This window comes from Eucyclogobius newberryi, unplaced genomic scaffold (genome assembly GCF_026437365.1).
Source record: "Eucyclogobius newberryi isolate DKJ021-1_F unplaced genomic scaffold, fEucNew1.0.hap1 SCAF_3, whole genome shotgun sequence".
Taxonomy (NCBI): Eukaryota; Metazoa; Chordata; class Actinopteri; order Gobiiformes; family Gobiidae; genus Eucyclogobius; species Eucyclogobius newberryi.
Window position 1 is genome coordinate 8,581,607 of NW_027315945.1, and position 64,346 is coordinate 8,645,952.

General features: G+C 40.3%; 1 protein-coding gene across 1 annotated transcript; it reads right to left on the minus strand.

Annotated features, from left to right (window-relative positions):
- Nucleotides 1-8,742: 8,742 nt before the first annotated feature.
- On the minus strand, nt 8,743-29,613 carry dpy19l1l (dpy-19-like 1, like (H. sapiens)). Its single transcript, XM_072460905.1, has 22 exons — nt 29,243-29,613; nt 28,349-28,373; nt 27,656-27,743; nt 26,950-27,087; nt 26,199-26,319; nt 24,902-24,995; nt 24,527-24,584; nt 23,699-23,790; nt 23,499-23,598; nt 23,355-23,432; nt 21,584-21,670; nt 21,453-21,512; nt 21,290-21,370; nt 20,382-20,483; nt 20,222-20,293; nt 17,577-17,641; nt 17,463-17,487; nt 16,310-16,429; nt 11,712-11,886; nt 10,568-10,667; nt 10,093-10,218; nt 8,743-9,120 (listed from the first exon to the last, which is right to left on the minus strand). The coding sequence occupies exons 1-22, from the start codon at nt 29,562-29,564 to the stop codon at nt 8,949-8,951; spliced, it is 2,301 nt and encodes a 766-aa protein (XP_072317006.1). The 5' UTR covers nt 29,565-29,613; the 3' UTR covers nt 8,743-8,948.
- Between the last annotated feature and the right edge of the window lie 34,733 nt (nt 29,614-64,346).

Below are 64,346 nucleotides of genomic sequence, written 5' to 3' on the forward strand. Positions count from 1 at the left end.
CACGGACGCGCTTTCACTTTTCCTTTGTCTCAACAAAATCCGTCCGTCACGTGGTCGACAAGGCCATGCCAGTCTAGGACTCTGAAACCACCTGAAACCACCTGGAACTACCTGAAACCACCTGGAACTACGCTTAAGCGCTAAACCGGACAGAGACTTTCTTTGCTACTTTGTTTCTTTTCTTTTTGAAGTAATCTACGCCGTTTACGTAGATCAGCACTACGTCATCATCTGAGTAAAGGCCGCGTGAGGAGCTAACACACCGCTAAAGCGTTCTACCGCCAAGGAACTCCCCGACATCGCCTCCGCTGCCGCCGCCGCTTCAAGGAAGTCGCAGCACACCGCTCCACGCGACCCCTCGCTCCCCGGCGCAGCACACCGCTCCCCGGCGCCAAGGACCCTACAGCACGTCGCAGCACACCACTCCCCGGCGCCAAGGACCCTACAGCACGTCGCAGCCTCGCGACGCATCGCTCCCCGGCCGCCGCCCGCTTCACGAACCTTCGCCGCCACACCGCTCCACGCGACGCCTCGCTCCGGACCTCGTCCGCGGACCAGGACCAGTCGGACCGAGTCTCTACAGAACCGTAAGCCGAGTCAATTGCGTGCGGTCCGTTTTTGTGGCGTGATTTGGGTAGAGCTCAGCTGTTCCTCCTCCCTTTAGCTTCTCACTTTCCCTCTTTTTGATATAGATTAGCATAGACACGTTTGGTTATCAAAGGCAAAACCCTGGTTTAACATCATCTGCATGAAATCTGCTGTTAAATCTGATATAACATCACCTGTGATTTACCTGTGCGCATTCCTGCTCCGGTGTTTTGATTACCCTTTTGATAATTAAACTACACGAAAGAGTTATTGACTATTGTTTGTTTGATTAGACTATGTGTAAGTCCCTGAATCGTGAAACACCCTTCAGACCTTTTTAACGAGCGCGATTAAGGACCGTATCTTAGCTCTTTGGGTTTAACCCTGGTGCCCCGTCTTGTCTCGTTTCTGCTAAGAAATCTTCCTTAATCATAAACTGAATACATGTAGTTTTGAGACCCTACAACAGTTTTTCCTTTCACTGTCCAAATCTGATGTGTTTTGTAATGCAGGACCTTAGATTGATGATATTCATTAATACAATTCCATACTGCTTCATCACCGTGATTAATCAATCTTTTCTCTGCATATTTCTGGAAGAGGTTCTTGATTTGTGTTGTTTGCTTGTTTGCTTCCTTTGGGTTTTGTTCATTTGCACGGATTGTGTTTGAGATCCTTCAAAAATGTATTCATTTTGAATGGAATAAGGTTAATTTTATTTAATTTATCTATGTCTTAATTTTTGATAATTATTATTATTTGATAATAAAAAAGTGTGGCAGTCAGTAACTATAACTATTATTATTATAATTCGAACAATAATTATAACAAATATAGCCGCAAGCGGCAATGATCGGCCCTCGCCACGCCGCCGCCACGCCGCAAGAGGAGGGGGCGCAAACGCGCCCCAATTGTCCTTTTATTGCGCCTACTGCTGAATCTGTGACGCTGTCACATCTTCTCCCCTTTGTTTTACCATCAAAAAGCAATTTTATTTTGAATTCTTGGCACAATGTGCGGCTTTGCCGCACAGACACCGTGACTCTTTGAATAAAAATGTGGATCACTTTTGATGGTCCACCCCTGAAGATGAGTCTCACCAAATTTCAGGTTAATAGGGCTAACGCCCTAAGAGGAGTTTGTGAAAGTATAAAGTGTAAACATGTTCTGGCGATTTCCCCATTGGAATAACATGGAAGGTTTCGGTCATCGTTACGGCAACGCCATAACAATTATGACATGGCTCTCATTGACTTTTTTGATGGGGATGCTAAAATTGAGTTGTGTGTCAAATTTCATATAATTTCGCAAAACTAAACATTTAACCTCCATATAAAATCTGTAGGGGGCGCTGTGGCGCCAAATGAATTTATTTCACTTCAAGTGGGTTTAGGGCAAAGAGTTTAACAACTGATTCTAATTTGACGCAATTCGGACTTTATCTGCGCAAACGGCAGAAATTTTAAATATGGGAGATTTCTGAAATTCTAGCTACAGTTTGCGGCTTCGCCGCACAGAGACCGTGAGAGGTATCAATGTAATTTGGATAACTTTTGATGTCCCACTCCTCAGTAGCATTTTCACCAAATTTCAGCTTTTTAGGGCCAACGCCCTGGGAGGAGTTCGTAAAAGTACGACGTTTGGAAAAACTCCAAAATCATGTTTAGCCATTTTTGAAGCAATATGGCCGACATTTGGTTGGGCGGACGGCGTTGCCGTAATAATATTTTTTACTTCTCTTGTCACCATCTACCTCTGTGCCAAATTTCATGATTCTACGATCAGATTTTTTTTGGGTCATTTCCCATCTCTCAATGCATTTTTGGTACATTTGGGGGCGCTGACGCGCCAATTTTTTTTATTTTAGAAAAGGGAAATAGCCAGAATGTAGAGAGGCACGATTTTTAGAGGTGTGCAAATTTTTGTGACTTTTCGTCAATGTTCACTGGGTGAAAAATAGGGGGGTTGGTCCCGAGGAGGAGGAGGAGGAGGAGGAGGAGGAGGAGAAGAAGGAGAGGAAGGAGAGGAAGAAGGAGAGGAAGAAGGAGGAAGAAGGAGAAGAAGAAGGAGAAGAAGGAGAAGGAGGAAGGAGAAGGAGAAGGAGAAGAAGGAGAAGAAGGAGAAGAAGGAGAAGAAGAAGAAGAAGAAGAAGAAGAAGAAGAAGAAGAAGAAGAAGAAGAAGAATATTCCGATGCGAAAACAATGTTTCCCATTTTTCAAATATCATAAACTATACATTTTCGGAAAGCGCTCGCGCTTTCCTACCTCATGGTGTGGGTCCCTGGTCACTGACGGGTACTTTCGTTAATTTTGAGTGGGCTCCGCCCACTTTGTGTTTTTGGCCCTCTATACAGTAATAATGTTCAATTTTTGCATTACATGCTTATATGCACGGAACATGCAAGAGATAGGGAACGTATTTGTGAGCTACTTAGGGCAAATGAGTGCTTTACATTGGGATGACGACCGCGAAGCGGTCGTCATCCCAATGTAAAGTGCTCGTTTAGTGCGCACTTTTGCACGGGCTTTGCCCGTTTACAACGGTAATGTTCCATTTTCCTACTATTAATTAGTATGCACGGGGCGTGCGTGAGTGAAGGAGTGCGTTAGTGAGTGTTTGGAAGTGGGCGAGCGCTTTGCGCTCGATTTCGTGCGCACTACGTGCGCACTTTCGCAGCCGTGCTTCGCACGGCCTTACGAGATTAATAGGCCTCTCGCCAGCTTGTGGCGCTCGGGCCTAATAATAATTAAATGAAATACGTTTAGGGAAAAAATTATATCACATTTTTTATTTAAATTAAAGATTCAAAATAAAATTAAAAATGTAAATAGAATACAAACTTGAACTAATTAAATTAACTAAATAAATAAAAATTCCACCTAGCCACAGAGGGTAGTTAATCTTGTCAGTAGAATGCTTTAAGCCAAGTAATAGCTTTCTTATTCCCTTTAGTTACCTACACATCCCACGTTTTATTTTTAATTTTTTTTTCCCGGAGTCCAACTTCCTTTTAAATCAGTCCAACTGATTGTACGTACTTTTATACATGTTCAACATGTTTTGGAGTCCAACTCCTCTTTAAAATCAGTCCAACTGATTGTCTAAACTATCACTAAAAACATCCTTGTATGCAATGTGGAAAATTTAGGTCAAGTTTTGGCAAACAGATTTTCGTAATAAATACAAGAAGTTTCTGCCTTACTTTTGTTGAATGTTCCCAGTCACAATGGTAGGTCAAAAATAAACTGGCAATTGACTCCTCTTGTCTCTCTCTCGGCTCGGTGTCCTTGTTCTCCCATCATTCCCAGCTGAACCGTTACTGGACGCTATGCGTCGTCAGCCGACATCGCCCGGCGCACATTTTCCAAATTACAAAAGTTCTCTTACATCACTTTTATTTCCGTGGTCAAAACCAGCAAGTTATACATCATTTTAAAGATTATTTTCTCAACAAAACAAATATCTCATTGATTTACATTGAATAATATAACCCAATAAGCAATTGCCTATAGTTTGAGAAAGTCTCAACTTTTACAAAAGCATGTCCTACCTGTTTGCTGTTTATGACGGACGAAACGGCTTTCAATCTGTAAATTCTTGTACTCATTCTGTCCGTAAGGAACCATTGAAAAACAATATCCACTTGTATTTTTCCTGAAGTTATCCGATTTCGAGATATTGTCAAGTAAACAAAGTTTTCTTCTTTGTTGATATTCAGGATGAAGGCTCGTCCGGCACATTTCTCCGTCCATAACAAATGACCTGTTTGACGTATACGATGGTGTTTGGCATTGATCTTTTCTTCAGACTGTTAGCTACAGAATGAGACAATCCACGATTTTTTCTGTCCACGGGTTTGTTTTTTACAGTCGTCGCAAAAAATAAAATGCTGCTTCCGACGCGCGCATCAATCTTGTTTTTAGCCACATAGCTCACGTTAGCGGTGACGTAGCAGACTTTGATTGACATATTATTCTAGCCAATAAGAATAGCTTTAGAATGCGGAGTCCCACACTTAGGAGTCCCACACACAGAATCCTCTGTATTCACGTGCGTAAAGGCTGTAAAGAGTCAGATTTTTCGGCAGGAGGCGACTAGATTTTACGCATAACGTTTTCTGATTTTATTAGCCTTTTGGACGCGCATTTTATTAGCTATATGTATTATTATACCAATACAAAAATAAAATAAAAATAACCTCTATATGGGAAATTCATGGGTAAACCCATATTTACACATTTTCACATACATTGTTTTTAGCAGTTATAATAGGTATTAGTGGCCTACAAAACATCACATGTATGTTTTATGATCATAGAGGAGCTAAAATCGTAATAAAACAGTTTGGCACAGTTGGCACATATTTGGATCACTTGTTCCGAATATACTTTTTGATACAAAAAGGTCAACAGCACCAAAATGCCTGTTCCTAGAGATCTGAAACTTTACACAGTTGTTGTCAACAAGATAAACATCATGTACAGTGAACAGCATAAGCACACAATGAAGTATGTCTTGCTTAGGACCATTACAACTTGACAATATTCAGTGAGACTAAAAAAAGGATGTTTTGTTTATGTTTGGGCTTCTGTAGTATATATTCTGAAGCCCAGACAGTGTTCATATGCACATCTGCAGAAACTAGAAGGCCTAAGCTTTCTAATGATGCATCACACTTGCATGTGGGCTGTAAGATCCTCTTTTAATAAGCAATGCCATTTGGGTATGTCCAACCATTGTGCACAGGGCGAAATAAGTGGATGGTAACAGGTTAATAAGTGGAGTAGAGGTGGACTTTTTAAAGGCAGACTAACAGGTCTTTGAGAGCCAGAATTCTTTCTTATTTGGCAGGTGTTCAAATACTTATTTGCAGCAAAAATATACAAATAAATTATTTAAAAAGCATATGTGATTTTTGTTTTTACATTCTCTCTCTCACAGTAGAAATGCACCTACGATAATCACAGGGTGTTCAAATACTTATATTCCTCACTGTATAAGAGGGTACAGAATAAACATTTAAATCTTTCAGTGTCATAGTCATACTTCCATGTTATGAAAAGGCCTATTTGTAAATAATCAGACCTGAATTTCATGGTGATGCACGGCCTTTACCCATGTACATGCCATGTGACGTAACATACTAAACAAATATGTTTTTAACAAACATTAATTTAATGTTCATTGAAATAATCATTTGATTTCATCCAAAATTCTGGTTTGGTGGCGTACAATGTCAGCAGAATGTGACAGGCAAAACACAACTAACTTTGGGCTAAATGTGCTAAAATTTCATGTAATGCAGGCCAGCTCATAGAAGCAAGTGCAGACAAAACCGCTAATAAAATAAAACAAAAAGCCTCTAAAAAGCAACGTGTGCAGCGAAAGTAACTGTCCGTGGTGCTGAACACCAAAATACGCACTGTGTCAAAACAACAGCGAGCAGACTAGAGTACAACAGAACAGCAATTTCCCACTAGTTTAGAGAAATGTCATGCACTCAAGTTATCCACATCAACAGTTTATTGATATTTGAGCCTCACTGCACAAGTACAGCTGTCAGGAGGATGAAACTACGCACTTTGTTGTTGGCAGTTCCAGTTCTCTGCTGCATGTCCAGCCACGGGCAGAGCGCTGCATCACGGCACTGGTTTAAGCAACTGTGAAGCACACTTCAGCACAATCAGCGCTGATGAACAGTCATCCTGACCATTTAAGTCCAGTTTTACTTAGTAAAACCTGAGAAGGCGTGCCGAGTGAACCTATATGCTCTGAATAAAGTTAAATTCCTGAAGTTTGTGTTTCAACGCCATTTACATCACTGCCTCTTTGTCCCATCCCCAGTTCACTTAGGCCACAGCATGTGATCCGTGTCTTCCGTGGCGGGGGGGTGATGTGTCACAGCAGAGACCACTGGTCCACCTCACTCAACAGCCCGGTCTGTTTGCATGGACGTAGGAAAAGTGGTGAAATGCATCCATTTGTCTGCTGTGGTTGTATTTGTGCTTTCACTCATATAGCTCACTCCATAGTTGAAGGTGTGTGCCTCTGTCACACATTGGATTAAATTCATTTGATCTTCACATAGTTTTTATTTCTGTAAAAGTCAGATATAAAAGACACATTAACAGTTAGGGTATGACAGGTATGAGTCCAAAATGGGCACTTGACTAGAAATCGCACATTTCACATGATTTGTCCAGCCGCCTGCTCTCACACAATCACAATAGCATGATTTAAAATTTAAATGACCAATTACAACAATAGCTCCAAAATATGGAAAACGTTTCAGTCCATGTATTTGTACAACAGTTCAGTAATGACACATGCCTCAGCATCGCTTACAGTTTCATTATTATTAATCCAATTCCGAGCTATCTTTTAAACAAAAACATGCAACTAAGAATTAGCATCTTAAAACTAAAAAGGCTCAAAATGGCAGGAAAATCCATGGAGGTTTAGAACTAAATCTTTTGTAAAAAAAACAGAGGTCCCTTTTGAAATCTAGATCTAAAATAAAGTGCAGTAATGATATCCGTACTACTGATAAAACTACTGTAATGTAACAGGTATGAAACCAAGAACAAAACTCACAGAAGGAAAACAAAGCCACAGAATGTGGAACGGTAAACCTACTCCGTCCTGTGTAAAGATGTAACAACACTGACATTACAAAATATGTGCTAGTAGTACCACAAAATAGGCAGCTTCCAACAACATCCTTTGGCAAAGACAATGAAATAGTATCACTTATATAATCTAAAAAAGTAGGTATTTACACATAAGTTTTAAATACATCCATTTGGCAATTTAAAAATGGTTTAAACACTCTTGTGGTTTCCAAAAGCACAATATTTGACAGGGTCCAGGATAAAAAATACTGAAATAAATTATAAAAATAGTAAACTAGTGACAATCTCGTCGGAGATGCACAATGTGCATTAAAACACATGTAGGTATCGTACACAAGTATTGCTTCACAGTAAGTGGACATCACTGTTTGGTCCTAAACGTCTAACATTAAGCATGTCACAGTGGGACTTTGTGTAATGTAGAAAATATACTATGTATGTATATGTTAAGCATGGAAGTATACACGATGTTGAGATATTTCACTATGCCAATATTCAAAGGAAACAAAAAAACCAAATGGACAGAATTTTAGAGTGAACTCTTCAATTTACAAGTAATCCTCATCATGTTTTATGTACACTTACATAAAGGTCTGTCTATCCAATACAACATTTGTCTTTTGGTTCTGAAGCAGACAATCTAATCAGAAAGCAGAATGGGCCCCTTGCTTTGGGCTTCAGTATTCAATTAAGTCATTATTATTCTATTCTTGTCAAAATCCTCATTTGTGTTCAAAGTTACAATGATTTTTGTGGTCGACACAAACAACACACATCCTGTAGAGCAGGGGTGCCCACACATTTCAGCTCACAAGCTACTTGTATATTCAACAAAGCCCAAAGATCTACCTATAGATCTAAATGATTGTATAATTCAGTATTATTTTATTGTCAGTATTAAACATGTTTAAATTTTTTTTAACCATAATTAGGCTATAGGAACACAATGTAGGTTTTCATTAATAGCCTAATATTGTTTATCATATACAAATGTGCAATATAAAAAGGGGAGAGAAAATCTGCTATTTAACTATTTTGAAAATAAAATATACTGGCCACAACTACCCCTGATAAAAGGTTAGGCTTAACCAGAGCTTCCTCTCTCCTCCTCCTGCTTCTTGCCTTGAGTCTCTCTCTCCGCCTTCCTTTGCGTTACACAGCACGCGCTTTTCTGCGCTTTTCGGAACTTTGGTGGGATCGACCCTCCCTGCCTCTGAGATCAACCGGTTGGTCGCGATCGACGTATTAGGCACCCCTGCTGTAGAGGATAATTATTACTATGGTACTACATAATGTGTTGGGAAGTAACTACCCGTAAACACCGAAAACAGAATACTAATTCTGAACCAATGTACAGAATACAGTTATGTTACTAGCTGAAAAAGTTTGTTATTTATAATTTTTTTTGTTTTCTGATAGTAACTCTTTTGTAATTATGAAATTCCAATGCACTTTTTTTTTTACAATAAATAAAAGCTTACTAAAACTATGTCTTTATAAAGACACAACTCGTGGAGCCTGTATTGTATCGTGAGAAGCAATTACTGTGTATTCTAAATATACCTAAATATATTTTCAAAGTATTCTTTCCAACAATGAATACAAATGTGAACATTAATGTTTTATCAATTATGAAAAGAGCAAGTCTGGATGTGTGCAGAGGTGAGGGCTGAAGCCGCGGGTTACAGGGTGGTGCTGGTGCAGAGTTCATATGGGGCGGGCGGCTGTTATCTGTCCTGTCTGCTGGCTCTGCGGACTTTGAGCACTTTGTAAACCTCGTTAGCAAAGACAGTGGTGAAGTGTGGCTGAGAGTTCTTGGACATGTGAGTGCACAGAGGGACTTTGCCCACGTTCTCTGGATCCTCGATGTCCCAGATTTCAGGCATGCTGCAGCCAGGCCTGAGGAGAAGGAGATGCACAGGAAAAATGTCAACACTTCTACAGGTGCAAATCACAGTTTGTGAGTCAACGCTGCAACGCGGGATCAAAAATGTAATTTGAGAATTTAATTTAAGAGCCGCAGATTCAGGCGAGTGTGCTCTGGATCCAAAAAAGACAGGGGAGAAAAAAAAGAAGAAAAAAAAGGATTTAAACAAAAGTAACGAGCATGTTTTGATAATGTAAGAAGTGGAAAGTACAGATTCTTGGGTAAGGCGAAGAAGTAAAGAGCAAAAATCTGAAAGATTTACTAAAGTAAAGTACAACACTGTACAAACCACTAGAAATTGTTTATAAAGTCTTTCGACTGACTGCAGTGACTCATTGCACTAAAGTATGTTTTAGCAGCTTCTACGGTGGCCAAGTTAAATGTTATTTTTCTTACTATTCCTACATGGGATTTGAATGTAATTTTAGACTTGATAATTCCCCTCTTGGACCATTTTTGATCAGTGTCCTACAACCACAACTGGTGGATCTGATTCTTTGCAGTGTGACTTGATGAAGTCCATACAGACAGTTTGATCCAGATTCAGAAACAGATGTGCTTGGTGGACCCCATTTTGTACAGACACATTGTAACCGATTGTTTGTTTGCGGCTTGGCTTTTCGTATTGGCATGTAGATAAATACCGTGTCATCTGCATACTTTTGACATTTGGTAGAATTGACAGGCATCTGGCAGATCGTTAATGTATCAAGGTAAATAAGAGGGGGCCCGAGTTTGATCCTTGTGGTTCACTCATACAGTACATTCACGCTGCAAGACGTTGAGATACTGACCCGTACACATTGTGTCCGGTTTTCGAGATATGATTTCATCCACATTTTGCAAATTTTTTTTGTTATTAAAAGGTCATGTGTAAGATGTGACACTCAATCAGCCGTGACTATAGTTGAGGTGAGTGAATTCAAACACTGGATTGCTCAGACCTTGTCCGCCGGGTGCACCACGAGTCCTCTAGGACAAAGTAGTCCACTTTGAGCGTCATCAGATTCCCCTTCACCTTCTCTCCAGACATTCGGCTGTACATGGAGTACACCAGCTTGGTTCTCTCTCTGGAACATTTAAAAAATAATTCTAGATCAACTTAGGGGTGTGCAATATTGAATGAATTTCTCAATATAATTTGGTGATAACAATAGTCAGATGATATTATGTCCAACAGAAAGGTATTCAAATATGTCTTTAAACATGTTAGTTGAGGTCTAATTATCCGACAAATATGAAACATCTGTAAATCACAAAAGTGAAGAAATGTCATCTTAATCCTTTTTTAATTTTTCTTTTAATCAGCTCTTTTTGTGTCTTTACAATAAACAATATACCCAATATTCAAATGTTGCACATCTCCAAAAAAAGCAAACAATACTATCAAAATGTAGATGTCTGTCTTTGTTGACTTACCTGAGTCCAGCGTCTTCATAGTGCGGGTGGTTGACAATGGGCCGGCCTGTGGACAGCTTCACACTGGCCATAGTGGGCATAGCTCCAGCAAACACAGCATCTGCACAAACACATGGGAAAAGGACATCTCTGTAGAAAATGGAGGTTATTATGAGGATTGGGATAAGGTGCTCTGTGGAGGGACATATAAAGGAACTTTAGGAACAGGGGGTTACTGCCATTTTCCACTGGTTCAGTTTGGAGCAGATTGGTACTTTTTGTCACCATACCGGATTGTTTAAGTGATCTATACAGCTCACGCGCAAGGTACAGCCTCTAAGCCCCTTGAACACTTTAGCGCAAGATGATTGGGTAAGAAAGAACACAGACCACAGTTGAAAACAAGACAGAAAAAGCAGATAGAAACAGAAAATAATATTTTTTTCTCAAATGTTGACTTGATCTTGTGAGATCTGCTTTTTTGGGACTTCGGATGGAAATTAAGCCTTGACCTAAATCCGGTGTATTTACAGCATTAGCTGTTCATTAATACATGTTGTCCCTTACCTGTAAATAAACAAACTAAACTTGTGCGCTGTATGTAACTTTATGTGGCGGTGAGCCGAAGATGAATTCCTGCCCTGGTAGACAATAAAGCTATATTTTCATATTCTTAAACCAAGCTTTAGCCACGTCTCACTGCGCTACAACCTTGGAATTACTAAAACATATCTTAGTGAAATGCTGGGATCTGTTGAGCAATTAAAAAGTATAATTCAATCATGATTTTACTTATTAAGAAAACATCCGGGAAAACATGAGGTGTGTTGGAAACGCGCATGGAAACGTAGGCCACCAAGATAAAACTAAGGGGACCTGAGCCAGTCAAAACGTGCCCATTGATCCTGTATAGCAGTGGTACTCAACCTGGGGGTTTTAGAAAACGACTCAACATGCAATGGTAACTGCAGATTTCAATTTGTTGGCCTATACCAAATAAATGTCTCTAGGTTTATGTACTGAAAATAAAAATCAAACATTACAAATAAGGCAACAATCCCATTTTGTGAGTAGCCTACTTTTTCTTGTCATTTTGGGGTCGCAACCTCAACAAGTTGAGAACCACTGCTCTGTAGACCCCTGAGGAGTCTTTAAGGACTCTCACTCTGTTGCGTGTTGTCCTGGATCCACTCCAGAAGCTCCTCCTGGGGCATGTTACTGAACTCCCCGATGATGCCCCACTGAGCCTGCAGGTTGGATATTCCCTGTACAGCCATGAGAGCCAGCACACAGAACACTGCCATCTGCTGCTTGGAGCGCTCTCCAAACCAGCCAAACAACTGCAGACACAGAGGAAGTACAGGAAGTATAGGAGACCGTCTAACAGAAGGACCACTATCGTCTGTTTGAGAAAGTGATTATTATGGTTAATACCTGTTGTAAATATAAATTATAGTATTACTCAAAGCAGAGTTCTAAAACATATGGATGACATCCCACTAGTAAGACTCAGAACTACGTCCAAACGTTTGGCACAAGAAACACATTTTTCTGATTAATTCCAATATATCTAATATCAGAATCAGAGTCAGAATAGGGTTTATTGCCATTTGTTGATAAACAAAATTCACAGACATAGGAACTGATCCTGGTGATTCGGTGCAACACAAACAACAAAACATTGAACACTGAATACAAAACAACACAAACAACAAAACATTGAACACTGAATACAAAACAACACAACAACAAAACATTGAACACTGAATACAAAACAACACAACAACAAAACATTGAACACTGAATACTAAACGGCATGATATGTACATAATAAAATATAAAGTATAAAGTTATGTAGTGCAATAGGAAGTGGTGATATGTACATAATAAAATCTAAAGTTATGTAGTGCAATAGGAAGTGACAGTGCAGTGAGTGCAAGGTGCTTAGGTAGTGTTCATGAGTCCAACAGCAGAGGGAAAGAAACTGTTCTTGTGACGGGAGGTTCAAGTAGCCTCCTGCCTGAGGGGAGTGGCTCAAATAGTCTGTGCACAGGGTGATCCGACCTGCACGTCCCAGAGCCCTGGAAACGTACAGGTCCTGCAGAGATGGAAGTTTGCGGCCGATCACCTTCTCAGCAGAGCGCACAATGCGCTGTAGTCTCTGTTTGTCCCTGGCTGTAGCTTCAGCGTACCACACGGTGATGGAGGAGGTGAGGATGGACTCAATGATGGCCGTGTAGAACTGCACCATCATCTCCGCTGTCAGATTGGCTTTCCTCAGCTGCCGCAGGAAGTACATCCTCTGCTGGGCCTTACCGGTGAGGGAGCTGATGGTGAGCCCCCATTTGAGGTCCCGGGTGATGGTGGTGCCAAGAAAGCGGAGGGAGTCCACAGTGGAGATGGGGGCCCATATATTTCATTTTTCATTTCATATTTGTCAAATTCTGTGCACTTTAGAGTTCTGGCCCAGAGTATAGCATGGTTGCTCCGTAAAAGTTGTGGAATTTCCTAGTGTGTGAATTTACAGTCAGAAACTAAGATAAACCTAAAAAATTGCTAAACTGAGATTTAAAAAAAAAACATTTCAGCAAAATCTTAATTGTTTTAACTACGGCTTAGTAAAATTAGTAATTGAACTTGTTATAGGCACTTAAGGATTATCAATAATATTAATAAAAAAAAATTCACATAATTTGAACACATGCTTGCTTTTTAAACTTTTTGCATACATTTAAATTAATAAAGAAAACATGTTCTGATCTGGTAACAATATACTCTTTCCCAGCAGGTGGCAGTGCAGTCACAGAAAAATAACTATTAAAAAAAAGTAGCATAATGATACAACCTGAAAATGTTACAAAGGCTGCAATGAGTGATTGTACTTCACTGTCTGTAAAATAGCTTTTGGATATATCCAGAGAACTTTTTTTTTTAAAGTGTGTGAACTGCCTTTGAGTCGAATGTGATTATTTTTTTTATTCACATAAACAGATGACAACATTTGTCATCTTTGTTTTCAATAGTTTTATCAGAAATAGTGTAAGAACAAATTGTAATATTGATGAAAGTATGTCGGTGTAATCCCTCATTCGTCCAGGCGTGTTCCATTGCAGAAAACGGAGTCCAGATGACTACAACTGAAGCTTTTTCTGCAATATTGATGAAAGTACTATTATGTGTGTTGAAATGTATATTCTAGATGATAAAAAAAAGGATAAATGAATGAATGATAAAAAAAGGAGTGTTTTTTTGTCAGTTATATTAAAATCCACATTAAAATCAATCAAGCCTTTTTCTTAGTAGGGATGTGAGTATGGTTGTCAAAAGTATCCAAAATCAGCTACTAATTGATTAAAAAAATTAAAAAGAAGACAAATGTGAGCTTTGCTGAGCAGTTTTAGACTGAGCTTGAGCTTTATCAGAACTAGTATAAGACCACAATGTTTAATAAAGACAGAACTACTGTGTAAAAAAAAAAAATATGAAAAAAAAAACCATGTTGTGTACATTCCTTAGTATCTAAATCAAGTTTGCAATTATAATACCGGGACAACACAAGGAGCTGTATTTTGTCCCCGGACTTGGCGTTAACGGGAGCCTTTTCCAGGGGGCAGTACCAGGTCACTCTTTTGCTACATTCGAAAACTCAATGCTGGCGAAACCTCAAAGAGGCTGAACTTGGAGTGGGATGGTGCCTGTCCATATTGGACAGGCACCTTTCCACTCCAGCCTCCAGTATCACGATCACCATATATTATATAGCGATAGCGTTTGAGCCAATGACTGATAACTGTGGCATTCAAAAGCATCACCTGTGTGGGAGATGTTTGCAGTCATGCCTCATATACAGACAATGAAAGAAGTGAGCAACAACATTGTTTGATTTTTCAATTTGTTCCCGAAAATAGAATCAAATAAATCAATAAAATAATCAAAAAATAAAATAAAATCAATATAAAAATATATAAAAGAAAGAATTATTGAAATACAGTGTTGTTACAGCGCCTCGGAGCGTTGTTTCTTATTTGATTCACCTTTATTTGTTTTTATGTGACGTGGAAAGCGCCTTCTTAACTAATCCTAGACTATGCCAAGACTAGGTCCAGAACTTGGAGGTGCTGAGCACAGAATACGGAGCAGTCCGCACACACATCTCTGCTTATGAACTCGACTTCCGAGCCATAAAAGAAGGCAGGCAGCAGCAGACCCACAGGAGTGGATGATCCCAAAGCGCACACCCCTATGACCCAAATTAAGGCCAATTCATACTTCATAAGAAGCATAAGAAGTTTGTTCCCGCAGGCTGTGAGAACAAAATTATATAATTTTGTTCAGCAGTTCTCATAGCTGGTTCTTGACATATCAGCTGAGCAGAACGTTGTTCGGCAGGGCTGTCCGTCAACTAGGCTTTGATTGGCTAAACCATTTGTTGTTAAACTTACACATAAAAAAAACTCATTTTTCTCAAAGCGCTGAAACAAGCCACAGCTCCATACGCGTGCTCTTTTCCCCCCTCTTCGGCTCTCTAGTATGACGGCGCTCCACCAATGTATCATTGCATCTGGCACATAATTCAGCTCCTCGTTTCTTTGTGAATATGTGACTGATTGTAAATTAAGCTACACAAATGCTTTGTGTTTTATTACAGAGAACACGTCCCCACTTCACCCCTCTTCACAATCTGTGTGAGCTGGTTTATCTGTGTCTGCCTCCTGTATCTGACCAATTAGAAAAAAGTTTGAGAAACACAGGGCTAAACGATATCATCTGAGTTGTCTGTGATAATAATCTCCATAGCAAAAGCGTGGAAACAGTTGTTGAGGATCACGGGGGGCGGGGTCTAGAGGAGTTCGGCTGTAGTGCTTCTGTTGAAGTATGAACGTTAGAGCCGAAACTAACTATGAACTGGCCTTTAGTCCCCAGTGCAGGCCTCTGAGGCCTCTGAGCCCCCGGTGATGGTCCACCCAGCGTGGAGAGTTTGCAGGCAGGGATGTGTGCGCAGACTTGCCCTGCCGAGAGCTCAGCCTCAGTTTCCCTGGTGAAAATCCTTGAGATGCTTGGTGGGATGCGTGGTCCGGAGGGCGTGAGGACCGAGCCACGCACTGTGGTCAGGTCTGGAGCTGAGTGCCGGCGCCGAAAGTCTGATCCTATGTGTGGATCTTTTGTGTTGTGCTGTCTATGCCAGTTTTACGCGGACTGAGACAAGGATTTTGGGTGAATGCGATGCGACAGTGGGGATTTATCTGGTTTCCCAAATAGAGGGGCCTCTCTAAGCTGAGCACATGAGTCTGTACGGTTGAGTCTGGCCCAGACCGTGCAGTACCAGGGGTCCAACACCGGAGGTGGATGTGTCCACCAAAGAGCTTCAAGAGTTGAGTGCGTAACAGCGCATTCAAATCTAGATGTAACAATATACAAATGTGTATTTATTGCACTATCTTGAGGACACCAAGATAGTGCACCACATTGTTTTCCCTTTGTAAATACCTTGACAAGCCTTTGGTCATTTTTCAAATAATTTAAAGATAAAAGTGCTAAATAACAGTCATGTCTTCATGTTGTCTGCACTGAAATGGAGCAAAGGATCATGTTCTATGTTGTTCCCAGAGTTTTTTTTTAAGCTGCTTCTGAAAAAACCCCAAAGCATTTAAGCAAATGAACTTGTAAACTGATATATTGCTATCATTGTGGGGCTTTTGGCGATATGATGTCACAATATTTGGGTCCTTGTTACATCCATATTCATGTGGTGTGGTAACAAACCTGTTTGGAGCAGAGGAGGGAGGCCATTATGCACATGTGAGGAGTGAGGAAGAGCTTGAGCCTCATGATGAGCAGAGCCAGAACAGAGAAGGCCAGCAGCTGCAGACTGTGGAACATCAGCTAATACAAAGGAACAGGAGGTTAGACAAGAGGTTACATTGGAGGTTACACACAAAGCCACACAGGAGGTTAGACAGGAGGTTAGACAGGAGGTTAGATGGTTGCACAGGAGGTAACACTGGAGGTTAGATAGGAGATTAGACACGAAGTTAGACAGGAGGTTACACAATCTGGTCTTTAAACACAAGTATTTAGTACCATATTTTCCGGACTATAAGTCGCACCAGAGTATAAGTCGCACCAGCCAAAAAATGCATAATAGAGAAGATTTTTTTTTTTATAAGTTGCACTGGAGTATGAAATAAGATTGCAAGTGTGAAAATAACAAATAATATCACATATAAGTCGCTCGGGAGTATAAATATATAAGTATAAATAGAATAGATAATAAGTATAAATATACGTATAAGTCGCACCCCGGCCAAAACTATGAAAAAAGGTGCGACTTACAGTCCGGAAAATACGGTATTAATCAATTGACCTTATTCCACTCCACCCACTTTTCCCTCTTTTTCCCCAGACTTTCCAGCGGGAACTCCATTGATTTACATCAGGTGTCCAAACTTTTTACACAGAGGGCCGCATTTTGAAACTCGTACAGAGCAGAGGGCCACAGACAACCTGACACTTAAGTGAATGAATCAACATTTTGCATTTGACATAGTTTCAATGATCTTTTACAGTTTTAATAAGACTTGGAACGTTAATATTAGGTTGGTAAAACATCAAAATATTTGAATCTTTCCAATTTTACAGTAAAATTGTAAAAATGGTCTGAGGGCCACATTTGGCGAGGGAAAGGTCTTGCCGCTAAAATATGCTGTAAAGTAGATTGCTTTGTGTAAAATATCCAATGTTCATGTGACCAACAAGTCAACAATGCACCGATTCCCTGGGCGGCCCGAAAATGGCTTTTTAGTCTTAGATTACTTTCTCTCTAGGTCAGCAGCTTATCATTAAAACGCTAAAAAGCCTGCAGAGGGCCCAGTGAGAATGAGTTGGAAAATAAATAAATATATGGTCAATGTCTCACCTCTGCTTTTGCTGCTTTGTCAGACCTGTAGGTAAAATGTGTAAAATAAAGCATTAGGAAAAACACAATAAAAAAGAGTATATAGACTACGTAGACGTCGTAGAGCTCTTGTACCCAGTTTCTTCACTGTCATCCGTCTTGGCTCCATCCCTGAAGACTCTGACTATATCCTGGATTGTCTGGACACAGCAGTGATGATGATGATATTAAAAGACATTTGTCATGTTAAGCTACTGTTAACAAACAGCTCAGTGTGAGGTTGTGCTTCTGCAGTCTTCTTGACAGCCTGACACGCTGAGTCTGATCAGCTCATGTATTCAGAGGGCATGGAGTCATCACAACACTCAACACACATTTTAAGAATAGTGATAGAAGTCGGATGAATCGAATCGTAGGTCCTGAATTCTGAATCAAATGACCCTATTATTTGATATAAAATATGCAGATCATACAACAAAAGTAGTTTAAAAGGCAGAATGATGCATCAAATTAAGCAGAAGTGTCTTTTTTCCCATTGAGGTTATTGAAATGTGTACAAAGTAAAAGGGCCATAGAGTGCAGATCTGTGAACCATTCAAATGGGTTTATGTTCAGGCCGGAAATTTTAACTTTTAACTTATAAAATTGTATGTATAATCGTAATCAGAATACCAAAATGTACATCCAATTGTAACATCCAATTTTAATCTTTTTTTTTTTTTACTGTAAAAAATCTTTACTGTAAATAATTTTCTGTCCATCAATGGGATTTCCATCTGTCAACCATCTGACCAGAAGTGAAACTTTCCTCTCCATTTTCTGTCTAGGAGTCTCCAATTATATTTTCCAGGGGGCCAGATTTTTCAGAGGGTTAAGGTCCAGGGTCCGGACTACAAAATCACACCACAATTTTATCTCTATAAGATCAACAAAGTACTCAGAGTGGCACAATTCAACAACAGAAATCAACATAGGTCTTTACTTTCAGAGAACTAAAAACATAACACTATATATTACAAAAAACAGGACAAAAGCGCTAAAACCCAGGCAATGCAAACCCAGTGTTTACCAGAAACCTGACTTGACTAGTGCAAAGCAGACCTAAGACAAGACAAGGTTCAAACCAAGACTAAACAAACCATATCTACCAGAAAAACATGGATAAACTATAAAGCAGGAACTAAAGCAGGACTAAAGCAAGACTAAAGCGAGACTAAAGCAAGACTAAAGCAAGACTAAAGCAAGACTAAAGCAAGTCTAAAGCAGGACTAAAGCAAGTCGAAAGCAAGTCGAAAGCAAGACTAATGCAGGACTAATGCAGGACTAAAGCAAGACTAAAGCAAGACTAAAGCAAGACTAAAGCAAGTCTAAAGCAAGACTAAAGCAGGACTAAAGCAAGTCGAAAGCAAGTTGAAAGCAAGACTAATGCAGGACTAAAGCAAGACTAAAGCAAGACTAAAGCAGGTCTAAAGCAGGACTTAAACAGGACTAAAGCAGTATAAAAGTGGTGACAACCAGATGGATCTGCACCTGAGAAATAATGTAACCAGAGTCATGTTCTCTACATGTTAAGCTGTAAACTGATGTGTGTTTTATTACAATCTGACACATATTCACTGAGAAATGATTTAATGAATTTATACACGCCTAAAGCAAAAGCGCAGATGTCCCAGAACGAGATGGCGGTCCACCTTTCATTACTGGACATGTAGGACAATCCGCACATCACGCACAACGGTCTGACGTACTGTGCACTCACGCAGGCCTTTCAAGGACGAAGCCCGGAAAACACGGTCTTTACGCATGTTACATTTACACCAAATCATCAATGAAGCTATTATTTACTGTTATCACACATTGTGCTTTGACAGAGCAGTATGTCAGATGAACCGTGGCTCTCTGGCCCGCCGTGACCAGTAGCGGAGCTGCTGCAAAGCAGCGCAGAGTGCCGCGGTGCGTTGCTTCCAAATTAAATATATATTTAATCATGGGAATCTGGGCCGAGTTCGGACCCCGAAGCAATTTGGTCTTGCCTGCAGGCCACCTATTGGAGACCCCTGGTCTAAATAATACTTGACGTTAGGGGTGTGGCTTTAAGGATAAGTACTTTTGTGTTTCTGTCACACTATATCCCTGATTCCATTGCATTTCATTTCATTTGATATAAACAAAATGCAAAAACAAAGCATTACTTCAGTTTCTATGCATCATGCAGCTGCATTGGCCTCAGTTGGCCCCTGGGCCCTCGTTTGGACACCCCTGCCTTAAATAATTGTTTTTGAACATAAGGCTTCTGTATTTGAACACAAAATAAAGATACGAATTCTAAGAAATGGCCAGTATTGTGGTACATGTGCACTGAAGAGGACCTCTGCATATGTCTTGACTAGTACGAGAGGGAAAGAGAAGTTTTATTTTGTGAAAGAAATGTTCTCCAGCACAGTTCCAACTGCTTAAATGAAGATAAGAGTTAAAGGCTAATGCGGATGCTTACAAGTGTGGTAAACTATTGTGTCAGCCCATGAATGACATTAAATGATTATATTTCAGGGGATTTTACTTCCAAACAGCGCTGAAAAACAGAAAAGAACGGTGAAATCCTCTGATAAGGTTGAACCAAGGGAGGCCAGAGGGCTGGGATTAGTCAATGTTGGTTATTGAAGAATCTACATTACCTCACGTTTGCGGCTTATTTTACCAGACAAAAGAAATTGGACGGACCACAGTAAATTTCAAGCAATTCCTGAGTTTTGCAATTTGATATTAACAGTAAAAAATACCTTCCAAGCAATGACAGTTACCACCAGCACATTGATGGGCAGCAGCAGCGTTTTGAGATAACGAATAGGAGTCTAAGGAAATGGAAAATAAATGAAAATGTTAATTCAACAATAATTACAAAACGACTGAGTGAAAATATGATGTTTTCGGATGTTTCACCTCAACTTCTATGAAGTCGAACTCAGCGGCGCACGTGTACATCATTGTGTGGAAGTCTTTGTAGCTGGTGAACTTGGACTTGATCAGAGCGCTGATGTGAGCCTTGAAAAAGAGACAAAGTGTGAGATAATGAATACAGGTACTGTATATAAAAGGATACTGAGGTTAAAGCTTGTCCTTTAGACTAAATAGGCAACGTAAAAGGCTGCCTGAATACGGCCTGATCAGTTCGAATGCAATTGAACTTAAATCAACTGTTTATGTATGGTCAAAATGTATTTTGTATGTAATGTTTTAAGCTTTAAAAGCCAGTTAAGATGGGAAATAAGGTAATTCCCACAGAACAGATTTTTTGAAAGAAATGTCCAAAATATGTGGCCACTGGACAAGTTTTAAGAGTAAAGACATTTCACCACTCATTCAAGTAGCTTCTTCAATTCACCTGACGAACTCTTAAAAGTTCTGTCCACTTGACTTGCTGTGGAACCTCCCTGGATAACTGAGGGATTACAACTTTGCACTCTGATATTAACACAGTTCCAAAGGGTGTGTGAGACCATTAGATTTAGATAGATATTAGATAGTTTGCAGATAGCGCGCTGATATCTAAATCTAAAAGTGATGTGTCCATCCCGGAGACACCTGTCATGCAGGCAATGTCAAATAAATGTGGGAAAGTGTGTCTGGAATGCTATGTGTGTGGTCTGTAATTTCAATGCATTTTTTCCTGTTGTGTGAAGCACTTTGAATTGCCTTCTGTATGAAATGTGCTCTACAAATAAACTTGCCTTGCCTGTATTTAAATATCTTCTGAAAAGTGGGTACTACAACTTTATAACATTTGAGGTTGTCTTGCAAAGTGAATCATTTGCATAGGAAGTGGATGTAGACGTGTTGCTGGAGCTTACATCATCAGAAGCACCCAGTACGGTGGACAGCATGAATTTAAGAAGCACCGTAGACCCGACCCAAGCCAAACCCTGCATCAGCTGAAAAACGAAAAGTGCAAGGACGTATACAGATTAGAAAAAGCACAGAAAATAAATAAAAGTTTAAAAAAAACGTCTATACCCAGATAATGATGCCTGGTTTGAAGAGCTGGGCAAATCGGTCTTGGAGTGCAATGATAACCTATTCAAAACAACAACTGAGTACTAGTTCGAAGTATAACGTTGAAGTGAAGTGAAGGGGTCGTAATTCACCCAAATAGAGACGAGAGAGGAGGCGTAGAAGGAAGTCAGGAGCATGGAGTTCCCAAACATCAGGACGAAGCACACGGCCAGCGTGATCTGGAAAACAAAAAAACATTAATTACTTGTGTGGGACGAGGCACAATTCCGACGAGACATAATTTTCAACAATTTGTGCGGTTTTGTTCACAATTTTGGCCTAATATTCCTGCTGTCGTATAGGGCTGTGCAATCAATCATATTGTAATCGAGGTTGAGATTCAATCATTTCTAATGCCAATCATCCGGGAGACTTTTTAATGACAACAGTCCACAGTCAATACTCTCTGTCAATAAAAGTGTGGTTGGAGCAGACTTCATACTTTGGAGAAACAAATGTGACAACTTTATGTGTTAAATGGAAAAAGTCTGTATTGTTTATACTGAAGGCTGTTTTCATTTGTAAGACAAAATCCAATCACGAACCGCTCAATAAGTGTGTGACTAACTGAAAAAAACTGGCCTGTAACTAATGTAATTAGAAAAGCATTTGTTGCAGTTCGGCGTCCAGGCCTTCGTCAGGCAAATGCTCCATTTGCCTGACGAAGGCCTAGACGCCGAAACGTTTCCTCTTCACTATTAAACTTTTATTTTGCAAGTTTGACAGTGTGCGGGATTTCTTTCCCTTTGCAGTTCTAAGTTAAAACAAAATCAAAGTAAAGTCGCGATGAACAACAGTGCGTCAGACAGAGCAGTGCCTCAAGCTTCAACCCCTATTCACCATCTCCAAATGTTGATTAATATTTTCTGTAATGTATTGAATAACAAATAAATGATTCATGATAAAATTGTTTCACCGCGGTCCATTTCTGTCGACGAGGAAGACGCTGAATTTTGTGCCCGTCTTTGTTTCATGTGAACTGTGCGGTAATTACAGAGATGACGAACATAAACCAAGTCAAACCCCTTCAACCATATTAACTACACTCTCTCTCAAGTCTGTAGGTTTGATTGAATGTTATGCATCTGGCCAACGCAATCCTCTGGCACAAATCTCCAATATTGGTTCACAAAAGGCTCTTTTGCTTATCTGTGCAGCCCACAGTCTTGGCTGCAGGCCTGGAGCACAGAGGAGATTAAGGGCGAGCACGCATACAGCCAAACGTTGTGCTCCATCTCCTTTGAAGCATTTGTGGAGGACGGCTGAACTGTTTTGGCAAAAGATCTCGAAGTGATTCGATTTGTGATGTTTCGATTGTTGGATTCTGATTTGAGAGAAGACTGAAACCTGAACTGCTAAACTAATATGAGAATCCCATCTATTTCAGAACATGATTGTAGAAATCTAAACTACAGGGTTAGCAGCTTTCATACAGAACAGGACATTCTGTTGTTGGCAAAGGATTTATACAATTGCGCTTTTTTTATGATTTACCAATTGGGACATTCGATATGATTGCAATCTTGCAGCCCAAAGTGGAATCAACCCAAAACCCCAAATAAAGGAAATTCACATATATTCTTATGATTGTAATGCTGTGTCCTCTACATTTGTGATCATATGGCAGAATTTTTTTTTACCACAATTTGTCGATTTTCTTTTCGACATAAAAAAAAAATCAGTATCGTTATTGTATCATTTTTCAGTATTTTGAACATTGTAACTATAAATCTATGGATGCAAGTGAAATAATAAAACCTATTTTTTAAGTGCCAATTGGACAAATTTAAGAGAAAACAAAGGAAAAATGTTGCCTGTAGCGTCGTGCCTTCATAAAGACAACAGGACACAGCAATGACCTACCATATGTGTGACCAGGATGGACTGCATCTTGATTGCAACAAGGTAACCCAGGATATAAGATGCATAAAGAGATGCGACCTTTAACAAAACAGAAGTGTAATGAGTTTGTGTGATCATTTCCATCCCAGCGTTTCTCATGTTTACCTGAGTGAGTAAGACAAACTGTGCAAACTGCCAGGGCAACATAAAGCAGAGGTTCGAGACTCCCAGAGCCACGAAAACCATCCTGCTGGGAGCCCTCGACCTGTGCAGGGGACGGACAGGGGATTCAATAAAACTCCACTGATAAATGATGCGAGAAATGAAATGATGAAAACATTCTTAATGGAGGGCAAAGTATGTACCGTAGAATGTGTGTTAAGAGCAGCATCTGCAGAACAAGGAAAGGGTACGCAAAACTTTCTCTGAGAGGTGGGGTCCACATTACTCGAGTGCTCTGAAAAGAGAAACAAAAAAAACTTAAAATTAAACTTAAAAACCTAAATTCTGTGCTATAATTTGTATTACTAAATAAAACATAATATGATTTTGTTTGGTATTTAGTTCTATGTTTATCTATGTCACCTATGGATCATGATTTAACTTTAGGACATTTTTGATATTTTTAGACATCACACCGTGGAACATTCATTACAAATTTGCCATGTAATTAATCATCATCTTTTCGTGTCACACTGCAGGACACACTTTGGATTACTGCATTCAACTTCTTATATATTTTATTTCCCAGAGATAAAGGTGTAACTTTAGTGCAGAATGTATAAATATTATAATGCCAACACCTAAGCATAATTTGAAAGTCATTTAAACTGAACAAAAAATTGACCCTAAGTACCCACATAGAATATAATATACAGTGAGATTTGGATATTGCTGCAAATATAATGTAATAGGATTATATAATGTGTTTAAATCTCTGAAGAGTTGTGCTTGCTGTGGCAGTGTGTGTAAGTGTAAGTTAATATAGACTCTTTTTGTCCCGAGGAGAAGGCTGTGGGTGGGAGAAGTGCTTTGAGTGCCAGCGCTAAGCTCCTTTAGGGCTGCACTGAGCCCTTACTCAACACGACCACTTTCTGCGCTCCTTTTATTTGGGTCGCTTTAATACATTTCACAGGCGCGTACCCACAAGCACCCTCTGTAAAACTGACAATAATGTTGAGGAAAGTACTCACTTCTCCGTGATTGAAGAAAAAGCACAAAGAAGTAACAACGCCACCAAGACGACTGCCACTGAGGAGATGCCAAACAAAAAGGTCAATATTATTTCAATAAAAGAATGGAAGATTTAAAGCTTTTGTTGTGTTCCTTTTCTTATTCCCCACTATTAGAACAATTATTCTGTATTGTAAAATGAGCGTAATATTGAATATATTTCAAAAGTATTATATTCCTTATTTTAACCTAAGCATGATCGTTGCAGGCCCAGAAAAAAAACTTGTTCATCTTTAAGGTGCACTGCGGAATTATTCTGGTGAGGGTACGCCACCGGCTTGTTTCCATGGAGATGTAATAGTTAACTCATCTATCTGAGCAGTTTAGACAGTTACCTGAGAAAGGCTCCATAAATAAAGAAGAGACTCATCATCAATCCATTCAGAGCAAACACAACAGTCACATAGAAGTAGGCTGGGTCGCCCATTCCTGAGGACCACAAAGACATACAAATAAAATGATCAACTCAAAGGTAAAAGCAGAACCATACACCAAGTTATATATTGACCGGTAAGTCAGTCATTCAGAGAACTACAGCCACACACTGTAACCATGGCATTATCAAGCACTGCTGTCTAACATGTTTTGTTGGTTGTAACCAAAGTAAGAAAAAAAACGTATTAGTCAAGAATATTTTGGCATTACACTATGATTGCCACAGTAATTGTGAAGGTGTGCCACTAGAAACTCCCCTTTGTGCTGCTTGGTGATCGAGTGGTCTAAGGGGACTGACAATTTGCTGTATTTTCTCCGGTTTCTTTTCCCAAATTGCACACTGTACCACCGGTCTAATAAAGCCTACGGGTAAAAAATAAAAAAAAATTAAATTCCCCATCAAAGTGTGGATAAATATGGACTTTGCTTCGCTGTAGTTCAGTGACCCGACTCCAACTGCCAGGAACACACAGTCAATCCCGCTTCTACTGCTCTGAACATTCGCATGTGAAAAAGAACACAATAACTGTTAAACCACTTTATAAAAACTGGGCTGCATCTGAAGACATTTGGTTCAACGTCACAAATGAAGTGCACACCCTGACCTTAAAGGGAAGGCCTTTGTTTATCTGCAGAGCTTCAAAGAACATTCAGTTTAGCGTAGACTAGTATAGTGTAGTGAGTTTCCATGGGCCCTCGGGGGCTTCGCTGCAATAATGGGACTGACTCAAATACCCACTGTTGTACAATGGAAAGATGACAAGTTTGCTTATTTTCTATCAGCTCATTTCAGCAGAAAACACACAAACCAACAACAATATCACTGCAGTACGAGTAGCACTAGAGTAGCACTAGCAACATATTTAAAAAGGTGATGATGAATATTTTACCTTTGCATAGAAAACAAAGGAGGAGGATTTCGTTTGTAATTCGCTTAGAGTAAACAAGGGACATAGCTGCCAACTTTTGTGAGCTGCCCACAAATTTGTTCTAGTCTTAGTAAACCCCTCCGTCAGTAGAAACAATGTTTTACACAAACATTGAGACCACCTCCTGACTGTGTGTCTCTGTCTCTTTCCACATTTTGCTTCCCGTTTGGTAAATAAATACCACCTCACACACTGGTCAAACACAGCAGACAATAGATCTGTGAGCATATCTTCACATGTGCTCAGAGCTCCATGGAAACGCTTGTACCTTCACAACTCTCCACAGGCGTCAGCCCCTCTCCCCGGTTGATGTTCCAGCACATCTTGGTTGGGATCCCAAAGTAGCCTGTGACACTGGTATAGACGCGGTACCAGCTGGACAGCACCACCTGCAGACACACACACATCCCGGTCAACAAAACCTAATCCTTGCTTGATTGTGGTGAGGAATGAACCAAGATAATGTAGAAAATGGTCTTAATGATTTTGCTTTAGGTTAGGTATGGTCTTGTCTGGCAATTATGAAAATACAGGCTGAAATGTGGCTACAAATGCATGACTGTTATGATTGTTGTAAAGAAGTGTCTTTCCACCGCACTATCCCGTTCGTATACGTTTTTTTTTTTTTTTTAAAGTTATGTTTAAATGTTATCTGTCAGCGCCCTGAAAGTAGAAGCCATAAACAGGATTAGGATTGACTGTTCTTTGGCATTCCGTCCAGGTTTCACTTTGCCATCTGAAAAACACTGTTCAAAAGCAGTACATGTGCCCAAAAGTATATGCATGTGAATATAACAATGTGCTAAAGGGTTCAAACTATCTAAAAATAGACTTAAATACACTGCAATACAGTGTGTGTGCATGGGCGCGTTTGTGTGGAAATGAATGCCAGTAAATGTAATGTCCCCACAAAGTATGGAAACATGAATGTAGGTGTATTTTATTGTGTCGGTATCTGATTTTCTTTGAGGATTTTTTCCGTTTGTACAGATTGACAGTACATATTCAGCCTGGTTCACCTCTGGATAAAGGTTGAATCGCTGCAGAGTGTTGATCACCAGGGGGTACTCTGTCAGCCGGTCATTCATAATCATGTGCAGGCCGTCCAGGAAGGAGGGGGCTTCTATAATGGTTTTGTAGTAGGAGTAATACAAACCCTAAAAAATATGGAGAGAAGACACGGCAAGCCAAAGATAAAATACCCAGTGATAGATAGCCTCTTTCTCGCACAGTATGCATTAAGTATACAGTTATAGTCCATATATAATATAATTTAATGACGCTGGTGCATTGGGTTATTTATCTGATAATTGAGCAGATAGTAGAGGATCATATTATAATTAAATTAAAACCTGTTTTTAATTTCACAACCAAAAGGGCCGAATTAACCACAAAAGGCAGAAATATATCTTTATACTCTTGGACATTTCTGCTGAATCTGTTTTTAATCAGGTTATTTGCAGCCAATTTTAATTTGTTTTAATTATTGACTCTTCTATTCTATTGCAATATTCAACATTTTTGGTTACATCTTCCACTGCTACTGTCAATGTAACATTGATTTAAGTCCACATGAAAAGCTCCCTGGATCAGTGTTTTCAGCTTGGTAACTAAAGCCTGAACTTAAACAACTGTGTGAGGTTCAAATTTTGTCAAGAAATGTAACAACAAAAAACAATTTAAAGTTAGTAAGCAGCATTAGGCTCAATAGAGAAAATGTTTTACCATTTCTGTACGGAACGCCATCTCCTTCTCCAGAGTTGACAGGTGAGAAAAGTGTCTGTCATTTTCAAACAGCTGGAAAATATGGTGCCTATACAACACAAAAAAAAAACATTCAAATGCATTGTTTTTGAATTTAGAACTTAACAACTTAATTGAGTATTATTAAAAACTTTGGTAATAATATTTAGGATTTTCATTTTCTCACATGACAATTAATCATTTGGCATAGTCGATCAGTTATGCACTGGTTATACTGTCACCCTGATGTGTTAAGCACAGCCGTCTTTAAACCCCCCCTGTCTTTCAAACTAATTTTATCTAAAATGAATGCCTGCCTTATTTTTCTATTTAGTTTTGGCTTCTGTCGTTTTATTTACTCCAATCAAAAGTGGAAAAACTCTGCACAGAGGGAACATCACATTTCAAAATCTGATCACTTTTGGAAAATATGAGGAGTAAAGCTGGTGTGTGAAGGATGGTCTGATTGACACGAGTTTAGGCATTTGTTGGGTTTTGACAATTACTTTTTCAAAGTTGAGGCTAATTTAACTAAAAATGTGATTTATGCCTATATAGGGCTGATACTTGTTTTTTTTGGGTAATGTTTCAGTTTTTGGGTTTGAGAAACAAACTGACCCCGATTCCTCCCAGAATTTGACTGAAAATACGTCAAATTAGATACTTTTTTCTTACCAGTGAAGATATCCAACCAGGGCAGCTGTGGGCAGACACATTCTCATAGTAATCATGTCATAACAGAAAAAACAAACAAATAAATAACAAGATAGATGTATAGTGATCCAGCAGTAGCTGCATTTGGCTATGGACGTTTTATACAAGTGGTACACTGCCGCGCATTTAGTCAATAACACTTTTACACGGTTGATCCTGAGCTTGAACTTTTGATCAACAAATATTTAGCCACATAATCATAATTGATTAATTTTATGGTTTTCGGTCAGCTGACAACATTCACGTCTAGAGATTGAATAATGGCATCACTATATTGCGAAGAAGAAGAAGAAGAAGAAGAAGAAGAAGAAGAAGAAGAAGAAGAAGAAGAAGAAGAAGAAGAAGAAGAAGAAGAAACCTGAGACCATTTCATGCAGGCCCGGTAATTACAGATATATTAACAATAAACTAGGTTATCTAATCTACAATCTGAAAGTTGATTAAACAGTAAGTACAAACATAGAATTCTGTCCCGTTTCCAGCTCCGTTTTAAACCAAAGAGAATGCCTTTAGTTTAGAATCTAGGATGCTAGTGAACACAACCTACTACAGTATGAACGGACACATGACGTTTGTTTACATCACACAGCATACTACACTTCTGAACTCCGGGGGAAACTTGTACGTGCAGTGTAAATGTCACGGTGCAAACAAACAAAGACTTATGTAAAACGCATGTACTTAGTCCCGTTAAGCTAACATCCAAAAGCTAATATCAGCAGCTACAATGTTATCGATAAACCGGGCATTTCATTCATCATATGACAACGAGAAGCGCACAGTTAGCGTTAGCGATTAGCACGTATCCATCCCTGTGCTAGCTGCCGCTGCTACGGCTGCTAACTCCGAACTTACCGAGAAACAGCACGGTTCCGAGCTTAGCGGCTGCAGACGGGGTTAGCCTGTGCCTGCTGGAGCCCGGGAGTCCGTTTGCGTGAGAGCCACCGGGGAACGCTTTGCCCTCCCTGCCCGCCCGCCTCGCGTTACTTTTCCCGGACGAGGAAGAGGAAAGCAGCGGGCTCTTGTCACGGTCCGCCGGGGTCACAGCGGCGCTTTTCCCCCCGGTGTGTTTTCGGGCTTTAGCCGCCATAGCTCCGCGCAGGAGAGGAGGAGCGGGGCTATGTTGTGTGCGTGGCCGCTGGAGGAGCAGGGAGGTGTGGGCTATGTGTGTGTGCATCTGCTGCTCCGATCTGCCCCCGGTGGGTCGGACACAGAGCTGTGGTGATGATGCTTGCATTGATTTTCACGGTGGTGTCGGTGGTGGGAGAAGTCTTATGAAATGTCGCCACGTCGCCACCTTCTGGGCATGCTGTGGTATGGGAACCGCAGCCAGGGTGGGTACCATGAAGGACGGAGAGAAGATGCAGGTCACGACAACAGATCACGTTATACCATATATAGTGAATGGAAACATTATGGAAATTTGACTTTTAAACATTTAAACATCGTTTCTCTTAAAACATACCTGGAGTTGTATTTAGCTTGTAACAAACAGACAGTTAGAACATGTGACCTATTGAAGCACATTTTAACTTATACATAACACTTTAGATAGCACACATCCCTTTCAAACATAACTTGCACATTAACAAAGTAGATTGTATACAATTATTATTTAATACATTAATTAATAATATATTTAAAATGTAGCCTATCTATTAAATTGTCTTTCCTTTTACCATTTTTAGATCCTAGAAACAGTGGCACTGGGAGCACTGGGAATACAGGGAGCCAGATGGAGCCAACATTGTGGCCTACATTCTCAAGATGATGGAGAGGCTCGAAACAGTGGCATAAGAAACCCACAAGGGAGCACGGAATTCACTGCCAAAAGCTACTTTTGTTTTAACAGAACAGTGAAAAAATCCATTGCTATGTGGCATGGGCCATATACAATGACTAAACAACTTTTCACAATTTGCTGAATGAATTTATTGTCCATCAGGAACCTTCTGTGAAGGATGAGGAGGTGATTGTTTTTCCCCATCCCAGCTGCCATGGGCCTGTCTCACCTCTTTCCCTCTCAACAGGGTGAGCTAAGGCCTGTGCGGACTTCTCTCGTTCATTGAGCTGGAGGCTGCAGTTTAACTGTCAGATATCAGATTCGTTTATCTCAATTATGATTATGTGGCAAGGCAAGCCCAGTCATGTGACTTTGTCACATGAAAGCATAAAGGTCAGGGGTCGTGAATGTCACTTCCTCTTCCTGGGCAGGCCAGAGCACATGTTGGTGGCTGGTGAGCGGATGGTTGCTTTTGATGTTTTAACCTTGTTTGTAAAAATACTGATTTGTATATTTAATACTTTTTAAAGGGTCTAAAGTCCTGTGTGGTTTTTAAAGGTATGTTTTTATATTTTATGTTTAACCAAGGTAACTGTCTAATACAATTGCAACCACATTATGTTTACAGAAGTGCGGGTTGTGTTTTTATGTAGTCCGTTTGTATAGTCCGTTTATATAGTCCGTTTATATATAGTTTTTATACAGTTTTATATTGCTTAGTTTTAACAGTAGTTGGTGTCTGTCCTGAGGTTGCCGGGGAGGATTGGGGCTCACTTTAGTGGGTGATTTTATTTAGTTATTGGTGATGGTGGCACAGAGTGTTTAAGTTATGGTAATGGTTTGTTTTCTTTAATCTTGTTTGTTTTGTCACTTGTAGTATGCCTCTCCCTCCCCAGCTAGAGTGGACCCTCACCGACTCTTTATCAGACCTTTTTTATATGGTTTTAAATAAAAGCTGCCTTTAAGGCTTTGACCCACACTGACTGACTTGTTTTGTAATCAAAGCAGACTCGCACCCACAGAACACCTAACCAGTGTTACAATTATATTTTTATTCTGATAATTAAAGTGGCACTGCAAGAAATAGTCAGGGAAAGCTAATAAAGCACCAGTATTGTTTTCCCACCAGATGTCGCTATTGTTCCACTGCTTCTGACAATTCTACATTCTGTATTTATAGACTTCGAACAATTATTATGGGTACCGCAGAGTATGTACCTTATGAAACCAAATTACTTCACTTTAAATAAAGTAGTTTGGTGAAAGAGATGTGAGATGTTTTAAACTGAATATTATATAAAACAGTTTATGATTTAACAATTAAAAAAAAAGAAAAAAGTTTGCATTATTCTGACCTGCCCAAAGATTTAAAATAACGAGGCCTGTATACAATAACATTTCTTTTCTTCAGCAGTGATGCAGATTTTTTAGAATTCAGAGCAACCAATGGCTGATAAACTCTTCCTAATTGTAGGATATGAATAAAATCAAAATAAATTATAATAAACATCAATGAAATATTGGCCAATGATCGAGCTTTAATGAAGCTAAAAAGTGCAAATATTGGTTTGGTATTTGACAAAAATAAATCACTGATTTCAACTCTTGCTCCATTTACAGTGCAGGTTTTGTTAAATCCAGAGTGTCTTGAAGGCTTTCTCTTTGGCTTAGCTTGGTACAGTGTTTTAAAATCTTCAAATCGTCAACTGAAGAAATAACTATTTGGTGAGAGTTGGAGTTTCACACGGGCCATTACTCATAATAAATAAGTATCTGTCTCTTGTGTTGACATAGATGGAGACAGGCTGATGTCACGTGTTGAGTTTAGAGACGGATTATGAATGTGAACTAAAACCACTCAAACAGAAGAGCAGACCCACGGACATTCCTGGTCACGGTCAACTAACTGTGGGCCATTGGATGAAAAAGAGAAGCGATGAATATTTCATTAGGAAAGATTCCGCTCTGTCACCAAATAAATGTTAATCTTACACTAAAATGTGCAGTTTTTAGTGCACATTGAATACATGTTAATATTAGATTTATTGTCTGTCAATGAGCAAAATTCACAGACCTAGGAACAAAACAATGAATACAAAACAATGAATAGCTACCAGATGTATAAAAAAATAAGTAAGAATAAAGTTAAAATAAAGTTAAAAATAGGCATGATAGATTTATAGTTGTACAGATATACATATGTAGTGCAAATAAGAAGTGAACAGTGCATTGAGTGCAAAGAGCTTAGGCAGTGTTCATGAGTCCAACGGCAGAGGGAAAGAAACTGTGGCGGGAGGTTCTGGTCCGGATGGCCGTAGCCTCCTGCCTGAGGGGAGTGGCTCAAATAGTCCATGAGAAGGGTGAGAATCCGACCTGCTCGTCCCAGAGCCCTGGAGACGTACAGGTCCTGCAGAGATGTAAGTCTGCGTCCGATCACCTTCTCAGGAGTGCACAATGCGCTGCAGTCTCTGTTTGTCCCTGGCTGTGGTTCCCGCGTACCACACGGGCATCGAGGAGGTGATGATGGACTCAATGATGGCTGTGTAGAGACCATCATCTCCGCTGGCAGCTTGGCTTTCCTCAGTTGCCGCAGGAAGTACAGCCTTTGTTGGGCCTTCTCGATGAGGGAGCTGATGAGCCCAATGAGGATGGTGTCGTCTGCAAACTGAATTAGTTTTACGGAGTCCTGTGGAGCTCCTGTGATGATGGTCCGCGTGTCTGAGACATTCTTCCCCATCCGCACGCACTGCCTTTGGTCCGTCAGGAAGTCATTGATCCACCTGCGGAGTCAGGTGGAGTCAGGCACGTTGAGCTGGGGGAGTTTGTCCTGGTGCCTGGTTGATTGCGTCGTCCGCAGACCTGGTGGCTCTGTAGGCAAACTGAAGGGGTCCAGCAGGGGGGAGGTGAAGGACTTGAGGTGGGGGAGGACCAGGCGCTCAAATGACTTAATGACTACAGATGTCAGCGCCACAGGTCTGTAGTCATTAAGTCCAGTGATCCGGGGCTTCTTGGGGACAGGGACAATGATGGAGGACTTGAAGCAGGCTGGGACATGGCTTGAGTCCAGGGAGGTGTTAAAATGCCAGTGAAGACGGCTCACCTGCGCAGTGTCTTAAGGTGGCCGGAGTGACACCGTCTGGTCCAGCAGCTTTTCGAGGGTTGGAGTTCTGAAATAGTCTATACATCCTGTTCCTGAACTGTGAGAGGGATGGGATAGTTGAGGGGGACCGGGGTTTGGTTGGCAGAGGTGGCCACAGTGGGGGAGGGGGTGTCAAATCTACAGTAGGAGTTGAGTTGCTGGGCCAGTTTTCTGTCATTCGCAGAAGGGGGGGTTCTGGGCTTGTAGTTGGTGAAAAGCCGGAGCCCACTCCACACAGAGGAGTGGGCTCTGGCTTTTCTCTGGAGGAGAGGTTGTTGTTGGAAAACTGGTGCTTCAGACACGTATTGTACTGGGCTCTAGCTCTCGACACCTCCCTACTAAATCCGTACTTTTCATCTTTCTAGCGCTCTGTCATCGGCCCTGTGCGCTGCCTCCTTCTGCCGCCTCAACAGCCACAGTTTGAGTGTGAACCAGGGTTTGTCAATGTTGAAAGTGACTTTAGTGTCGGTGAGTGGTATAATGTTGTCCTCACAGAATCGAATGTATGATGTCGCAGTGTCCGTGTACTCATCCAAACTATCTGTGGCAGCTCTGAAATCCTCCCAGTCTGTAATGATCAGGTGAACCATGACTTGGTTTTACGAGCCCAGCGCGGCTCGGGTCACGCCGTGGAAGGCATTGCTGGCTGTTGTGTAGCAGTGATCCAGTGTGTTGTTCTGCTCTCTGCTCGGGACTTTAATAAACTGTCTGTATTTTGGTAGTTCGTGGCTGAGATTCCCCTTGTTGAAATTGCCCAGGCTAATACACAAGAAGTCCGGGAAGGTCCGCTCCACACTCACAACCAAAATGTGGCAATAATCAAAAATACTTTTATATCCTGCTTAGTAGTAAAAGGGAAGCTACCGGTTTGATTCAGATGGCTCCCGGGTGGCAGCTGAAACGTCTCCATTTCCAAAACATTGTCTGCCTTTTTTCTACCTCAGACCACTCCTAGACAAATGAGGGATTACACTCGCTTGCTCCTGTAAAAATCAGTTCTTGCAGTCTTTTCACATCATCAAAGCCTTCCAAAGAGAGCCACACTACTTTAGAACCTCTACCTCACTTTGGATCACTTAAACAACCCAGCACGGTTCACTTACGATGGTGGAGACACCTGGAACCATGGAAACGCTCTAATATGTAAACTATACAACTCAATGTTACTGCACTTGCTCCACTAATTCCAATCTATCTTTGGGTTTGTTTACAGTTTTTCTGTTGCTTTGGCACATTTCTTCTGATCAGAACTGAATGTTTCAAAAGTAATGGTCTAATCTTCAAATCCTTCAGTTATTTTTACAAATCATAATTTCATTTTCTTGTTTGTTTTTACAAAAATCAAATGTATCAGTGCATTGTTTCATATGATTTTGTACAGTTGCCGACTGTTCAAAACATTTAAACATTACCTCATCGTTTGGAATTACACAATGATTAAAAATATCATTGCTTACATTTTCAATACATTTATGCTAAATGAGCAATACACTGAAGTATACATATGTGCAGAGAACAAATATTTAGATTGACGCAAAAACGAGAGATAATTATCAGTAGTGACTGTGTTTATCATGTGTGCACGAGATAGACTGATATGAAATGTAACAAACAGGTTTGTAAAGGTTTGTTTTATAATAATCACATCTCGAACAAGTTTGTTATTGTTTCAGAATGTAGAATGACATCGATGATGGGCCCCAAGAAGAATAGTCTTTACTTATGTAAACCTAATGGGATCCAAATAAAAGCTGTGTCAGTATTGTAAACAATCACAGATCCTATTTTGTCTCTCATACATATTTGCAACATGAGCCTCATATGTTTGATTGGTGCAGGATCTGGAAAGACTGAAGCACATCATTTGGGGAACTAAGGAGTTTGGATTTTGCAATAGATTACATGGAGGTTTGATGATTGTCTGAAATGTTTTGAGGAATGTATTTAAAGATGGAAAAAAAAATCAGATCCAAGAAATGTGCCAAAGCCATCACTAACTAATATTAAACAAATAAAATATTAAATGTGTTACCTCTCTGTGCTTGTTTCCTGGTTCAAATCTTTCTCTCATCTCTCTCTTCTGTCTCTCACCCCTTTGTCATCTCTCTTTCTTAGTCTCATCACTCCCTCTCATCCCTCTCTCATCCCCCTCTCATCTCTCTGCTGGCCCTGCCTCTGCCCACACACATGTCTAACAGCCTGCTTATTGTTCCACCGCTCACCGCTGCAGTTGTTGTTGGACCCGGGCACCGCTGGACCCACGCTCCAGTTCCAGTCTGTCAGGGACCACGCCTGGAGCCCGCTGCCCACACGTGTGCTCCTGTCTGTGGGCCGTGGTGCTCTCTGTGTCTCAGGGGTTAGGGTAATACAACAATAACTGAGGATTTATTTATTTTTATTTAATGCCCAAAAAGCCAACACGCTCTACTTCTCAGCCTTTTTGTTTGTCTCATCTTGTGCCAGTTCATTCCTCAGATGGCAACTGGGATGTGAAGAGGATACAAATAAAATAAAATAAATTCAAGTTTTAAGTTTTAATTGGGTTTAATTATGTTTTCATATAAAAATAAGGCATGGTATGTGTTTACAGTGCAGATTGTTGCTGCTTCCATGTGAAAGCTTATATGTTGAGAGAGTACTGACTGATTGAACAAAGTTTAGCCTGTAGTGTCTCACCTATGCTGTCCCTGGTCTGTCTTGAGTTCACTTTCCCTTTACACATCTGAAAGATGTCAGTCTAAACATTTGGATGTTCAGCGTAGACCGAAAACATGCAATAGGCAATTCACCAGTTATTTTACAAGCTTTTTCACAAACAAGACAAACAAATGTGTGTCCTTTTGTTCTCTTCAGTACTCACTATGGACTATTTTTCACACTTAGAATTCATCCACGGAGGAGAGGTCAGCCTCTCAGCTGTATGGGCGGAGTATATTCACATTTGCCCCGCCCCCATGTCACTTTGACAGTCTATCATGGCCCAGACACAGAGGCTGTCAATGAGCGCTCCTGTTAGAGCACAGTTAACTCAGCATTAGGGCCATTAGTATTCTCTGAAACCAATTCAATTAGGGCTCTCCAGGGGCCCGGGGCCACACCAACACATCAGTCTGGCTGCATCAGAGGCCTGTCCATAAAACTGTTGGGTTCAATACTCACAATATGTTAATAAGACTAGTGTTTCTCAAACTGTTGTACATGAATCCTTCTGGCGGAACACAAGCTCTACACAAGTCCAGTGTGTAAATGAGCTAAACTTGTATTCACATTTCTGTCCTCCTTTAGAGTCTGGTCAAAACTAGAGTGCTAATGGTGTAGTCCGGTTTTAGACCTGATTTGGATCTGGTGGTTCTCGAAACACCCAATCATTTTTTAAGTGGTTCTGGAATGAAACGTTGCAGAGTCAGTTAGACTTTTACATACTAGATTTTGTTTGTTACCCAAAATAAACACATTGCACACAATCACAAAAATTCATTTAGTAATCAGTGTTATCCATTTGTCGACTGTCACAACCAAGTGCTGACGGAAAACTAGAGCAAACTGGTATTTTTATTGAATTACTGCACGTTTTATGCTTTACCCTCTTATACACAGATTATATATTTTATTTGTTTTATAAAGTGATAAGTCAATGAGAATCAGATATATTACAGTCACACTATTCAGGACTATGAGGACTATGAGTGGAGTGCGTGCTCTGTCACATGGATCCAGGCTTAGTCTTGGTGTGGACTTGGTTTGATCCCGTTCTAGTTCTGATTTGGTCGTGTTAGAGATGTCACTGTGTCAAATTTGAGTGTTTATGATTATGATTATTGTGTGAAGAAATATTATTGATATCAAAACAAAAAAGGAAACTCCTTAATTCTTTTTCGTTCACTTTGTCAAATAGAGTTCCATTACTCAATTATGTCAAGAGCAATATCAGATCAAACTTTTTGAATGAAAAGTAAACATTTTGTGAGCTAAATAACTAGTTAAAAGGCACTTTACATTTAGGTAGACTTTTTTGGTGCATTGATTGAAATTAAATTATTTATATTTACTTTACTATATTAATTTTTTTCTTTTTCTTTATTTCATTCTTACGATTATACTGTGACCTGAATAGTCATGATTATTGATTAACTGAATAATCTTCACATCCCTGCTCATGGTGTAGTTTAGATGCATTCAAATTAGTCCCGGTTAACAATTTTAAGGTAGTCGTGCATGCAAGTGCCCAATTAAGGGCCCAATTTTCTTTGTTAGTTTGGAATAATGTAATTTACTTTCTTATTTCAATAAGTGATAGAAGTAAAAAACATAAAATGTTTACTTTTTTTTTTACTGCCTGCATCACAATAATATCAGTGAACGGTTCATTTGCAAAAAACAAAAAAGGGACATTTAAAAAAAAAAAAATGGTACGATTTACAATTTACTCTTTAACAGTGTTCAAAGCCAAATGTCTTTTAGTGCAATGGAACATATTATTCCATATGTCCCTCAGCTATTCTGTTATTAACAAGAAGTGGAGAAGATGGCATCAAAAAGAAAAAAACATTCGATATATATGTTTTTAGCAAATTAACTCGTTTGACTTGTGTCATTTCTAGATGATTTTTTTCAGCTCTCACTGACTTTGCCCCACTGTCCTCAATAAACCTTGACCAGAGACAGTTCCTCTTGCAGGTTGTCCCCGTGGTAACTCTCGTTTCGGGTGGTCGGACCCATGGCCTTGGTCTCCTAATCCCGGTAACACAGCTGCCTGGATTACCGGCGCACCTTGACCTCCTGCGTCTGAATCCTTCTCTTCCCGGACAAAGCGCCTCACCTGCTGCAGCCTGATGGACAAACAGATAACACACACACACACAGAGAAAAGAGAAAAGAGAGGGAAGAAAAAAGAAAAAAAACTGTTATCCTCAGACATTGACAAGTAGTCCAGATCATCCACCAAGATACTGCTCCAATGGGATGATCGGACCAACGACTTTAAAATATGGGTTGAATGAGGACAAAAGTATGGACCACATTAGAAAATATGTTCAAAAAGTTATGTTAATATCAATACTGACTGAGGTATCAAAAAGCATAAATTCTCATGCCCTAACTACTTCAAATTTCTCCAAACAGTGCGGAGGTGAGGTGGGGGACAGGACTAGCTTAAGCCCTGCAGACAGCTCGTTTCCTTTGGCCGTACACTGTTTCCTATGAGGATGTGTGTTTGATCAGGCCGATGTGCAGGGCGTGCAGTCATATGAGGGATTTACTCCAGCCGGCCGCTCCACTGGGCCAGACGCCGCAGCAGCAGCGGGTCCAGGAAGATTAGCACACTCAGGGTTTAATGTGGAGAGAACTGTTGGGAAATCCTTGTGTCGTGGGAATTTCAATATGAACTTAAAATGGTGAAATATTGTAACCACTAAGTCCTACATTCAATCATGCTATTTAGGATAAACAGAGGTGGAAAGCACAAAAGTAAAAGTACCGTACATTTTTAGGTATCTGTAGGCTGTATCTGTACTTTCTACTCCACTACATTTTGGAACTGGACAGGAAAGTATTTATATATAAATAAAAGAAAACTTATGTTGTAATTTACTTTTCCTTCCCCTTTATCATCTTGAAGGAGATAAGATTTCTAAATCTGTGCTAAACAGTTTGTTAGCACTACTCACTCACATAGTTCACATGTCGCTTCAATCTGGAACATTCCCAATGTCTTTTAAAACTGCGGTCATAAAGCCTCTCCAAAAGAAGAGCAGTCTTGTTGCTGCAGTTCTGAGTAATTATAAGATCTATGTTTCACTGACGGCAGGTGAACATGGACCAGTGGATTCTCTCTTCTGTCACTGCATCCAACAGATCAGTTTGTGGATACAAAACAACTTTCTCCAGCTGAACTCAGACAAGACTGAAATAATCGTCTCTGGCCACAGAAACAAAGAGAACGTGTTAGCAGTCACCTTCAGAGTCTCGCTCTAAATCTGGGGGTAATAATGGATAATTCAGACTTGAACTTTAACAGCCACATCAGCACCTTTTTACCATCCAAAACATTGCCAAAAACAAAAGTATAGTGTCTAAACAAGACTTTGAGAGACTTCTCCCTGTGTTTGTCTCCAGTAGATTGGACTACTGTAACGGCCTGCTCACTGGCCTCTCCAAACGAGTTGTAAAACAGCTGCAGTACATCCAGAACGCTGCTGCTCGGGTCCTGACTAGAACCAGGAAGTATGATCACATTAGTCCTGTTCTCAGGTCTCTGCACTGCCCCCTGTGGCTCAGAGAATAGAGTCTCTCCATGGCCTAGCACCAAAGTACATCTTGGACATGTTAGTGCCATATGAACCATCTCGGACTCTGAGGACCTCAGGGACCAGTCTCCTGCTGGTGCCCAGAGTCACATGACTGAAATTATTTTCTTTGCTCTCTTCTATTTTAGGTCTTTAACTGTTTGTAATTTCTGTCATGTCTTGTCTGTCATGCATTTTGTCCTGTTGTGTGAAGCACTTTGAATTGCCTTGTGTACGAATTGTGCGCTACAAATAAACTTGCCTTGCCAAGGATATAATAATTTTACATTTTGTCTTTGTGTTTATTTTACCTTCTTAAAGGTGTAACAAATTTTCTCAACTTGAAACCAGAAATAGATTCTGTAGTGTCTTCGGTCTTCCACGGGGCCTCTTCCCTGCGGGACAAGCCCGAAACACCTCCCCAGGAAGGTGCCAGTAAGCTATCAGATGCCCGAGCTTCTTCGACGTGTATGAGCAGCGGCTCTACTCTGAGCTCCTCCCGTGTGACTAAGCTCTTCACCCTATCACTAAGGGAGTGCCCAGCCAACCGGGAGAGGAAACTTTCGACAGCGTGTATCCGTGATTTTGTCCTTTCGGTCATTGCCCAATGCTCACGACCTCGCAAGCTTTGGGTAATGACCGTAATGGGTTGACGAGACATAAAACACTTAAAGGCACAATGGACGATTTTTCGGCAATTTGAGAACGCAGGCGGAAGTGCGCATGCGCACTCCCCCGTGCGGACTGATACAACACACACGTGCGTTTGTTTATTAGCGCAACGGAGCGCATCGCATCGCTCGTCTCCCGTAGATTTCAGTCTACTTCTGCGTCAGCTCGAACTGTCTTTCTCCGTCTTCATTTTGTCCCGTACACTGAGGGAACTATATTATGATAGATCCATGCGCTTAGGCACGCGGAAACGTGGGGACGAACCGCACGCGGCTGCAGGTGAGCGGTAGGTGCGTTTTATGATTGATACGTGGCAGGACAAATGATTTATCCACACCACGAGGAAATATGATAAAAAATTTGCTGAAAAAAATCGTCCATTCCACCTTTAATTATTAGAAGCAGATAGTGTGCAATGGTCTAATTTCACGGTATACTCTGTTGGAAAACATGAAATTTACCCATTACAAAAATTGTTGGGTACCCCAGATTTAAAGCCCAACTGCGGAACATTCTATAAACATTTTTTACTATTCAAACATTTTAATAAGTGTTTTTAAATATTGCTGAAAGACATTTGACAAAACATTCGCCCTATGCCCGTCTCTTCACAGAGCTGGCCTTATAACATGGTCTAAAGAGCTTCCTGCTTGTTTCCCCCCGCAATGCTGCTATTGTCTGTTTAGTGATGGGATGATGAACCGATTTGCATGGATACACCGGCTTGTGCATGTGTGATACAAGTACGTCGGTAGAAAAGTGATAATGCTATAACTGACAATTACGGAGAATTGAGCCTGAATCATTCTTAATACTCTATTGTTTGTTATTAATTAAGTCTTTCTTCAGATTTATTTATTAAAGGGACTGAACACAAGTTTACATAGTACTTAATACTTTTACTATGGAATAAAGTAAAATCTGTTTTGCCCCAGTACAGATATATTGTAAAAGCTTCTCTTAGAGTCAAAAAGGTTGCTGTATCTAATTATAGAGCGGTTCATTTTCTGCATACCAGGAAGTGTGCCGCTAGCATGCTAGATGTTCGCTCTGGCTATCTGCAAGTTGTGGAAAGTGCTTAAAAACTCATTACGGTGAATAATGAAGTCCTACTAGTACTAGTTCAGTTTTTCACATTCTTAAGAAAAATCAGGTGGTGTCGTTATTATAGTTTGCATCCGTTTTGACAGAAATTGTATTATTCAGTATTGATCGCACATTTGTTAGTCATGTGTCAGCGATTTGGAACAGTTTTGTCAAGAGTCAAGAGACACATACTTATATTATATTTGAAATGGCTCTAATCTTTTGATGGTTAGTCCATCCATCCATCCAATAAAAAAGTCAGATTTTGGTCCACGTGCTCTCTCGGCCCCCCTCGGTCTTCTGCTCCCTGTGGTGTACACTGTGGTGAGTGAGGGTCCACAGTGTAATGTTCTCTGAGTGTGGAGCTGAAGCGGTCTGCTGTGATCTTTCAGCAGCTGGGCGCCCTGCTAGCACCTCTCTGCACACTGCACCGCATCAATTAGCACTTTATTATGGCAGGGGCCCGGTTTTGGCTCCGGAGCTGAGAGTCACATGCCAATAGTATTACTGAAGATTGTGCTTTTTGCAAGGAGGCGAAGATTTGGATTTCATGTTTCTTTAAATGGCTACACCAATGATGGAGGCTCGTTAGGACTGAATCGCTCCTTAATGTTAAGATTTTGTGAGTTTCTGTGACGTCCGCTGCTCACATAGCAAACCCTGCCCTTGGACCCAGAGCATGGATTTTGCCATTAAAAGAGCACCAAGGTGAAGCGGTCCGAGGAACCAACACCAGTTGAAACATGGCTGAAGACTACATAAACCAGGACACTGGCTCATGGCTTAAACTCCCAAATCAATTAAGAAAACAATCAACTGCCAAGGCAAATCAAGAACTTGTACTGCAGTTTGCAAATAAATGAAATGTATAATATTAAGAATACTGTTGTATAGAAGAATATATCTGATAAAAGTCAGCAAAAAAGAGTTGATAGGAAAGTGTATCATTTCTGCACTTTTATAGTCCTTCCACTTTTTGTGCGATACTTAAACTTTAACCCCGACTGTTACAGGCACATTTTAGAATGGTAGAATCCCCTCCAAAAAAAAAAAAAAAAAAATATATATATATATATATATATATATATATATATAGTCAATACCGCCCATGCCATGCAGCCACAGTGACATAAATGTATCCATTTGGTGCAGACTCTGGAGGGTCTAACAACTATGGAGGGGTCTGACAGATGTGTCATGATACAACATCTCACTGTAACATTCTCACAAACTCAAAAACCCCCGTCCCCACCCACATAGCCCCTCCCCTCCCACTGCTGCCAATGCGCTGCTGGTTAGATATTGTTAGCTTTCCATTTGCCATTTACATTTTCTCTGCTTGACATAATTGAGGAATGGATGCTCTTATGAAAATTAAAGCGGCGGTCCTCCCGGGTTACTGTAACCCTGTTAAAATGTAATGAGATTCTTTATGCGTCGTCTCGTGATTCTTTTATTAAATAGAATATGGGTATGACTAATTCCTCGGGCCCGCACAGCGACTGGGACACCATTATTGATAGGCCGGTGCGTAAGTAGTCTCTGTTGGGCCGCCTCTAATGGCCTAATAATGCATTATAGCAGTATCAGAGGGGCTGTGGCTTGCAGTGCTTATTGTCGTTATAGAAAACACCTGAGCGCACCATTCATCAAGGTTAAGTCAGCGAGCCCCATCCGATCATTCGGCTGTCAGTAAACATCTTGATTCACTTTGGGGCGAGCCGAGGCGATACGGGACTGGGCAGAGGCAGAGGGAGGTCCAGGAAGAGAGAAGAGCGCAGAGGGAGACAGTGACGAGAAAACAGAGGGTTATTGTTGATGGACAAGTGACATGACTGGAGTGGAGAGGTGCTTTAGCATGTTTGGTTGAAGTGATATGGTAATTGGACATGTCAAAAGCTCCATGGGCAGAACACAGCTGAAATGATGTTTTGCGTTTCAGATTTAAATTCAGTTGGGGTTTAAACCAAAGAGCTATGTTTCTTGTGACTACTAAGGTAAAAGCCATTTTTTGTGTGAAATTACTCCCAGAAATATTATGTTGTGTGTTTTTTGGGGGGAAATATTTGAGCTTTTTTAAACATATTTTGTGTGGCTAAAAAAATATAAAATTTACATCTAAAACTAAGAATAAAAACATCTGAACACAACAGGAAATGAAACATATGCGCACTGGAATTTGAGATACGATTTGTTTTCTGTTTTAAATAAGGTTCAAGCTCTTTGTTTTCCTTTGTTTTCAATAGGTCACACCCTATCTTAATAAGCATTAGACCAAAACTGTAGTCTTTTAGTCTCGATTACATTATCGAAACTTATAAATTGTATATAAGCATATAAAGATCTTTTTTTCTCTTATGCCCGAAAAAAGTACATACAATTTCAAATCAACCTGCAACTCTGTCTTTGTACCATTCATCAAAATGAAATTGTTAAAATAAAAAACAAAAAATAAAATATTTTTGTATCATTCATTTTATTTACCTCCCAAACAAAAAGCACCTCCTGGCTCCTCCTCCCTTCTCCTCCTCCCTGCTTCTCCTCCCTGCTCCTCCTCCCTGCTCCTCCTCCCTTCTCCTCCTCCCTGCTTCTCCTCCCTGCTCCTCCTCCCTGCTCCTCCTCCCTGCTCCTCCTCCTCCCTGCTCCTCCTCCCTTCTCCTCCTCCCTGCTTCTCCTCCCTGCTCCTCCTCCCTGCTCCTCCTCTTCCCTGCTCCTCCTCCCTGCCCCTCCTCCCTGCCCCTTCGCCCTGCTCCTCTTCCCTGCTCCTCCTCTTCCCTGCTCCTCCTCCCTGCCCCTCCTCCCTGCCCCTTCGCCCTGCTCCTCCTCCCTGCTCCTCCTCCCTGCTCCTCCACCCTGCTCCTCCTCCCTGCTCCTCCTCGCTGCCCCTCCTCCCTGCTCCTTCGCCCTGCTCCTCCTCCCTGCCCCTTCACCCTGCTCCTCCTCCCTGCTCCTCCTCCCTGCTCCTCCTCCCTGCTCCTCCACCCTGCTCCTCCTCCCTGCTCAGGACCGATTGCTCCTGTCGGCCCAGCAGATGATGGAGAGTCACAAATTAGCACGGCCTTCTCGGAATCGCCACAATATTTACCATTGGTGAGTGTTGGCTGCATATCCCTCCTGTCTGATGATTGTAGTGTATGGAGAGGGAGTGCTCTGACGGATTGCGGGACGGGGCCTAACCAAGAGCAATGGACGAGCTCATTGACAGCAGCAAACTGACAAATCATCACTCACACTGCGGGCTCCAATATTAATACGCTCATCCATAAAGAGAACAAGGTGTCAAATTAATAACGGAGATTTTTAACTGTTTAAGTGGTTAACACATTTTGTTTAATTATGATTCTAAAATGGATTAAAGTATGACATGGCGTAGAGATGGTGAAACCTGTGTATGGAACATTCATTCTACTGGGCCAGCACTGGCTCACATGGTGCAGGATGTCACTCTGTAAGTCCATGGTTGGTGCACTTGGCAATACAGTTCCCAGCAGCATGCATTTTTCTGTCCATGAGCAAGACAGTTGGAGTGACACCTAGCTCAGTGTTTGTCTCCTGATCCAAAGGTTGGTGGTAGGAATCCTGCTGTTGACATAGAGCGTTAAGGTCCACTGGTATGGAGGACTCTGGGAGCCACGTTAAAAGGATTAAAGCTTTAATTAAAGGAGCCTTTAAGATATGATTTAATGCAAACAACTTAACAAATGCTTTTATTAAAAGTAAAATTGAAATTAAAATAAAAGGAAATTAAAAGGAAAACTTACATGAATTTGTAAATGTTACTACTAGGGTGAGCAGATTCAGTTTTAGGTTTTTAGATGAAGGGTCCAAAACCTTATTTTTTGCTTTTTTTTGCTTTTAAATTATTTTTTTTAAATCAACAAAAGCAAAACATTAACATCACAACAAAAGAAAGGGAAAAAACACACACAAAACACAAAAAAAGGAATCACAAAAAATTTGCTGGACCAGGTAGAACAAGTAAAGGAGTATAAGTAGAAAATAAGCGAGTGGCATCAGGAAAAAAGAAAAATTAGAGCATTAAGATCTGAATGATTGTCCCATTTTGTCCATTGTGTTTTTAATTTGTCTATTTTTAAGTTGAGTCCTGAGGTTATTTTTTCCATTGTGCATATGTCTGTTATGATATTAGTCCAGCCCTTAATCGTTAGAGCGGTTTGAGTCATACGTTTTTTGAGGGCCTTCTTCCCAGTTCCAAAACCGTTTTCTTTTTTCCATAGGGATTTGTTCACTTGCCTGGAATGTTGCACAAAAGGCATAAAACTTATATGAGAAACCAAGTATTTTAGAAAATAAATCAAAGCGAGATACCTTTAGATAGGCAGGCGGTGCTTAATGGTGCAATGTGAAAAAAAAAAAAAATCCCCAGTGACCAGTAGAAGGGGCAGGGCCAGAAATAATGGCACAAAATGGATTTCCTACTATGAAATCCATTTTGTGACATTTTATCATGTTAATTGCTCTGATACTTTCAGAGTAAAACATCTTGAACAGAGCAGTAGACTATAAAACAGATCACATTTTTATACTATACTGTGGAACAAGTAAGACAAGTAAATGACAGCAGAAAACCTACCTTATAGTACATATTTGTTTTTGCTGTTCGATGAAGGAACAGAGGTGATGCAATTCACAATGTAAACACTGCTAACTTTCCTACGTCTAGTTTTACACTAGACGTACGGTAGATAGAAAGGAAAGTAAACCACGTATAACCTCTTAATCGCCTCCTATAACTATTTCAAATGATGCATTCCAAACATTTTATCTATTTTGCTCGGTGGAAACTCGCTTCTTCAGAAATGACCCAAATCAAATTGCACTCACTTTGAACGCAAGAACAAAACAAAGCTACACAAAGTCTTAATTTGTCTCGGACTAAACAAAGGAAGATCATTTATCGTTTGTTCATTGTTCATTTCTCCCCCGGCCCTTGTGAAGGAAGCGGACATTTTAATGCATAAATTAGGCATGCCGTCCAACACAAAAGGGCCCTAATATGGTTGAGCGTGACATAAACGATTACTTGGGAGAAAATTACACAAATTAATCGGACGGGTAAAGTTTGGGAATGTCTTTTGAATGCTAAAACAAGCCGGAGTGCGGTTTATTGCTTTGGATTCTAATCTGGAAAATGGGTTAAAAATCAAATGAGGCCTTCACTGGCTTTTAGTAGAAGAAAAACGATGATTAGATGGGGACTTAAAAAAAGAAAGCAGCCGAATTTGCCAACCAATTTCCAGTTAAATTGATGATGAAGGTTGGATCACATGTTTTGGTTAGTGCAATGTAGACAATAGTTTTATTTATGAAGTCAACACACATTTACAAACAGAATGAAAGTGAAATGTATTAGGGTTTTGCCCCTCGAGCACAATTGCGTCATTTTGTTGTTGATGTTGCTCTGCACAGAAGATACACGTCAGAATTGTATTTGTTTCATGTACTGTAATGCTATTAGACAAAGGTTTTGTTTCTTTCAAAATTTGCATTAAATACAATACAATTCATGTATACCAATTCTTAAGATAAGTCTTAAAAGCAAGAAATGATACTTTACAAGAAGAAATTATTGTTTCTTATTAAAATTGTGGTTTTCAGAGTATATCAAAATGTATAGAATTGTATTTCTTCACTTGTGTAATTAATTTTACAGACATTTTAGATTTGTGCGATAATTAAACTTAAACTAATATATTTAAAGACCTGTTTTAACACATTTCTGTTGGATTGACATAATGTAACATAACTATCGTTATCGTGACGCTCTAAAATAATTTAGAAATTATTTTTTTTCTATATTGCCCTCCCCAACTTCCACTCATTGACCTGAAGGGAACATTGTCGGAAAAAATATGGTTATTTTAGTAGTCCCCACCAAAGTAAATATAAGAATGTGAATTCTATTGTAGGAAATGTGGATCAAAGGAGTCAAATTATTTTGATGTATTCAGGACTGTGCGGGGATACGCCAGTACAGGTCTGGATGGAGTGCACAAAGCTCTAAATTATATCTTTAAGGTGCACATTTCTAACAAATTTGCAAATCTCTACTTCTGTGTTTTGGACTGAGGAGCGGATATAAAACAACTGCATTCACGTCAAATGGACAATACAAAATCAATTATCAGAAAATGACCCGTTCCCTCCAACACTCCAACAAGAAGGGTTCTGTATAGTTTGGGAAATATTCAACAAAAATAAATTTGACATAATTCTTTAAGAACCTGATGGGAACATTTTTGACAAAATCTGAAATAAACGAATCCAGTTTATATCTCCTTTGTGATGATTTTGTATGATTCACAATAGTGTCTGTGTGCAGTAACGCATGGCTCCCTTATTTTCATGGCGCTCATTTCATGGGTTAAATGCCTACAGTCTCTAAAATCTGTTAATTTATTTTGTCGTTTGGATGATGAAAACAAGTGTAAAGAAAAATATTCGATGGATGAATGTATTTCAGTGATGACAAACGTTTCTAATAAAAAATACAAGAAAAAAACAAAAGATAGGTCTTAAACATCGTGGGATCTTTAATCCTGTGTGAGATTATTTCCCTCTCTAAAATGTGTCTTCTACTTAACATCATTTGGTGGTCATCCAGAAAGGCTCCTCCGTGTTTTCAAAGTCCACTCACCTTCACCAGTCAAACTTTGATCATTTCAGCACTCAGATTTCAGATTTCCTTCTATACCAAACAAACCAACTTTAACATTAGAAGTGACTATTATTAGCCTGATTTAAACAGTTTCACTCCACAGAGTCCTTGCACTCTCTGCCTCAGAAAATGTTTTTCCACACATCCTTAACAAGATGTCAAAACATTGGAAAAAGTCAGTTTAATATTCTCAGGGAGCTTTAACTCTTACCCTTTTTACAACATGACCTTATCCTGTAAAATGTCCCGTATTTTACTTAAACTAAATGTTACGTGTTATTTCATTGTTGTCCGGTGTTGTAGAAGAAAGAGCCGTGTGGCAGATTCAGTGTGCAGTGGGCGTCCGTGGCGTGATGATACATTGATGTTTCAGACTGTGGAGAACGGCACATGTCTGTCACTGCGCTGGACCATGCAGCAGCAGCAGCAGCAGCAGCAGCAGCAGCACAAATAAACACACAGCCTGGACCAGAACAGACACAGCCACAAAGTCCAATGGCAGCATACTCTGCTCCTATGTTTGTTGAAACTCTTTATGCAAAAAAGGAGAGTCGGAAAGACAGAGGGAAAATTTTACACAACTTGATTCACACTTTTTAGATATTTCTGATTAAACCTGAATTGAAAAAATATGCAGTCAGCAAAAGTGTTTTAATTTATTTTTGTTTTATATTAAAACTGTAAAAACAAATACAACAAAAAATATAGCATGTTGGTCGATAAATTGCATGATATTGTTTTCCACCACTAGATGGGGATGTGAGAATGAAAAGAATGTGGCTCCAAGACTTAAATATGAAATAATTTAAGACTTGCAAAACCAAACTTGGCGTTTTCACTAAACTAAGTTTTAATTATGATTTTTTTTTTAAAAAGGACTGTACATAGTATTAATATTTTAGAGAGATAAATTGTTAAAATAATTTAATGCACGATTTGAATACACAAGCTAGCCTTTCTTTATTAACGCTGAAATCTGTACTTGTGACTTTAACAAATTGTGAGGTGCCATTGTGCCATTGAGCAGGATAGATCTATTAGCAGCTGTTAAGTGCGTCGTTGGCAGTCCCCCTCTCACCCGCTCTCTCTCCAGGCCGGGACATGGACAGCCAGGCGGGCCTTCTGACAGCGTTTGTCATCCACTGGGTCTGAGAACTTCTGAATGAGGAAAATGATTGGATTATGTTGAGGCTAATGAGCGGGGGCATACTTAAATCCATCTGCAGTTTTGTGCAAAGCTCTGGCTGATTCAGGGCGCTGTCAGCAGCTATGAGCAGGGCCGCACTGCACAGCTCCAGCTCAGGCAAGAGAGGGCGAGAAAATTCAAAAGTGACGCTTGAGATGTGTATATATATATATATATATATATATATATATATATATATATATATATATATATATATATATATATGTGTGTGTGTGTGTGTGTGTGTGTGTGTGTGTATATAGAAGAAACAAGTTCATATATCTAGTCAAAACAAGTAATATAAAAAAAAAAATCTATAAATGAAATAGTAAACAACGCAGTTGTAATCTATTGTAGTGTGTGCTGGCTGGATATACTGACACTGATAATGATACTTTTTGTCATAAGGACAGTACGATAAGTACGATAAACGACAGTACGTTAAAAATATTTTATTTTGAGTGGCCAGTAGAAGGGGGCAGGGCCGGTAGTAATAAATAAATATATAAATACATTATCTTTTTTTAAAAAGAGGGTCAGTCTTGACATTTTCAGAATATTTTACAATCTGTGTTCAATCTGGTGTTCGAAACTAAATGGCTGGGCTCATGACACTGCTGCCAGCAACCCTGCACATGGAGCCTGGCACGTGTGCTACTGCCTTAACCCCTCGACCACCGAGCAGCACGGTTCTCAACCTTTTTCAGGCGCAACCCACAAAATAACAACCGTTGGCATTCTGATCCCCAGGTTGAGAACCACTGGTCTAGGGTACATATGATGAGAACCTTTGCAGACTGTGTTCAATTTGCTGAATGTAATGATATATTATGATTATAACCAAGTGGTGTAAAAGTGTTTAAAGTGGACTGCAACATAGTACATGAAATAAACAACAAATGTGCAAGGATGGTCCCCTGTGGAGATCCAATGGAATACTAAACTTTAATGGGTTAATGGGTTCCAAAGTTAATTAAATAATCAATGTATTCTTCCCTTTAATAATAAATAAAAGGAGCTATTCATTGGCTTGTCATTGGTTGACATTTCAATACTGACAGGTTTCAAACATTCAAACATCCTTTTTGTGTAAGAACCATCTGTGAAGCATTCACTGTCAACAATAGCCTTACATAAGCTGCCCTTATAAGATCTATAATTTTCATTTGACCATTCCTAAGTGGACATCCCTGCTGTACCCGTCAATACCTAGCATATGGACACTGTGTCTCTGTGTCTCGCTCCCGTCTCCTCAAACATTTTTGTGTGTGTTGTTGACCTCTTCCTTTCTGTTGTCAGCGCCACAAAGACCCATGTTTACCCAGGACAGCATGAGGCGTCAGCAATGCACCGCTGTTGACACAAATCGGGTTAGCGATTAGCATGCCTGTTGTTCTGTCATTAGCGTGTGCTTTTGTTGCGCTAAAATGGGCTCCTGCTGGGGGACATGCAGGACCGTGTCAAGGAAGTGTGTCCCTCAACAGGCATTAGGGCTGTTTTTACTTACTGACGTGACTGTACAACGCAATGTAACAGGATTAACAACATCATAAAAACTGGCTATAATGACCTAAAATCAATATTAATCAATTAACATTTATCATCCATTCATTAAAAGCCATGTAGTATACAGAGTACAATGGGATTTCAAATAGTAAAGTAAATCCAATAAAAAAATAAGTTCAAATCATGGCTAGGATCAACCTCCATAAACAGAATTTCCTTTTTCCACAATTTATTTTTGGAAAGAAAATTATATTTTTGTCCTTTGCTTTCATTTGCACTAAAGTGAGCCTCAAACATTATTCCAAGGACCAAAACATAAAATAGGCCCGCCATTTACTGAGAGTTGTTGCTGACAGAGCTGCGCAAACTCCACCCAGCAACGACAGTAGAAAATGGCCCTTGAAAAAGCAAAATCGATTGTTGTCTTAACGTTTGTGTGTTCAAGTGCGTGCGTCTTCTCGACCTGTTAGTCTTTCAGCGTTATCGTCACTTCCTGGTCTGCGGCAGGTCACCACGGCGACATCCGAGAGAGCCGACAGCAAAACAGGACAAAGGGAGAGCTTGAGATGGACGTGGAGGTAAAAAAAAAAAAAAAAAAGGTTTCACCGCTTTCTGAGAGCTTCCATTCCGAGGAGCCCCGCTGCTAATCACATTACCCAAGAAAACTTTTACTTATGGCTAATGGAATTCGCTTCAAATTGAAACGCCGGGGAGAAAAGTAGATTTGCATTGATCCAGATATGTATAGAGCCAAAGACAGTCTATCTATTCTGTGAAGGAATTAAAGGCCGCTAAGCCTATAGAGCCAGACTGAATAATCCTATGTTCAAAATCAATACTCTTCCCCGGTTTTTTTCTCTCCCGCCTGCTCTCTCCCGACATGTGCATTTAGACTTGTTGTATATTTTCGTTGTAAATCTTTCAGTTGGTGGGTTGGACCTCGGTTTTGGCCCAGGCCCAGTTTGGACAGAGGGCGGTTTGGATCGGGATGCCGAGGTGCGGCGTGGTTCAGTAAACTCACTGTTAACAGCGCAGAAATAAGCCGCCGAGGCAGAGGTTTATTTACCCTGACACCCGCCATCCAACTGGCCTCCAGGGAGACGTAGCAGCATGAGAACGGGCCGAGCACTGCAAATAACTGGCGGCGCATACAAGGGCGGCGGTCTGACAGTACAGGGAATATTTGCTATTGAAATGACAGCTAGCGTCGCTATCACTGTGGCGTCTTGGGTTCTCTTCAAGGCCTCGACCGTTTGCAAAATGCCTGCACACTCTCTCTCCCCCATTTCACACAAGAGCTGTCCTGTCTAATGAAGCCTTCGGGCATTGAGCAGTTATTGGTTATTGTCAACATGCTAACGCTAACAGATAGAAGCTTCTCAGTGAATGCAATATTGTTGTTGTTGATCAGATCGAGTCTTGAGAAATTGCACAGATTTTAAAAAGCGCATACGGCAGCTTTTCATGTTTTCTAATTTTGACTTTGTTTGGTAGAATAGAATCTGTGTACATATTTATCAAAGTTTTACATCAAGGTGCAGAGAATTGCTGAGTTCTAAAACCGAATAACTTTATGTCATCAACACAGGAAATTTCACTGTTTTTTGGGTTTAAACAGTTTAAACATTAATTTAACAAAATGCGTCGTGTGTTATTACTCTAATCACAAATATTGTGTAATGTCAAGTTTTAGCCCTTCACAAAAAAAAATTACATGGTAATATTTTAGTAAAATCTTAAATGCAATTTGGTTTTACCTAAATTAGTTTAACCTGTCCAACACACTTCAAGAAAAAATAAGGGGTCACATTGTGGAGAATAAAATCTGTGTACACACTCAATTATTGGGGACAAAAATCAAGTTCCCATTATACAAATCAATTAAGGTTAGGCTACTAATAACTATGGGTTACTAAGGTTAAGATCAGCCTCCAGGGAATGCACATTTACACGCACAACAGGAAAACTGGATAACTGAACTCGTCCAACTTAAACTGATTTTTGAAAGTATATGCAAACCCGGGAAGTATGATTGAGGTCTTGATTCAAATCTCTAAACGATTTGTGTACCCAATCAGCTCTTTGACCTGCTGTAGATTGGGACAAGAGCGGTCTGACGGGTTTTGCGGAAAATAATAAGTTAGTTGGGTTGTTTAGCGCACTCTGAGTTATCTGTGCTTGTAAACGTAGTGATTGTAATCTCCCCAAGCATGGAAACCCAATATGAGCTGGTTGGTCTACGTATAATGTATTTCAAAAGTTGTCTGCATATCCCACGTAGCTGCTGTTTGCTTCACACAGGCTTTCAACTCATGTTTACATACGGTCGCTCTTACATAACTAAAAACTTGCAAAGTGTTGCTTGTACTCAACATAAAATCACGACGCTGGATTAGCGGAGCCCTAATCAGATCAGCGCGCTTTAACTGGCCCGCATTGATCAGAACAGGAGAATCATTCCCACTGACAGTCCATCAATCTCCTCTATATTCAGTCGGCTGCCTAAACATCCTGACAGATCCTCTCCAAACCCTGAAAATGTGCTAAATGACCCAACACACCGCACACAAGCAGGGGCCCATCAGTCAGGAGGGCAGCGCGACCCCGCCATCGTCACCGTCAGCAGCCCATCTGATGACTAAGAAAACCCCATATGAGATTAGCGCCGGGCGGACCGGGGGACTAAGTGGCACTCCACACAAATGGAGCCCTAAGAAGATAATAACAGTACAATTGCTCTTACAGGGATGCAGTTATTCAATTAGAGCCGACTGGAGTGACATGTTGGTGGAAGTGACTGTGCTTAGACTTTAGCCACTGTAATAGTTAAAAATAAAAGAGGCAGCAACCTATTTCAAAGAACATCCCAACATGTTACAAGAGATGGGACTTTGAGCAAAAGCAACATTGGCGAGTGCTCAGTGAAACATTTAAAACAACAACTAAACGGACAATGGACAACTGACAAAGCACCAAAAGTACCAAGAAACATTTTTGATACTGAAATAAACAAGCTAAAAAGATGATGTTACTAAAATAATATTGTGAAGTGCCAGATCAAAATGACAAGCGCATTGTTCAAGCATATGACGGCTTGTGGGAAGAGGCTCTGCTGCAGTAGCCAGGTCATTTATGATTTGAAGGGCTTGATTTAAAAGTCTAGATTCGTGATTCGTGAAGAGCCTCAAGGACATGATTAAAAGGTTTGCTCTCTTTGGCTGTAATTTTACCGAACCACACAGTAATCGAGCCAACAAGAAGACAAGGCACACTCCTCCAGGTAAGGTGAAAAACATAGCGATGGTCTGCCGGCGACATGGACGAGGGCTCTTGCTGCCCCTTGTTTGAACCATGGTCCTGACCCAAATGCGCTAAAAATTTGGAGATGGGTCTCCAATTGGTTTCCAACTGCTTCTGATACGTTGTCCAGGCTGCATTAAAGGAAGGGTCAAATGAAGAGGAAATCTGGTTAAAAGATGAACGTCATTCTTTAAACAAAACTACCATGTTTTCCGAACTATAAGTCGCTCCGGAGTATAAGTCGCACCAGCCAAAACATGCATAATAGAGAAGAAAAAAACATATGTAAGTCGCACTGGAGTATAAGTCACATTTTTGGGGGAAATTTATTTGGGAAAATCCAAGACCAAGAAAAGACATTTAATCTTGAAATGAAATTAATAACAGATTAGAGAACATGGTGAATAGGTGTACGAATGCTAACGTAACACCTTCAGCTACATGACGCACAGACAACGATTATTCAGATAACGATGGCGTAAAGAACATGCTAACAAGTTTACATTAGTATTACCTCAAATCACTAAATCCATTGAATTCTTCTTCCTCTGTATCACTAACAAACAACTCCGCAAACACCGGAGGTAGAGGAAGTGCAGATTCTTCTTCTTAGAGCCTAGAGCGCAGCCTCTTGCTGTTGTCAGTGTGAAAATAATCAACATGTGAAATGCGGTTGCCAGTGTGAAAATAATGAATAATATCACATATAGTTTAGTTTAGTCTTTATTTGTCAGGGACCATGTACAAAATCATTAATCTTCAAGAGAAAAGATAATCAGCACCAGATTTAGCTACTGCTACTTTCCATCTGCAGTCCCTGGCGAGGTGAATACATCACAATAATAAAAGTACACATTTCATTACAATTACAACACGTTACATTTCATTATTAACATTAGGTCAGTAAAATACACTATAAAACAAATTACTTTCCAAGAGTTACATAATTAATACAGACAGACTAAAAAATACAGTTAAAAACTAAGTTGGCTGATGTTGGCACCGTTGATTATCCAGGATGTGCTTTTTCAAGTTTCGAGTTCAAGTTATTAATATCTACAGACAATTTCAGACTATCTGGGAGTTGATTCCACTGTCTGATAAATAAAAAAGAAAAGGCCGATTGTGCAAAGGCCGAGGATCTTTTCGGGATGGTGCCATTTCTGCTAGCTGTGGAGCGGGATTGGTGAAGCAGCATTATTAAGGATTTTGAAAAGAGTTCTTAGATTTGAAAATAAGATAAAATTGTCAAAACTAAGCATTTTGTATTTGCTAAGGATGTTGCAATGGTGATAACAAAGTGTTTTTTTGTCAATTGCCTTTAATGCTTGGTTATAGAGAGATTTGAGAGATTTGAGGGTGGTCTCATTGGCCTGAGACCAACAGGATAAACAATAAGTCATGTGTGGTATAATCATAGCTTTGAAATAAGTGAAAGCGGCCTTGACTGTCAAACTGTTCCTCATGTGTCTTAAGGATGAGATATTATATTTGATTGTGTTGCATGCTTTTTTAATTATGTTTTTCATAAGACAAAGTCTGATCCAAATAAACCCCCAGGTATTTTGTAGATGTTGGGTATATCTTTTGCTTGATTTGATATAAGTCGCTTTGGAGTATAAATCGTACCTTGGTCAAAACTATGAAAAAAGGTGCGACTTATAGTCTGGAAAATATGGTATATATTGTATCACCCCAACAATATTGCCATAAATAATCACATGAAGTCACAAAAAACCAGGGCGTCTTCCCCAAGGACACAATCACGAGCAAACTCTCAACTTGACACTGGTTGGATCATTTTTCATTGAGGCCTGGTCATTTTTGCTATGTCTTTGAGAAGCAGATAACACAATGATGGTAGCGTTCTCCTGTGTACTTTGGCAGTGCCCATTATGAGTAGTTGAAAGTCCTGAGGCCGACCCACCTCCTCTCCCACCTCCTAATCCTGTTTGGGCCCCTCACAGGGATTGAAGTAGAGCGCCATCTCTGCTGCCTCCTGTCTTCACAAACATCTGCACAGAAAGATCTACGTGCCTTCTCCCAGGACAACTTCTATTACTTACAAATTACAGCTTCACTAACCGGGTTACACCATCGGGCACAAACGGGTTACATGGGGGCTTCAGGAGGCCGACAAGGCTTCCAGGAGACAAGGGCAAACCGCAGCTGAGCGGAGAGGATACAGGGAAAGTATATTCAATCAATAACATGGAAAGCATTGAGCATATTTATGAAAGTCACGTTACAAGTGCAGCGCGTTTACTGTTGGATGGTCACCACGTGCATTTATTGAGATGATTTTTTTCAAGGATTTCACGTGTAGATTCAACAAGATCGTTTTATCATTTCATTCAATTTGCTTGGATCCATAGAAATATATAGGACGTTGTAATGTTAAAAGCGATTTTCTCAAGATACGTTTTTTCTCTCTCATAGGGACATAAACATAAGCCTTTAAAGTAGCAGACCAAACTTTACAACAAGATTTTGACGGATTGTACAAAAGGGCAGTTTGATATCTAAGTTCAAACATGAATTATTCCAGGCTTAAGTTGGTGCATACGTTTTAATAACCAAGATGGAATAACGGCTTTTTAACTTTTCTCAAACGGACAAAGCCTTGGTTTTTTTGGTTGTCTGACTTTCTCCAAGATTCAACCCTGCAGAACCACTCTAGCATTTTCAAGCTTTTATCTCCAAAAAATGAATTGAAATTTGTATTTTCAAGCCAATGTAGCCAATCTGTATTTTTTTGTAGCAAATATGTCGACAAAATGAAACAAAAATTCAGAATAAAAATATTTACTTGTTCAGATTTATATGTCCCAAGGAAGTGCAATTTTGTCAATGTTTACTAATGAAATTCCATACTTTTATATGACAAACTTGCAATGCAATTTGTAAGTAAATACAAAATAAGATTTTATTAGATTTTGTTTCCCTCTTCACCTGCAGTGTCTCACCTTTGTACTTGTGCTATGCCAAATACTATACAGGTTTGAGGAGACACATTGGTAAAAGTTTCAATCCAGCCTTAAGGCAAGGGCACATGTTTCAAGATTATAAATGCAGTTGACAGGTTTGTCTAATTCTTAGCCTTGAGATTACAGAGAATGTGGCAAGAGTGTAATTCTTTGGAATCTCGATTGCATATACAGTTTACAGTCGATGCCTGTGTGATTGTGCATACTCTGCGCATGTTAACAAGTAAAGCCTAATAAAACCTTTAATCTTCTGAAACAGAGCAGAGCCAGCAGACCCACACCACCGAGCAGCCGTGGTGATAAACTGTAAATGAGTGAGAGTTAGCTTAACCTAATCCCTCTCAGGTTGTTCTCCACACCTCCGCACTTACACAGCTCCCATATATCACCCCCGTCCCCCACTGCAGCGGCCCGGGAGGTGAGTGAGAGAAGCACTCCGTCCAGGCTGAACAAATGCAGTGGAGAGAAGAATGGGAAAACTCGGCCGGTGTAAGCAAGAACGTTTGTATAAGTGTATGAAATCATTAAACACATTAGAGATGCATTTTTTAGTGAAAATCATTGTCCTCTGTGTTTTATGACACTTTAATATCCAATGCATAAATATAGTATGAGTACAACAAGCGGCACATTAGCCTTGCAGCATTGACAAGTTTGCCTTATTTTTTTTGTATCAATACTTTGAAGTAAATGAGTATGTAGTTTTGATACTAGTTTTTGTATCAATTTGTATTTGATATGCAACTCTTTTTGTCACAATATTGGCTTAACAACACAACTCATAAAATGTTGAGACACTTGGTCTATACTGTATGGTGGAAGTGTTTTATAGGTGGACTAGTTATTTTATCAGGATTATGAGATTTTACAGCAAAATTGAGAAAGCATGGCATGAACTATCTAGTTGGATTAATCTACCTTTTCACTTGAGAATGATAATTATGTCTTCTCTGTGTACGAAGGTGTACAATTTTGAGAGCTTTTGCCAATACCACAGCATACCTCCTTTTCATTGATTAATCAATTTCCAGGGCAGATCTTTAGTCGACCAGGCATTTCTTTAGTCGAGCATATTCTGCAGAATGACATGACCAACTGTCTTCACAGTGATATACCTCAGTGTCTCCTTCAATTTACCTCTGCACCACTGAACCTGGAGGGCAACAAGCGCCATACGAAGGTAGCTAATTAGCAAATAACCCGCTAATCACATTTGCAACTGCTGGGCCTTTGAGGTGCTCCATTAGCATCCGGCACTGTCGTCAAAACCAAGAACATCCTCAATATTCACCAGGGCTTTCTGCATTTCTCGTCCCGCGCTGCACCTTCCATCCATTCAGAGGCCTTCCCGATAACAACACTGTCTGAGATCCAACGTCCTTTTAAATGTCTGGCTTTACTGTTACCATCACATCGCACCAAGCGCAGATCGCTCCTTTAAGAGCTCTCCTCGCTTCCCCAATTAGCCATTTAATTTGGCTAATGGAGCAATAATGGAGAAAGAGGTTGCTGAAGACTACGGCTCAGCACAATGCCCTCCAAAAAAGCCAAGCCCCACAGTACCCCAGCAGGACAACAGATTAGATTTCAGTAACAATAGTATCAGAATGCCCTGCTATAGGCACACAGAGGGGAGCGACAGATAGGACTGGCATGTTGGGGATGGCGTTACACACACACACACACACACACACGCGCACACACACACACGCACATACTGGAGCAGAGGAGGAGTGTCCGAACAGGCAGGTCTACAGATGTTCTCATATGAAGATGCAGACAGCCTGGGAACCACCACAGCGCTGCTGAGAGGAGGATCAACATGGCGCCAGCACCCTCCGCCTTATCACACACACACACACACACACACACAGCGCTATCACTTTGAACATTAGCACTAAAGCAACACTGTCAAGCAATTAGGGAGCATTATTGATATGTCTGTAGGGGAAAAAAAATATGTACAAGAAGCAAGGAGGTCCCGGGTTTGAATCTCTAACAGAGTTGGGCCTGTCTGTGTGGATTTTTCAGTGTGTAGGTGGATTTCTCCAGGGGCGCTAGTTTCTCCAACAGTCTGAAAACAAACAGTGTCCTTCATCTCTGAACTTCACTGAAGTTGCCCTCTTCCCGACAGGTTTCCCCAGCGGTATAGAGCTTGGGCTAAAACACTACTGGAGAATAAATTTAGCACACTACAGCATCAGAATACTTTTGAGTTCACGCTAAGTTTGGTATTTAGCATCTTAAAATGTCTATTAGTTTAACATTTGGCTAACTAAAAGTTCTCTGAGGTGCTCTTTTTAAGGATGGGTCAAATGCTGCTGTCCTTAATGATGAATGAAGCACTTAACCCAAAAAGTTGGGAGAGTTCCAAGAAATTGTGGAGTTCCAAGAAGCCAAGGAATATTTCATGAATGCTTTATTTGGGGTGGCAATAATGTGGCGATGTTGAGAACCGTATAATGTCACCCAAGTGAGAGGGGCCCAAAATATTGCCCACCCACAGTATGAATGTTGGGAACAGGAAATGGTGTAAAAATATAATAATAATAAAAAAAATCATGGCTGCAATGAATGAAGGTACTTAAGGATCTTTTGTATTCGATCAATAAGCTATTTATGGGTTTCAGGCAAATGATTCCTTCCTGTTTGATGGACCTTTCCTCATTCTAAAGATATAATATTTTGATTTGGTTGCATCATTGCTTAGAACTATATGCAGCTCTATGTGGATGCAGTGCAGCCCCTGTCCCATTTTGGGAAAGCTGACACATTTTACAAATATGACGTATCAGGCCGATAAGTGAGTGTTTCAACAACATAAGCCAATACTGTGCAGGCCTGTGATAAGGCTCCTCCCATGATGCCTTGCTGTGTGCGTTGGAGTTTCCAGGCCATGACAACACTGGCGACAGGCATATCTGACGCTCTGACCCTATTCAAGTCCACCGCCTGCGCTTCTCTCTCGCACACACAGGCGCAGATAGGGCCCCAGTCTCTAGGCCTCGATAAGGGGTCCACTATGATGGGGAAAGGGGTTGCAGGGGGGTGCAGGGGTCCAGCAGTGTGGAGAGAACTGGAAAGGGCCCTAATCTCCAGCTCGGCTCCATAAACACTGCAGAGGCTAGAGCACAGAGACTCCGAGTCTGAAGAGCACAGTAGAGCAGATTAGGCAGCCTCATGATGTCATTGGGGAGTGTTTGTGGTGACTGGCTTCTAACAGAAATAACTGTAAAATAAAAAGAGGGAGTAAATGTAACAGGGTGGTGGGATTAAAGTCAAATTAAAATAAATTAACCAACAACACCACACAGAGAGATGGCTCTGGGTGGGAACAAAACAAAAAGGAGATTGACTAAACATTAACCTGTACAGGTAATTAGTATTATGTATTAAGTTGTTCACCAGTTCAGTTTCTCAGTTGTACGTCACATAGTCCCAGCAGACTGCTTGAAGTCACTTCGGCAATCAAAATGTTCATGCATCATATAGACTATGCAACTATGTGTCTGTTATGAATCTCACTCCCCACTGTAAGGAGTAGAGGAGTGTTTAGTCATTTCCATAAAAGTATATCCTTTTTAAAATTCTTACAAGGCGGAGACCTCTTCAATGGTATGAACTAACTGGATATAAAAAAAAAACATCTGGTTCTGGGGTAAATGCTCAACAACAACAATATTTACTAGATAATGTGCAATGGCTGAAGATTGCGAGTGTCTGCATTCTTGCTTAAAAGTACTACATGTGTGTAGTAAAGACTCTATTCTAGGTTAGGCTCAAGCCATGGAATGGAATGTTCACTCCATGGAATGCTTGAGTCTAGTGTTCTTCCCCTGGTTTCTTATTGAGTGTCTGCGTGATGTCAGGCAGGCACTATGTTCTTGTATTTCACATATTTTTTATCATTATATTTTCCATGATTTTCCATTTAGCCAGTTTCAACTCCTTAACGCTTCAACCGATTTCAACATGTTATACCTCATTGTGATGTGCAATTACTGTCGTGATCACATGCAATGGTATTTATGTATTTATTTATTAATTTGTCTATGGGAGTTTTTATTTATTTATAGGAGATCTTCTACTGAAAGTGTTTTTCAGACTTCCTATAAATGATCTGTTCTTCTGTATCTACCTCTGTATCTACCTGCGTTGCACCAATGAAATTTCCCCATGTGGGACAATAAAGGAATATCTTATCTTACTTTTCAATAAAGGAATATCTTATCTTTACTTTTCAGAATTTGCAAAAGTATTAGTACTCCATTTAGCCAGTTTCAACTCCTTAATGCTTTAACCAATTTCAATATGTTATACCTCATTACGATCGCTTTCGCAGTAGTACGTGTGCTATTACTTTTGACATTTGAACAACTTGTACTTTTTGCAGAATTTTCAAAAGTATTAGTACTTTTTCCCCATTTAAATGAATTCGGGCATTATGAGTGTCTGCGGAATTCTTTAGGCTTTATTCTTTAGGCTTTATTCTTTAGGCTTTATTCTTTAGAATTTTGTGACGGAGCCAGTCGAGCGAGCGAGAGAGAGAGAGAGGGGGGAGAGGGAGAGGGGGAGAGAGATGGAGGGAGAGAGAGGGAGGGAGAGGGGGAGGGAGGGAGGGAGAGGGGGGGAGAGGGAGAGACGCACACACTCCAGCAATGGCTTCAGCCATTGCAGATTTTCTAGTTCCTATTATTCCTATTCTTCATGTTCAAACTCAGGCATTTTTGACCCCCTGAACACCCCTCACACATGGGGATCGGCTCGGTCCGAACTCGAATAAACTGGAGCTTGCCGCGTGGATCCACAAAGACCGGCGCCACGCCCCCAGCAACAACAACAACATCTAGTTTAGATGTGTAAAGAAATGTAACGTGCAAAATTTGTGTACTGCATTTGTGTGAAAGTACTGCATGTGTGTAACACATGTGTGTCAGAGTACTACATGTGTTGTTGAAAATGTTCAATATTTGTTGAAAAATATTCAGCCTTCCTGCACGGCCACCTTGCCGCCGGTCCATGTTTTCTGCTGAGTTTTGCGGCATACCAATGACGCTTAATAATTCACAGTTGATGATTGCGTAGTTTGCAACTCAAATAGTTGTTTGTCCTGACAAATTCCAAGATCGTGCTGAACGCAAACCTGAGCAGGGAGAAAGGGAGAGAGAGCCTCGGTGATTCGGCTGCACCCCCTCCTCCCTGTAGAGACACTAACGTTAGCGTTAGCGTTAGCATTAGCAATTTACTTTTGCAAATACTGAAAAATATTCTGGTATGTAAAAATGTCAAATGCAATAGCCCCCTAAGACGATGAAAGCGATCGTAAAGAGGGATAACTTGTTGAAATCGGTGAAAGTGTCAAGGAGTGGAAATGCTTGAAAAATCCTATAATCCTAAAATACAAGAACATATAGTGTCTGCTTTATGACATAAGCAGATGCTCAATTATGACTGAAAACATGCTAAGCATCTGGACAATCTTATCCCCAACTCCTGCATCTGCAGTATGTAATTATGCAATTCGGGCTACAATTTATTGCTAAAATTGTATTCAAGACTAAAACATCACAAACACTGCCTTGAACGGCTTGCATAAGTGAAATGGGAGGCTGCATGACCTAGAGGCTCAGGGTCAAACCTGTTCCATGTTTGAAAATGGTTGTCTGGTAAGGATTCTAATTTAAATATTTAGCTTCTGTTCTTTGATGGTCAGTGTCAGGTAAAGTTTTATCAGTAGAAGTGGATAATAGCCATAAACAGACCAAATAAAGTCTAAAGTTACCATTCCCCAGCTGCAAGTACCACAAGTCACATCAGAAGAGCATATAAACACATGGCTACCTCTCCGAGGAGGAGGTACCACAAATGATATTCAGGATCGAAATGCATACAATGGTATCACAAATATGTATACAGCATACCACACAGTCATAGCCAACAATTATATGGGTTTGGAATGTGGTTGGATTCTGAAGACCATAACAGACTTATTCATCTGCTCTTCATATATAGAGCTCCTGCAGTTGTTTTCACAGTATCCCAGCATGCACCGCCAAACTCCACACAGGCAGGGATGGCGGTGGGGAATTTTGCATAGAAACTAACACTGTTGGGCGCAATTAACAAACTTTATTACAGTTCCAAAGATTGTGGATTATTTCTGCACACCGGGATTTATAAACTATCGATGACAGAAGAAAAACAGATTTACAAAGAGCCAAATTGACGAGAGAAGTGTATTTCTACAACTGAGCGCACTGTAGTGGGTCAGGTCAACTGCAGCCTCATGTTAATTAAGCTACAAATGTATTTCTGCATTAATTTGGGTTTTCATTTGGGAAAGATATAACCATCGAGAGTCATTTAAGGAGAAAAACAATAACAAATACTTTTCAAAAACACTTTTTACATGATTAACTGTTTGATAAAATGACAAATTAAAGTTAAACTAATGATTTTTGGGTGTTTATTACATTGACATGAGTGAGTTAGCCTGAACAGATTCACATTAGTCTGAGTAAAACATTTTTTCAGTATTTTCACGCCTTTATTAATTTATTTTCTACAACTTGCAACTCGCGGGTGACGGAGCCTATCCCAGTGACATTGGTCGGCACACTGGGCCTAGAGCGGGGTACACCCTGGACAGGGAGGTGGAAAGTAAATCCGATGTCCAGATTTTAGGATGCAATCTACCCATTTAAGATTTTAGGCCATGACAGGAGTTCAGGCTGGTTGCCATTTATTACCACTATTTCTTCTCTGCAGCAATGGATTCCTCAACACATTTAGTCAAGTGGGTTCAGGAGCTCTAAAGAATCATATTCTGCTAAGCCCCAAAAGAAGGACAGTCAGGATGCAGTACGAATGACTTGAAAATGCAATCTTTTTGGTTGAATTTCAGTCTGCTTTTTTATAATCTTACCTTTAAGTGCACTGTTGTGACCCTTTACCAACTCAATTAAAAACATTGTATTTAAGAATTCCCAAGTACAAAACCAGCTATGTTTGGACAGACCCATTGTGCATTGACCTCCTACATCAGCTACTTCATCAGCATTGTTTCCTCCTATTGACACCACTCTCTGGGTCCAGTCGGTTTAAAGCCTCTTAAATTGTCTCGTTTATGGACGAGGAGCTGTCAAGTTCAGGACTAACCCTCTGTGCCTGAGGTCACACCGGGGTCCTGTTATGGGACTTTCTCTTCCAAAGAATAACACACATTTGCTGGTAAAACTGCCTCTGCAATAAGTGGCCAAGCTTTCACACTTTCTCTTATTCAGGCCCGAGGAAGTAGGATGTCATTCGTTCTGAGCTGCTGTTTAGTTTGTGCCACT

Coding starts and splice junctions, on each gene's coding strand:
- dpy19l1l (XM_072460905.1), bottom strand. CDS start 29,564: ATGCACACACACATAGCCCACACCTCCCTGCTCCTCCAGCGGCCACGC. Junction 20,484..21,289: donor TACTGGGTGCTTCTGATGAT/GTAAGCTCCAGC, acceptor CTCTTTTTCAAG/GCTCACATCAGCGCTCTGAT. Junction 9,121..10,092: donor TGGTGCACCCGGCGGACAAG/GTCTGAGCAATC, acceptor CCTTCTCCTCAG/GCCTGGCTGCAGCATGCCTG.